Source organism: Bubalus kerabau, chromosome 17 (assembly GCF_029407905.1).
Source record: "Bubalus kerabau isolate K-KA32 ecotype Philippines breed swamp buffalo chromosome 17, PCC_UOA_SB_1v2, whole genome shotgun sequence".
Lineage (NCBI taxonomy): Eukaryota > Metazoa > Chordata > Mammalia > Artiodactyla > Bovidae > Bubalus > Bubalus kerabau.
Window position 1 is genome coordinate 59,383,406 of NC_073640.1, and position 61,116 is coordinate 59,444,521.

The following is a 61,116-nucleotide window of genomic DNA, read 5'->3' on the forward strand; positions in this document are numbered from 1 at the left end:
AGGAGAAGAGGGTGGCAAAGGATAAAATGGTCAGATAGCATCACTGATTCAATGGATGTGAGTTTGAGCAAACTCTGGGAGATAGTGAAGCACAGGGAAGCCTGGTATGCTGCAGTCCATGGGGTGGCAAAGAGTTGGACATGACTTAGCAACTGAATAACAACTTCCTTCAAAGGGACAGTGTCCTTGCTCTTGTCTCCAGTGTAACCAAACATATCTAAAGGATTACAAATTAATTGGAAAGTATATTCGTCCTGGAGATTACAATTAACAGGAAAAACTGAGAAAATGAATCCTATGTTAAAGAGGAGCATTAGTAAAATATGTCATGAGACTAATTTAACTTTGGGTTAGGCCTAGACAGTAATTGTTTTGTCTTACCCAGAGTTTATAATTGTTACCTGTTGGAGGGTTGAAATTTTTTAATCCCTGTGGCTCAAAGCTTTTAATTATAACACACTGCCCCCTAGTGGCAGAAGGTGGAGACTCTGTTTAGGAAGTTCAGTTCACTTCAGTTGCTCAGCTGTGTGCGACCCTTTGCCACCCCAGGGACTACAGCAGCCAGGCTTCCGTGTCCATCACCAACCCCCGGAGCTTGCTCAACCTCATGTCCATGGAGTCAGTGATGCCATCCAACCATCTCATCCTCTGTCGTCCCCTTCTCCTCCGGCTTCAATCTTTCCCAGCATCTGGGTCTTTTCTAATGAGTTAACTCTTTGCATCAGGGGCCAAGTGTTGAAGCTTCAGCATCAGTCCTTCCAATGAATAGTCAGGACTGATTTCCTTTAGGATGGACTGGTTGCATCTCCTTGCACTCTAAGGCACTCTCAAGAGTCTTCTCCAACATCACAGTTCAAAAGCATCAATTCTTCGGCCCTCAGCTTTCTTTATGGTCCAACTCTCACATCCATACATGACTACTGGAAAAGCCATAGGTTTGACTAGATGGACCTTTGTTGGCAAAGTAATGTCTCTGCTTTTTAATATTCTGTCTAGGTTGGTCATAGCTTTTCTTCCAAGGAGCAAGTGTCTTTTAATTTCATGGCTGTAGTTACCATCTGCAGTGATTTTGAAGCCCAAGGAAATAAAATCTGTCACCGTTTCCATCGTTTCCCCATCTGTTTGCCATGAAGTAATGGGTCAGATGCCATGATCTTAGTTTTTTGAATGTTGAGTTTTAAGTCAGCTTTTTCACTCTCTTCTTTCACTTTCACCAAGAGGCTCTTTAGTTCCTCTTCACTTTTGACCAAAAGGGTGGTGGTGTTGTCTGCATATCTCAGGTTATTGGTACTTCTCCCGTATAGGAAGGAGTAGGGCAGATTTGTAGCTTTTTGAGAGCTGCATGGCTACTTGATGCAAAGAGAAGAACCGACTCATTGGAAAAGACCCTGATGCTGGGAAAGATTGAGGGCAGGAGAAGGGGATGACAGAGGATGAGATGGTTGGATGGCATCACCAACTCAATGGATATGAGTTTGAGCCTGCTGCAGGAGATAGTGAAAGGCAGGGAAGCCTGGCGTGCTGCAGTTCATGGGGTCACAGAGTCAGACACAGCTGAGCAATTGAACAACACTGTTTGAAAACTTTTTTTTTTAATCAAAACAATAGACATAGCAACAAATTTGTAGGGAACAAATTATGATTAAAAGCTGCCCAGGGACTTCCCTGGTGGTCCAGCTGTTGAGATGCCACACTTCCAAGGCAGGTGGCTTTAATTAGTCACTACCCAATTCCCTCCTCCCTTCAGTCACTGAGTCGTGTCTAACTCTTTGTGACCCCATGGACTTCAGCACTCCAGGCCTCCCAGTCTATCACCAACTCCAGGAATTTACTCAAACTCATGTCCATTGAGTCAGTGATGCCATCCAACCATCTCATCCTCTGTCACCCCCTTCTCGTCCTGCCCTCAATCTTTCCCAGCATCAAGGTCTTTTCAAATGAGTCAGTTCTTCGCAAACCATTCAATATCACAGTAATCCAAGCCTATGCTGAAGAACCTGAAGTTGAACAGTTCTATGAAGACCTACAAGACCTTTTAGAACTAACACCCAAAAAAGATGTCCTTTTCATTATAGGGGACTGGAATGAAAAAGTAGGAAGTCGAGAAACACCTGGAGTAACAGGCAAATTTGGCCTTGGAGTGCAGAATGAAGCAGGGCAAAGGCTAATAGAGTTTTGCCAAGAGAACGCACTGGTCATAGCAAACACCCTCTTCCAACAACACAAGAGAACGCTCTACACATGGACATCACCAGATGGTCAACACCGAAATCAGATTGATTATATTCTTTGCAGCCAAAGATGGAGAAGCTCTATACAGTCAGCAAAAACAAGACCAGGAGCTGACTGTGGCTCAGATCATGAACTCCTTATTACCAAATTCAGACTTAAATTGAAGAAAGTGGGGAAAACCACTAGACTATTCAGGTATGACCTAAATCAAATCCCTTATGATTATACAGTGGAAGTGAGAAATAGATTTAAGGGACTAGATCTGATAGAGTGCCTGATGAACTATGGACAGAGGTTCCTGACATTGTACAGGAGACAGGGATCAAGACCATCCCCATGGAAAAGAAATGCAAAAAAGCAAAATGGCAGTCTGAGGAGTCCTTACAAATAGCTGTGAAAAGAAGAGAAGTGAAAAGCAAAAGAGAAAAGGAAAGATATAAGCATATGAATGCAGAGTTCCAAAGAATAGCAAGGAGAAACCCCTCCTCAGCGATGAATATAAAGAAATAGAGGAAAACAACAGAATGGGAAAGACTAGAGATCTCTTCAAGAAAATTAGAGATACCAAGGGAACATTTCATGCAAAAATGGGCTCGATAAAGGACAGAAATGGTATGGACCTAACAGAAGCAGAAGAGATTAAGAAGAGGTAGCGAGAATACACAGAAGAACTGTACAAAAAAGAGCTTCATGACCCAGATAATCACGATGGTGTGATCACTCATCTAGAGCCAGACATCCTGGAATGTGAAGTCAAGTGGGCTTAGAAAGCATCACTATGAACAAAGCTAGTGGAGGTGATGGAATTCCAGTGGAGCTATTTCAAATCCTGAAAGATGATGCTGTGAAAGTGCTGCACTCAATATGCCAGCAAATTTGGAAAACTCAGCAGTGGCCACAGGACTGGAAAAGGTCAGTTTTCATTCCAATCTCAAAGAAAGGCAATGCCAAAGCATGCTCAAATTACCACACAATTGCATTCATCTCACACGCTAGTAAAGTAATGCTCAAAATTCTCCAAGCCAGGCTTCAGCAGTATGTGAACCGTGAACTTCCAGATGTTCAAGCTGGTTTTAGAAGAGGCAGAGGAACCAGAGATCGAATTGCCAACATCCGCTGGAGCATGAAAAAAGCAAGAGAGTTCCAGAAAAACATCTATTTCTGCTTTACTGACTATGCCAAAGCCTTTGACTGTGTGGATCACAATAAACTGTGGAAAATTCTGAAAGAGATGGGAATACCAGACCACCTGACCTGCCTCTTGAGAAACCTATACTCAGGTCAGGAAGCAACAATTAGAACTGGACATGGAACAACAGACTGGTTCCAAATAGGAAAAGGATACGTCAAGGCTGTATATTGTCACCTTGCTTATTTAACTTATATGCAGAGTACATCATGAGAAACACTGGGCTGGAAGAAGCACAAGCTGGAATGAAGATTGCTGGGAGAAAAATCAATAACCTCAGATATGCAGATGACACCACCCTTATGGCAGAAAGTGAAGAGGAACTCAAAAGCCTCTTGATGAAAGTGAAAGAGGAGAGTGAAAAAGTTGGCTTAAAGCTCAACATTCAGAAAACTAAGACCATAGCATCTGGTCCCATCACTTCATGGCAAATAGATGGGGAAATAGTGGAAACAGTGTCATACTTTATTTTTGGGGGCTCAAAAATCACTGCACATGGTGATTGTAGCCATGAAATTAAAAGACGCTTACTCCTTGGAAGGAACGTTATGACCAACCTAGATAGCATATTGAAAAGCAGAGATATTACTTTGCCAACAAAGGTCTGTCTAGTCAAGGCTATGGTTTTTCCAGTGGTCATGTATGGATGTGAAAGTTGGACTGTGAAGAAAGTTGAACGCCAAAGAATTGATGCTTTTGAACTGTGGTGTTGGAGAAGACTCTTGAGAGTCCCTTGGACTGCAAGGAGATCCAACCAGTCCATCCTAAAGGAGACCAGTCCTGGGTGCTCATTGGAAGGACTGATGTTGAAGTTGAAACTCCAATACTTTGGCCACCTCATGCGAAGAGTTGACTCACTGGAAAAGACTCCGATGCTGGCAGGGATTGGGGGCAGGAGGAGAAGGGGACGACAGAGGATGAGATGGCTAGATAGCATCACCAACTCGATGCACATGAGTTTGAGTGAACTCCGGGAGTTAGTGATGGACAGGGAGGCCTGGCATGCTGCGATTCATGGGGTCGCAAAGAGTCAGACACGACTCAGCAACTGAACTGAACTGAACTTCACATGAGGTGGCCAAGGTATTGGAGTTTCAGCTTCAGCATCAGTCCTGCCAATGAATAGTCAGGCCTGATTTCCTTTAGGTTGGACTGGTTGGATCTCCTTGCTGTCCAAGCGACTCTCAAGAGTATTCTCCAACACCACAGTTCAAAAGCATCAATTCTTTGGCCCTCAGCTTTCTTTATGGTCCAACTCTCACCTCCATACATGACTACTGGAAAAACCATAGGTTTGACTAGATGGACCTTTGTTGGCAAAGTAATGTCTCTGCTTTTTAATATGCTATTTTGGTTGGTCATAACTTTTCTTCCAAGGACAAACATCTTTTAATTTCATGGCTGCAGTCATCATCTGCAGTGATTTTAAAGCCCCCCAATAAAATCTGTCACTCTTTCCATTGCTGCTGCTGCTGCTGCTAAGTTGCTTCAGTCGTGTCCGACACTGTGCGACCCCATAGACGGCAGCCCACCAGGCTCCCCCATCCCTGAGATTCTCCAGGCAAGAACACTGGAGTGGGTTGCCATTTCCTTCTCCAGTGCATGAAAGTGAAAATTGAAAGTGAATTTGCTCAGTCGTGTCCGACTCTGTGCGACCCCATGTACTGTAGCCCACCAGGCTCCTCCATACATGGGATTTTCCAGGCAAGAGAACTGGAGTGGGGTGCCATTGCCTTCTCCGCTTTCCACTGTTTCTCCATCTATTTGCCATGAAGTGATGGAAGCAGATGCCATGATATTAGTTTTTTGAATGTTGAGTTTTAAGCCAGCTTTTTCACTCTCCTCTTTCACTTTCATCAAGAGGCTCTTTAGTTCTTCACTTTCTGCCATAAGGGTGGTATCATCTGCATATCTGAGGTTATTGATATTTCTCCCAGCAATCTTGATTCCAGCTTGTGCTTCCTCCGGCCCAGCATTTCTCATGATGTACTCTGCATATAAGTTAAATGAGCAGGATGACGATATACAACCTTGACGTACTCCCTTCCCTATTTGGAACCAGTCTATTGTTCCATGTCCAGTTCTAACTGTTGCTTCCTGACCTGCATACATATTTCTCAAGAGGCAGGTCAAGTGGTCTGGTATTCCTATCTTTTGAAGAATTTTCCACAGTTTATTGTGACCCACACAGTCAAAGGCTTTGGCATAGTCAATAAAGCAAAAGTAGATGCTTTTCTGGAACTCGCTTGCTTTTTCGAAGATCCAGTGGATGTTGGCAATTTGATCTCTGGTTCCTCTGCCTTTTCCAAATCCAGCTTGAACATCTGCAAGTTCACAGTTCACATGCTGTTGAAGCCTGGCTTGGAGAATTTTGAGCATTACTTTACAGCGTGAGAGGTGAGTGCAATTGTGTGGTCGTTTGAGCATTCTTTGGCATTGCCTTTCTTTGGGATGGGAATGAAAACTGACCTTTTCTAGTCCTGTGACCGCTGTTGAGTTTTCCAAATTTGCTGGCATATTGAGTGCAGCACTTTCACAGTATCATCTTTCAAGATTTGAAATAGCTCCACTGGAATTCCATCACCTCCACAGCTTTGTTCTTAGTGATGCTTCCTAGAGCCCACTTAACTTCACATTCCAGGATGTCCGGCATTAGGTGAGTGACTATACCATCATGATTATGTGGGTCGTGAAGATCTTTTCTGTATAGTTCTTCTGTGTATTCTTGCCAACTCTTCTTAATGTCTTCTGCTTCTGTTAGGTCCATGCCATTTCTGTCCTTTATCGAGCCGATCTTTGCATGAAATGTTCCCTTGGTATCTCTAATTTTCTTGAAGAGATATCTAGTCTTTCCCATTCTGTTGTTTTCCTCTGTTTCTTTGTATTGGTCACTGAGGAAGGCTTTCTTATCTCTCCTTGCTATTCTTTGGAACCCTGCATTCAAATGGGTATATCTTTCCTTTTTTCCTTTGCCTTTAGCTTCTCTTCACAGCTATTTGTAAGGCCTCCTCAGATAACCATTTTGCCTTTTTGCATTTCTTTTTCTTGGGGATGGTCTTGATTCCTGCCTCCTGTACAATGTCACAAACCTCAGTCCATAGTTCTTCAGGCACTCTATCAGATCTAATCTCTATTTGTCACTTCCACTGTATAATTGTAAGGGATTTGATTTAGGTCATACCTGAATGGTCCAGTGGTTTTCCCTCCTTTCTTCAATTTAAGTCTGAAATTGGCAATAAGGAGTTCATGATCTGAGCCACAGTCAGCTCCTGGTCTTGTTTTTGCTGACTGTATAAAGCTTCTCTATCTTTGAGAATATAATCAATCTGATATTGGTATTGACCATCTGGTGATGTCCATGTGTAGAGCATTCTCTTGTGTTGTTGGAAGAGGGTGTTTGCTATGACCAGTGTGTTCTCTTGGCAAAACTCTATTAGCCTTTGCCCTGCTTCATTCTGCACTCCAAGGCCAAATTTGCCTGTTAGTCGAGGTATCTCTTGACTTCCTACTTTTTCATTCCAGTCCCCTATAATGAAAAGGGCATCTTTGGGGGGTGTTAGTTCTAGAAAGTCTTGTAGGTCTTCATAGAAATGTCCAACTTCCCTCCTCCCTTCAGCCCCTGGTAACCACTAATTTATTTTCTGTCTCTATGGATTTGCCTATTCTGGACATTTTATGTAACAGAGTGTGACCTTTCGTCTGACTTTTTACTTTGTATAATGCTTTCAAGGCTTATCCACTTTGTAGTATGGATCAGAACATCATTCCTTATGTCTGAGTAATATTTCATTGCATGGATTCAGCCCATTTTGTTTACCCACTCATCAGCTAATGGACATTTGGGTTGTTTCTTTTTTCTTTTCTCTCCCCTCCCCTGGGTTGTTTCTACTTTGGGGCTATTAGAGGATTCGTGCTGCTAGAATCATTCATCAGAGAAGGCAGTGGCACCCCACTCCAGTACTGTTGCCTGGAAAATCCCATGGATGGAGGAGCCTGGTAGGCTGCAGTCCATGGAGTCGCACAGAGTCGGACACGACTGAGCGACTTCCCTTTCACTTTTCACTTTCATGCATTGGAGAAGGAAATGGCAACCCACTCCAGTGTTCTTGCCTGGAGAATCCCAGGGACGGGGGAGCCTGGTGGGTTGCCGTCAATGGGGTCGACAGAGTTGGACACGACTGAAGCGACTTAGCAGCAGCAGCAGCAGAATCATTCATGTCAAAGTTTCTGCATGAACATTATGTTTTCTATTTTCTTGGGTCTATGTGTAAGAGTGGAATTGCTATGCTCATTTTTAAAGGGATATGGAAATCTACTCGCACGATATCCCCTTTTGCATTTTAAAATTTTGATTCAGATAAAGTCCACTTGTTTTGCTGTATAGGTCTATGAGTTTTGATAAATCAGTCATCTGACCACCACAATTAAGATACTGAATAGATCCATCATGCTGCCCCAAATTCTTATTATGCCAGCCTTGCAGTCAATGCCTCCTGCTCCCCTAGACACCAACAATTTGCTCCCTGTCTATATAGTTCTCCCTTTCTAGAAAAGTCTCCCCATTAAAAAATCTCAACCAGTAATTATAATTGTCCTAAAATGCTGTGGGCTAGCTGATGCTGAAGGTCAAGATAAGTGCCGCACCCCGCCCCCCATGCCCATTTCTTGCTCTAAACTGTAGAGCACCATCTAGAGAACCTCTGCTGAGAAAAGACAAAATTTGTCTCCACTTCCCGTCCCTCCCTTTAGCTTCTGCTGTGGTCTGACTCTTGCTTCCTCTCCTTGTTACTTTTGAAATCTTAAAGAAAACCTATCTCTTAGAGCTAAGACCTTGACTTGCACCCTACCCCTCCCAGGAAAGGGTATCTCAAAGGGCCTGTGAATTAAGGAGTGAGATTTAGGCTCCTTGTGGAAATCTGAGATTTCCAAGTTGCACCTTTAAGTCTTTATTTGGGGTGGCAAATGGCCTGTACCACACATAAACAGGATTGGAGTCCTTGGGTGGATGTGGTCCCAAGAGAAGACTCCGGGTGGTTAAAGGCTCTTAGGGAGGACAGAGATTGGGGGTGTTTAGGGAGGGCTGATCTCATCACTCTGGGTATAAAGGGATGGGGTGAGAGCTTGCCACAGTGGAGAGGTGTGTGGGTGGCAGTGTGTAAAGTCTGAGGGAGGAGGAAGCATAAAATGATGGGGGGAAGGGCAGGACTGAACGAGGGGATCCAGAGGTGGTTGACCTCTGGGGGAACCTGGGTTCAGCTATGGCCTTGAGCAGTGTGACTTTGGGCAAGCTTTCTCAGCCTCAGTGAGCTATTCTGCAAAATGGGTACAAGCATTCTTCCCTCAAGATTGTGGCCAGGACTTGCACACACTGTAGACCGACAGGCCCAGAGGGCACTTCGGCTAGTTTCTGGAGACTGGGATCCCAAGAGCAGGGCGTGAAGGTTCTAGAAATGTCTGAGGGAGGAAATGCTGGGTTTGGGGGGCTCCCCAGGGTGCAAGCAAGGATGACCCACCCTCCTACTGATAACTTTTCCCTGCAGCACCCCAGATACACCCCCTGGTCCTACATGAGCTTGCCTAGCATTCAAGGACACTTACGAATCTCGTCTGGGCTTTAGATGAGAAGACCGTTTTCCAAAATGAAAGGGCAGAGACTGTTCAATGAACGGAGAAGTATGTGCACGGAAATCTCTTTGGTGGAAAAAACTCCTGTGAGAAAGACCTGGCCAATGAAGACCTGGCAGGACAGGACCCGGGGATCGCTCTGAGAGGCAGGACTTCCAGTCTTTATTTTTACACTCTTTGCCATATTTTGCAGCTTTTAGCTCTGGTTCTCCACACTGCACAGGGTCTGTTTTTCTGACTCAACGGTTATTAAAAACATAGCTTGAAAGGGCCCCCCTGCCCTCCCAGCCGAGTCCGAGCTCCAGGCAGGTCCACCAGACCGGGTTGCTCTGACCTCCTCCCACTCTTCACACCCGCGGAGCACATTGCTGCCTCCCGGCTTTTGCACTGCGGTTTCCTCTTCCTCTCCACCCTCCAGCCTTCAGCGGCGGGGAGGGGGTGTTCCTCACAGCCTTCTCTAGACTGGGTGCCTAACTTTCTCTCTCTCACAGACAACAGCACTTCATTTCCTTTGGGTGTCTTATTACACTTTGCAATGGGAGACATGTGCCGCTGAAGCTCCCAGGCTTCAAATTTGGTTTAACTCAAAAGGAATGCGCGGGGATTTCCATCTAGCCCGTTAACGTGGCGCCCTCCGGTGGTCGCCGCTCACATTCTGACTTGGGGCCACTCAACCCATTTACAGCTGTGCGTTTGCATTCCATTCAGACTTCACTCTTAACGTGAGACCACACCAAACATTCCTAGCCCAGGCTTTCAAAGCACAGTCATTCCGGAGCGCACGCCATTCCTGGGCTCCTGGGCTCCGGTGCGGTGAATGAAGGCGCCACATGGCCAGTTGCGTCCAAGCCCCTTTCATTTGGTTTCCCGCGCTCAGGCCTGCATCACCGGCCGGGACTTCTCCGCCTGCAGCTTCACTCCGGAGCCCGCGAAGCCGGTGCCACCCTGTAGGAGGAGAGGGTGCCATGAGGGTTCCCTAGCTGCGGAGGTGAGGCTGGGCCCTGGCCCCTGGCTTGATGAGGGCGGGGCTAAGATAAAAGGGCGGGGTCTCTAGGAGGAGGGCGGGGTTACCGGAAGGCCAGGGGGCGCCACTCACCCGCTGCAGCACGATGATGTCACGGTCCGTGAGCTTCTCCCCGGCCACCGGGTCCACCATGTCCTTGCGAATCAGCTTCTCCACGCACTCCAGGGTGACCACAGCCCCACTGCGGTGAAGGTGAGGGTGGGGGGTGTGGATCAGGGGCCCTGCCCCAGACAGTGAGCCACACCTGCGCCCGCCGCGTCCAGCAGGTCCCCGGGCTGTCCCCTTGGCGACTCACGAGGGCCGCAGCACGGCGCACGGCGTGGCGTTGCTCAGGCTGTCGCGGGTCACAGCGCACACGTAGCGCTCGCTGCGCGTGATGAGCCCCACACGGTCCACGGAGCTGTCCAGCGGCGTGAAGCGCACCGGCGTCAGGTCGGACATGCGCAGCGGCTTCCCGGACATGGGGCAGGTCACGATGCGCGACTGGGGGTAGGGGTGCGGGTGGGGGAGGGAGGCAGGGTCAGCAGGCGGCGCTGGAGCCGGGTGGTGGGAGGATGGTGAGGGGACCTTCAGGACCCCCGTTTGGGCGGGGGGTGGGGGGGTGAACCTGGCCCTCTCTGGCAAAGAGGACGCACGGGCGCGCGCTGGGGTAGGGGGCTCACCGGCTTCTCCAGCTTCGTGGCCTTCGCCTCGGGGGTCAGCGACGGGATCCAGAAGCTGGGCAGCGCTTTGTCCTTGTCCTTGCCTGCAGGGCCTCCACTGGACCCGGGTTGGGCATCGTCTGTGGGGAGGGGGGGAAGGGCTAGGATGCCGCACCCACGGAGGCACCTGTGGGACCCCCCACCCACCTGCAGACTCATCTCTCACCTGGGCCGTTCCCTGCCGAGGCGGCCTTGGGCATGAAGGGGTTGAGGGGCCGGCTCACGATGGCTGCCTCCTTCTCCAAGAAGCCCCGCACATGGTCCTGCGCCGCTGCCCGCTGCAGCTCCTTCTGCTCCTCTCGCCGGGCGCCCCGCTGCTTCTCATAGGCCTGCAGGCGGCCAGGGAGCAATGAGCCGGGCACCCTCCTGTGGGTTGTGGGTTTGGGGCACCCTAGGTGGGGGCAGGGTGGCTCTCTGAATTTAAAGGAGGGTAAACCGGGACCCACCCAGGGCACACTCCGGGCAGAGGCTCTGTTTGGTGCCGGCTGGTGGCCGCAGTCATATGCCGTCTTTCTCTGCTGCCTTGGCTGGTTCCTCCCATCAACTGTAGGACACCCGAACCATTTCCCTTTTAGCTGGTTTGGGACTCGGTGGCTTTTCTGTCCCTTGGCAGCAGAGTGGTCAACAGCTTGGCTGGAGACAGACTACCAGAGCTCAACCCTGCCTCTGTCACTGATGAGCTCTGTGGCCTCTAGAAAGTGCTGTGACATCTCCTGGTCCCAGTTTCTTCACCCACAAAACAGGCTCACCTTCATCTGCCGGGCAATTTCCTTCTTCTGGTGCAAAATGTACTCGAGGATTGCTTCCCGCTCATACAGGTAGCCATCTGGGCTGCAAAGAGAGGATAGGATGAGAAGGCATGGCCAGCAGTTAACAGCCACCCGCCAAACATCAGCTCCCCGTCCTGGAGACCCCCTAAGCATCTTACAGGCAGCAGCTCACTCAGGGCTCTGCTTAGCTCTCTGAGGTGACTGCGCCCTTTTAACTCTCCTGGCTTTGTAATGTGCTCCAACGCGTAGGGGGAAATCTCGTGCCATAAAGGGTTAGCTCAGGAAGCCAAGGTCGTCCACACCCTGCATATTCCAACCAAAGGCCTGGCCTGTGCCTGGCTCCTGGGAGGGTACTTCTAAGCCCTTGGAATGTCCCGCCTGGTAAGGGTTTGCCTGGGGGGTATGGCTTATGTGGCATCAGCTGGATCTCTGCAGTCAAGTGAGGGAAGTGAAGTCGCTCAGTCGTCTCTGACTCTTTTCGACCCCATGGACTGTAGCCTACCAGGCTCCTCTGTCCATGGGATTTTCCAGGCAAAGGTACTAGAGTGGGTTGCCATTTCCTTCTCCAGAGGATCTTTCCAACCCAGGGATCGAACCTGGGTCTCCTACACTGCAGGTAGACGCTTTACCATGTGAGTCACCAGGGAAGCTTCTGCAGTCAAGAGGAAGATAACGGGAAGCACTCCGTGAACTGTTATCACAGGCTGGCAGTGTCCCAGGAGCCCTACCCTCTATTATGAGCGTATTCTCTCCCACACCGCGTGAAGTACACTAGGATCGTGCCCAGGTATCAGAGGGGACACCGAGGCTCCGGGAGGGTAGGTGGCTTGTCTAGGGCGCCCTGGCTGTACAGCCCCTCCCTTGCCCTTTGCCCCCCGACCAGCCCACCCACGTGCCCAGCTTACGTGACGACAGGGTCGTGGCAGGGCTGCAGTGAGAGGCAGCAGCAGTCGAAGTCCTTGACGGCATCCCGGCTCAGTCGAATGTTCTGGGTGCCATAGCCTGAGGCCGCTGGGGACAGGAACACACAGATGGATGGAGAGACAGGGGATGTGCCCCTGTGCAAATCCTGAGAGAAAGGCACAGCGAGGACACAGCGGAGGTGGGGGCGCTTGTGCAGTCAGGAGCTTGTGCCCGGGGTCTGTGTGTCGGGGGCAGGGCACACCCACAGGAGGTGTTCATCCCCAGAGGGTAAGTGACAGACAGGCTCTGAGGCAGCCCGAGGGCCAGCTGGGGGAAGAAGCTCATGGCTGACTCCCCTCGGGCCTTCTGGCTCTGGGACCCAGCTCAAGCGCCCGCACCTCTCTGGGCCTCAGTTTCCCCGTCTGGAATATGGGCTGACAACACTGATTCCTTCCTCTGTGGGTGTTTAGGAGGTTTAGTCGAATTCAAGCAGGAAGGCACTTAATGTACAAGGCAGGGAAAAGGTTGTTGGCTTGTGTGGGCTGTTAAGTCTCTGGTTATGACCATCAGTCACATGGGCTATGTTAACACGGTCAGGAGAAAGACACGCATAGCAAGCTCAACCAGAGGGGCAAAGTGAGCGACCTGGGCATTTTGGGGTCCATTTGCCCCCCTTGCAAACCCAGTACCTGTGTCCTTCTTTTTCTCATGGTAGGTGTAGACGGCCCCTGCTGTGCAGTTCTTGCCGTGCCGCGTCATCCTGCGGGGGAGGAAGGGGTAGCTGCAAGGCGGTGGTGACCGGAGGGAGCCCACACAGAGAGGACTGGACCTTTATGGTCCCCGAGCTGACCTGATGGGGAAGCTGGGAGTGGGGCAGGGGAAGACAGTTTTGTATTCATTAAATGGTTAAGAAAGGCCTCTACCCTCAAAAAAAAAAAAAAAAAAAAAAAAAGGCACTCCATCCTGAAAAAGACCTGAAGTTTGCCTCTGGAAGTGGTGTTGGAAGGGGCACAAATTGCAAGTTATCCTGAGGTGGTGGAAGGAGGGTTACGTGCAACCTGACAGAAAGTTCTGGCAACTGAGGCGATGGGTGGGCCAAGAACTCGCGTGGGAGACCGAAGCGCCAGGCAGATGCTCTGGGTTCTCGAGTGCGTGTGGATGCTACACGCGCATTTCAACGGAGCGCGTCTGGATTCGCTGAGGTGCAGTGTGCCTGTTGCCCAAGTTGTTCCCTCATGTGTCATTCGCATTGGAATAAATTCCAAGTTTTCAAAACAAGTGTTAGAGGGAGAACTGACTGGTAAATCAACCAGAAAAACCCAGCTACCCTGATAGGAAAACGCACCAAGGGTGAGAACAGGAGAGTTCCAGGAGCGGCCCAAAGACTGATAGGTGGATGCCTCAAGCTCTCCTCACAGGAGAACCACGACAAGACATCACTGTGCTCTTCTCTCCAGGGTGGCGGGTGGCACCATGAGCACGTGCTAAGGCCAGGGTGAGGGCTGGCAAGAGGAGCCCCCGCAGGGGATGCTGGGGGAGCACGTACGAGGATGTTCACAGTGGTGTCGTTTATCCTGGAGGGGAGCTGAAGGCAACTGAATATCCCACCCTGGTGGAACGGACAGTGAGTGCCCACCAAGGAGACCACCCAGCAGTGAGATGCAACTGACTGGGTGTGTACAGAGCATCATGGGTGGATCTTAAAACCATGGCGCTGGGTGAAAAGGAAAGAAAACAATCTACATGTGCACCAAACATTACATTTTGAACACCTGCAAACAAAAGGATCAAGCATGTAACAATGGCTGCCCATGTAAGGGAGGGGACTGGATAGGGGATGGATGCATGCATGCTCAGTCGCTTCAGTCCTGTCCCACTCTCTGAGACCCCATGGACTGCAGCCCACCAGGCTCCTCTGTCAATGGGATTCTCCAAGCCAGAATATAGGGGTGGGCTGCCATGCCCTCCTCCAGGGGATCTTCCCAACCCAGGGACTGAGCCCACATCTCCTACATCTGCCACATTGGTAGGCAGGGTCTTTACCAGCTAGTGGAAGACTAGGGGGATTACAAGAGTAATCCCCTTTTAACAAGAGTAAATCAATCGAACAAGCTAAGGGTTGATGGGATCAGTGGAATAAGACCTTCTGCCTGGCCTTGGCCCTCTCCTGGCTGTGACTCTGGATGGGTAATTCCCTTTGGTAAGAGGTTCGGAGAACCAGGGGCTGTACCTGATGTTAACTGGATGGCTGGGTGGACTAAATGAGGTCATACACAGTCTGGCTATGGAATGTTCAGGAAATTATTCTCTCCAGTTCTCTGGCTGCAAGGACGAGTCAGAAGGCAGGGGTGGGGGCACCACCAGGGGCTCCCAAAATATGAAAAAGCAACTTCATCTTTATTTCCCTGGTTTGTGATGCTTTCAGAAACTTGCCTTTCTCTTTCAAAACATAAACCTCTCCTGGAACTTATGGACCTTGCACGCCCCCTACTGGCATCTTCCTCCCAGTAGGTACATTTACAGAGAATAGATGCACAGACCCGTAAGGATGCAGTTGATGTGTTTTGACAGATGCATACACCCTCCTAACTACCGCCCCAATTGCGATGTGGAACATTCCTGTCACTCCAGCCGTGGCCACTGTGCTGCGTGCAGAGGTTCACCTTGGTGAAACACCCCAACTTGACCCACGGCCCCTCCTCAGGCTTCCCCTTACCCCCCAGCTTTGGAGCAGGTGTCTGGCACCTGCTGCCTCCCCGGCTCACCTGCCACCCCCCTCCTCCACCCTGGCCCCCTGGCCCCCGCCCCCGTCCCCCCACCCATCACCACTCATGAAGGTCGAGTTCACCTCCGCAGGGACAAATTCCCCACTCTATTCTTAGTTGTCAACTGCCTTGACCCTCCGTGGTATTTGGCACTGGGCTGCTTGTCTTGTGGCCAAGCTCTTTGGCTTTGTGGACTGGGACATTTTCTCTCTGAGAAGAGAGAACTGCTAGAGAGGGATCATTACTTCTCTGGGCTGTCACGGGAATAATCACAAGGGACACTGCTTGACCCCTGACCCCTAGGCCAACTCCCTGCGGCCTCATCTCATCAAGTGTCCAACTTCAGCCACCCTCTGAGGTCTGCTCCATCGGCATCTCCACTTTGCAGAGAGGCAAATAGAGGCACAGAAGTGAAGCCACTTGCCTAAGCCAGTGGTTCTCAAAGTAAGGTCTGCCGAGACCCCAGGGGTCCCTAAGATACTTTCAGGGGGCCCACAGAACAATTTCCATGACACCAATATGCGTTTGCCTCTGTTCCTCTCATTCCCTAATAAGCGTCCGGTGGAGTTTTCCAGAGGCTGTGCGACTTGTGTTTGTACAACCCTGGCTTTAAAAAATGTCTGGTACAGAGTGAAAGAAGCCAGGTACAAAAGGCCCTACTGTTGATTCCGTTTATATGAAAGGTCCAGAATGGGCAGATCCATAGAAACAGAAAGGAGACTGGTGGCTGCCACCCGCTGGGAGAAGGGAGGACACGAGTGGGGAGAGGCTGCTAAGGGGGATGGGGTTTCTTTCTGCAGTGATGAAAATGTCCTGAAATCCGAAAGTGGAGATGGTTACAAAAATAGTGATTATATGAAAAACCAGAGTTGTATACTTTAAGATGAGTTTTTTGTTATCTGAATATTTCAATAAAGACCCTTTCATGTCTGTTTTCATCTTATAAGGCAAATCTTTTTTCCTTTGGCCACACTTGTGGCTTGCAGGATCTTAGTTTCTGGACCAGGGATCGAACCCAGGCCTTCAGCAGTGAAAGTGTGGAGTCCTAACCAGCGGACCACCAGGGAAGTCCCCAGATGTGGCCAACTATGATGGATCGAACTTCCACAAACAAAAGCTTTTTGGAGTCCTTGCTGATTTTTAAGATCCTGAGACCAAGAAGTCTGACAACCGCTGACTGGGGTGGGCAGGTTTATGGTCTCCTCAGTTAGGACAGGCTCAGAAAACAGAACACTAGCACTTCAGAGAGGACACATCCAAGTAAGAGCAGCTATTATTTATCAACCTTCCCCTCTTACAGAGGAGAAACCAGGCCCATGGAGCCCCCCTGGCAACAGAGCTGGACTTGAACCCAGGCACTTGGGCTCCAGAGCTGCACCCCACTTAGTCACGTGACAGCTGGCAGTCCTCCCGGGGAGGTCACAATCCAAGAATAAAGGCTAATCCACTCCCATTCTCCTAAGAAATCTTCAAAATCCACAGTCTAGTCCACCCTTTTAATATGTCTCGACTCAGAGAACAATTTTCACTGGAGGAACTTGTCCAACATTTAGATTTCATAAAATTTACAGGAGCAAATGTACATTCACTCGTCCTGGTTGCCCCAGACATACTTAAAAGTTTTCCAGGGACTGAATCCAATATTGGTGCTTGAATGTAAATTAATTAAAATGAAGTGATTAAAAAAAAAAATACAGTCCCTCAGGGCCCTGAGACAAGTATCAAAGTGCGCCACAGCCTCTGGGGACTCGTGGCTACTGTGTTTAAAAACCATGATCACAATACCATGGATGCATTAATAATTCCTTAACATCATCTACTATCCAGCTGGTATTCAAATCTCCCTTATTATCTCCCCAGGTCTTTTTCTGCAGTCGATTTGTTTGAATCCTCAATCTCCTGAGGTCAGAGATCCCTCTGAGAACTAAAGGATGAGAAAACTAAAGAAGAACTAAAGGATGCTACGAGTCCCCTCCCGCGAAGAGCATGGGGTCACATGGATGCTGCTGGCTGTCCCAGGGGGGTGCAGGCCTGTGCTGCTGCTGCTGCTGCTGCTAAGTCGCTTCATTCGTGTCTGACTCTGTGCCACCCCATAGACGGCAGCCCACCAGGCTCCTCCGACCCTGGGATTCTCCAGGCAAGAATACTGGAGTGGGTTGCCATTTCTTTCTCCAATGCATGAAAGTGAAAAGTGAAAGTGAAGCCGCTCAGTCGTGTCTGATTCCTAGGGACCCCATGGACTGCAGCCTACCAGGCTCCTCCATCCATGGGATTTTCCAGGCAAGAGTACTGGAGTAGGTTGCCAGCCTGTGTTAAGGGAACCCAAAGGGCCAATTACATTCAAGGAACTCACAGACAGATATAGGAAGTATCGGAAGCAGGAAGGAGGGAGGCTCCCTAAAAGCAAAGGGGAACATCTGAGATTTTACTATTAATAGTGACTGGTATTCATCTAAGAGGTTCGGTAAACCCAGCCCTGTTATAAGCATTTTATACATGTTAACTCCACTGAATCCCAGGGCTTCCCTGATAGCTCAGTTAAGAATCTGCCTGCGATGCAGGAGACCTTGGTTCGATTCCTGGGTTGGGAAGATCCCCTGGAGAAGGGATAGGCTACCCACTCCAGTATTCTTGGGCTTCCCTGGTGGCTCAGATGTTGAAGAATCCACCTGCAACGTGGGAGACCTGGGTTCGATCTCTGGGTTGGGAAGATCCCTTGGAGAAGGGAATGGCTACCCACTCCAGTATTCTGGCCTGGAGAATACAGTCCATGGGGTTGGAAAGAGTCGACCAAGCGCCTTTCACTTTCACTCTCCACCGAATCCCACAGCACAAATGGCTGCTACAAACAAGGAAACAGAGGCAGGGAGAAGGTGCCCAGTGCAGCCGGGGGTTGCCCCAGGCATCTACGTCTGTGCCCAAGGCCATCGCTGGTGCCGCCTGGCTGCAGGTGGCCCCAGGCTCTGTGCTGACTCAGTGTGGAATGGGCCCTATAGGCAGGGCCTGGCTCTGCTCCTGGAAATTCCTGTGGGCCTGGTCCGCCCCCTACACTGCCCTGGAAATCCCATCCGCTTCCTCCTCCCAGGACCTATCAGGAAGCCTGAGGGAGGCATTCCTGATGCTCTGACAATGCCCTGATTTACCTCCATTACAGCCATCTCAGAATTTCCCCCTCCAGACTAGGGGCCCCCTAGAGGTGGGGCCTGGGCTGGACTCCAGGCTGGGTCCCAGCACTGCCTGGCACCTGGGGGTGGGGGCTGGGCACAGAGATGGCATGATAGTATCAGTTAACGACTTCCAACCATAGGGCCTGGGTAGGTGTGTAATCAATGAAATGAACCATCCATCCAGTCAATACATCACAAAAGCACTATAATAATAGAAATGACTGGACTTCCTTGGTGGTCCAGTGACTAGAAGACTTTGTGTTCATAATGCCGAGGACCCAGGTTTGATCCCACATGCCATCACGAAGATCAAAGATCCCATATGCCACAACTAAACCCCACCACAGCCAAATAAACAAATAAATATTTAAAAAGAAAAAAACCCAGGATGGTGTGGAGGGGGAGACTGTTAGAAATTAAGAGGAATTTAAAAGACAAAACAATTATTTGAATTGATTCTGATTCAAACAAATGAGATTTTTATTAGGGTTGCTTTTGTAAGTATTATGATAATAGTATGATATTATGATAATATGATAATACAATTATGATAATAGTATTGTGGTCATGGAAGAAAATGTTCCCGCTTTTTTGTGTGCCTGAAAACGAAGATCATGGCATCCGGTCCCATCACTTTATGGGAAATAGATGGGGAAACAGTGGAAGCAGTGGCTGACTTTATTTTTCTGGGCTCCAAAATCACCGCAGATAGTGACTGCAGCCATGAAATTAAAAGACGCTTACTCCTTGGAAGGAAAGTTATGGCCAACCTAGATAGCATATTCAAAAGCAGAGACATTACTTTGCCAACAAAGGTTCGTCTAGTCAAGGCTATGGTTTTTCCAGGGGTCATGTATGGATGTGAGAGTTGGACTGTGAAGAAGGCTGAGCGCCGAAGAACTGATGCTTTTGAACTGTGGTGTTGGAGAAGACTCTTGAGAGTCCCTTGGACTGCAAGGAGCTCCAACCAGTCCATTCTAAAGGAGATCAGTCCTGGGATTTCTTTGGAAGGAATGATGCTAAAGCTGAAACTCCAGTACTTTGGCCACCTCATGCAAAGAGTTGACTCATTGGAAAAGACTCTGATGCTGGGAGGGATTGGGGGCAGGAGGAGAAGAGGACGACAGAGGATGAGATGGCTGGATGGCATCACTGACTCGATGGACGTGAGTCTGAGTGAACTCCGGGAGTTGGTGATGGACAGGGAGGCCTGGCGTGCTGCGATTCATGGGGTCACAAAGAGTCGGACACGACTGAGCGACTGATCTGATCTGTTCTGATGCTTTTTAAAATTTAAAAAAAAATTGTTGAAAAATTTTTAAAAAGTTGAAGTATAGTTAGTTTAGTGTTGTGAAATGTCTCTGCTTTTTACACATGTATCCTAAAGTATTAAGGGGTGAAATGTCACAATAGACAGGCTTTGCCTTATATATTTAATTTAAAAAAATACCCAGCCAATATGGCAAAAGTATTAATAAACAGAAACTCTGGCCATAGGAATTTTTATATTATGATCCCACTTTTATGTAAGTTGTGTTAGGTAGGAAGTTAGACATGAGCGAGGAGGGGAAGCCTGGCTGAAAGGGATGCAAGCCTTCTCTAAACTCAGAGACACACCCAGGAGAGCTCACAAATATGCTACAAATATAACCACAGAGACTTTTCAACTCCTGCACAGGTATCCTATTCACACAGTGGATACAAAATGACCACAGGGGCCTCTCCAAGTAACCTTACCTGCGGTTAGGCAGTTAGGAGCCTATTAAGACATAACCAACACAGCCTGCTGCTATACAATTTATAATTAAATCATTGAGCGTATGCTCATTTCTATTCCCTTTCATTGACTGGTGGTGGGTAGAAGCCCTACTTTGAACGGGGCAAAGCCAAAAGGAGACTGGAAGTGTAAAGAGGGAGGCTTGACAGGAAGGATGAGGAGGACTCCTACGGAGTGTTGGATTAATAAAAGATTATCTGCTTGAGCTGAATGGAGCTGTAACTTGTCTGTTGTTCTACACCTTTTCGTCCATTGCTCCAAATTTTTGTTGCCACGAGACAAGAACGGAGGAAGAGACATTAACCTGACAGGTGGGACATTTTCATAGTAAAATATTAAAGTAAAACTGCTTTAAGGATCCATCAAGACCTCAGTTCACAACGAATCGGCAGCACCATCAAGGTGAGAACCTAGGACTGCCTAACCCCAAAGTTCCACAGAGGAAAACGTTAACCTACAGCAACTCCAAGAGGGAAGGGCCTGTCAAAAAGGTGCAAGGAGGCAGCGGCGGCGACTGCACAACCCTTCCCCGCTCTCCCCATCACGATCTGAGAAACTGAGGCCACGAAAGGGTGTGTGTGGGGGGTGCTTCTCATTCAATATCACTCCTTAGACCTCCAGGAGTCCCAGTCTCTTCCGTGCCCTGGGATCCGCAGCCCATTCGTCTGCACTGGAATTAATACTCTCGGGAGAACTGCCGGATGAAGGTTTGGCTACCTAAAGGGATTTAAAGCACCTCCAATTCGGCTTCAAACTTGAGGCACCTAGAGCGCTCTATTAATAACTGCCAGGAAGTCGGCATTTCAAAATATTGTCCCAGTCCTGAGACCACAAGACTCTTGCCCACAGGAAGGCAATCGCACTAACACTATTCTTCTACCGCCTAGAACTCACCTCACAGACGACCCCTCTTCCCTCGGTGGCTACTTCAACAGTACCCCTACACCGGAAAGGAGCGCTGTTTTCCCTCTCCGCTCCGACGCTTCCGCCCGGGGAAGAGACCGGAAGTAGTTCTGCCCCTAGAGGCGGAGATAGCGCTTTTGGCTACGTAATTTCTCCCTTCTTTTTTTTCCTCCCTCCGGAAACGTGAGTGGCAACTCGAGGGTTCCGGCCGGTGAAACTGGCGTGAATAGGGGGCGTGCTTAGTAAATACTAGGCGTTTCCCAGGGCGGGCAATTTCCTGCTTGTTCCTAGGCTTTGCGTCTCTTCAAGCCTGTGTTTAAGGACTAACCACTTTGCCCAGAAATTGAAAAGCCCGCTTACCAAAGTATGTATCATCCACTTCTCTGCCGCAAAAGAAGAAACAATAGAGAAGGGACAGCTCCTCTGTCCCCACTTTGTACATGGAGCAGTTGAGAAATCGAAAGTCAAAGCCTTTCAAATTGTCTCAGGAAGCAGGAATTTACTGCGGCATACCTACCTATCTCTAGGGACTAAGGCATACGTTTCCCTCCAGATTCTAGATAGCTAGATATCTAGATGTTCATTTCCCTAGCTCAGCCTGGCGAGCTCTCTGGGGTGGGGTGGGGGGAGGAAATTATAGGAGGGGAGGGGAGGAGGCGCCTATCCAACACCCTAAGTGTCCCCATGGTGTCAGGAGACCCAGGCTCTTTATGAGGCTCTGGACGTTACACCCTTAATTATAAGGTCCCTTTATCTATTTATGTATTTTTTTCATAAGGTCCCTTTAAATACTCTGTCCCTTACCTGAGTCCCGCCCAGGGCAGGTAATAAAAAACCCCGCCCCTCTTGCCTGGAACCAGGATTGTGCCGGCTTTAATGAATAAAGCGCCCTCTGGTTCCTCTCCCCTCCCCTCTCCCCTGCCCCTCTTCACAGCTGGCCGCAGTTAGCCGAGGAGGCCCTGATTAAGGAGACGACAGTGCTCAGAAGTCTAGGCAGGTAAGTGAATGTCCCTGGAGGCAAAGCTTGGCTTGGGGACCTTGGCGACCTGGCTGTTGGAGCCCCTACATCCAGGAGTCCAGGATCACTGCCCCCTCCCTCAACTGCTGGACCCCAGGATATGCCCCTCTGGTTTTACGTCTTGTATACTATTTGATCTCTGTGGGTGGAAAGGTTTCCCTGGTGCTCAGGCGGTAAAGTATCTGCCTACAGTGCAGGAGACCTGGATTCAATCTCTGGGTCAGGAAGATCACCTGTAGATGGGAATGGCAACCCACTCCAGTGTTCTTGCTTGGGAAGTCCCATGGACAGAAGAGCCTGATGGGCTACAGTCAATGGGGTCGCAAAAAAGTCAGACACGACTGAGCGACAAACGCTGTAGGTGGATGTGGCAATGGGCACAGAGAGATGGGTGTGGATGTGGCAATGGGCACATGGAGATTATCAGGAAGAAAGGAATCCAATCAATGGACGTGTTTACGAGCGCCTGCTATGTGCCCAAACCCATGCTGGGTGCTGCATGCACAGCTGGGAAAAAGATAAGCTCCTGGCTCTGGTCTCTGGAGGGACACTGCGTTTGCTGAAATCCTGCCTCTGAATCTTGCAAACTGTGTGAACTTGGGCAAGTTCTTTTACTTCTCTGTGCCTCAGTCTCCTCCTGTATCAAACGGAGATAATAATAGCACTGTGATGAAAATGAAACTGAGTTGATAGAGGTAAATGACCTTGAACAGTCTCTGGTCCAGATTACAGGCCACGTAAGTGTCTGCTCTTATTATAATTCACGGACCACAGAGTCTGATCAGGGAGACCTGGCCTCATTCTTCAGTGGCTGAGGCACTTCTCATCTAACCACACCTGGTTCCTAGTGTCCACAAAATATGAGGGGCCGCCCCTCTGTGCTGCTGCTATACCTGGGATTGGCCGCCTGCCTGGACACTTCACCCAGTGGGAAGCAAGGCCGAGGTGAGTGTTGGGGGGAAGAGCCAGAGTCCAGGCACCAACACCCACCTTCCTCTGGCCCAGGAGAAACCCTGCCTCCAGTCGCTTCCTCCCCAGGACCTCATAGCTCTCCGTCTCTTTAAGTTCAGGCTCCTTCATGTCCCCAAGGACTTCCCTGTAGCTCAAACAGGAAGGAATCTGCGTGCAATTCAGGAGACCAGGGTTCGATCCCTGGGTCAGGAAGATCTTCTGAAGAAGGAAATGGCAATCCACTCTAGTATTCTTGCCTGGAGAATCCCATGGACAGAGGCGTCTGGCGGGCTACAGTCTGTGGGGTCACAAAGAGTCGGACACAACTGAACGACTAACACACACACACACACACACACACGTGTCCTCAGTCCTAGGAGCCCTCCGTTTTCTGTCCCTTGTGTCTTTTGGGTTGCCCTGGAGGCTCAGACGGTAAAGAATCTGCCTCCAATGCAGGAGACCAGGATTTGATCCCTGGGTCCAGAAGATCCCCTGGAGAAGGGAATGGCTACCCACTCCAGCATCTCATGGACAGAGGAACCAGGGCAGGCTACAGTTCGTGGGGTGGCAAAGAGTCAGACACAACTGAGCGACTAATGCCCTGTGTGTCTTTTGGGCCTAGAGGTCTTCCTGGACTCCCCAGAGGCACAGAGCTTCCTGGGCAGCCGTAAGCGGGTTCCAAGAGCCAATTACTGGGACCTGGAGTTGTTCACGCCAGGGAACCTGGAACGGGAGTGTCTAGAGGAGATATGTTCCTGGGAAGAGGCGCGAGAGTACTTTGAGGATAATATTCTGACGGTGAGGACCTAGGGTCTCTGGAGGAGTCCCCTCTAGGACCTGGGGGTGGGGTCCTGCCCCTCAACTCCCTCTGCCCTCCTGCCTCAGAGATCAGGGTGGGCTGGTCTGGGGGTGTGGAATCTTCCAGATAATGCTTTTCAGCCTTCCCTCCTCCTGTCCATTCAAGGATCACTTTTGGGAGAGCTACATCTACAATGGCAAAGGAGGTGAGTTGGGAGAGCTCTGTCATCCTGTACAACCAGGGCAAGGCTTTACCCGGGAGGCTGAACCACCATCCCCCACCCAAAACTGGCTCCCTCCAGATTCCACGCTCCCTGAGTTCCTGGAGGGAGTTGTCAAAGAAAGCCCTTCCTCTGAGACTAGAGCCCTTGCCTCAGAATCCCACCACACCTCACTGCGGGGAGGTCCCTGTCCCCAAGAAGGGGGACAGTTGGAAGGAGAGGTTACAGCCCTGAGGCCTCAGACTCAGAAGCCCCGGCCTACCTGAGCCCATCTTTGGAGTTCAGAGCCTCAGCAGCTTGGTTGCTAAGGGGGTTGCTCCCTAGCAACAGGGCCAGGGTAGGCCAGTTGGTGGAAGCCTGTGTGTCTTCACCTGCCGGATCAGCCCAGGCCCAACCCCAACCCCTCCTCTGAGTTCTGAGGCCCCCGTGGTGGCTGCAGCCTTGTTGCTAAGGGGGGGGGGTGCTCCTTAGCAACCAAGCCTGGCCTGACCAAAGAAGCCAGCAGCACTCACTACCTGGTTGGTTCCCCCTCCCCCACAACTCCATCCTGGCTTTGCCCTGGTTGCTAAGGAGGCCTTCTCCCTAGCAACAACACCTAGCCAGGCTCAGGACCCAAGGCCTCCTGCCCACAGGAGGACCCCCCTCCAGGTACCAGGCATCTCACCCCCCTAGTGGCTTGGTTGCTAGGAGTGTATCCTTAGCAACAGGCCCTAAGCCTGGGCTAGAATCCTCACATTGGTTGCTAGGGGAGGTAACTGATTTGCTACAGGCCTATGAAGGCCTGGTGGCTACTTGAATCTACCTGAAGCGTGTCCAAATCAGGAAGACCCACCTTCTGAGTGCAGCTTTTTTCGAAGAGGGCTAAAAGCCTGGGGTTTACTGTTTGAGGAAAGTCCCCGCACTACCCAATCCTAAAGGAAGCTTCCTCAGCAGCAAGACCTAGCAAGGCCTCAGGAAGCCAGGGTTCTCCCTGTGCCCCACCCCCCTTTTACTCAGATATGAAACCTTGATTGCTAAAGGCACTTCACCTTAGCCAAGGGTCCACATGAGTCCTAAACCCTATTGCTCTGTGACTGAGGGGGGATGTCCCCCTTGATAGATGAGTTTTTCTGACCTGTCTGATGAGGCCCCGCCCCTCTGTGGGCTGGTTGGTAAAAGGGACTGCATTCCAGAGGGGACAGGGTTGCCAGATAAAATACAGGATTGTATTTTATCCCCGCCCTACACCCCCAGTTAAATTTGAATCTCAAATACACAGGGATAATTTTTTTTTTTTAGTATATCTCATATATTCCATGAGACATACTTATACGAAAAAGTTACTCATTGTTTATCTAAAATTCACATTTAACTGGGTCTCCTCGTTATTATTTGCTAAAATCTGGCAGTACTCAGCGTGGGGGCTCAGAAAATTGTCTACCTGGACTCCCTACCTTAACTAGGCATGTCAACTGCAAACACCCCCCCACCCCCTGCAGGACGTGGACGAGTGGATGTCGCAAGCCTGGCTGTGGGGCTGACAGTAGGCGTTGTGCTCATCATCCTGGCCGGCCTAGGAGCCTTCTGGTATCTACATGGCCGTCGGGGCCGCAGGCAGCGTTCCTGTCCTCAAGAGTAAGGGGCTTTGGGGGCTTTAGAGCTTTAGAGCAGGGTGAGCAAGGGAGGGAGGGTCATCCTAAGGAGACGGACCAGATCGGGGGCAGGTGGGCACTGCTGAAAGATCTGAGGAGATCGTCCTGTGAAGAGTCTGTGAGATTCTGTGTCCGGTTGCAGCATCCGATTATATCCACAGCGCTTGGCACCAAATAGGGACTCCGTCAATATTTGCTGCCTGGCTGTCTTTGCAGTACCCGGTTTACCAGTGATCTTCATCCTGTGGATGCTGTATCTGATGAGGCTGCAGCCTGTGGTCTGTGGGTGTCTGTGGGATGTCAGTTTCTGGGGTGACAGGATGAGGCTGTCTTTGTGTGTGTGTCCGTGTGAGTTGTCTAGGTGTGTCTTTCTCAGTGACAGAGTGTAAGAGAGTGCTCGAGCATCCGTCTTCAAGTGGAGTGGATTTGGAGGTTTCCAGGAAGAGTTTGTTGGAAGAGTGGATCTGGGAAATTTGTGCCTGAGTGTTTCTCTGTTGTGTCTGTCTGTTTCTTGTGTGTTCTCTGCAGGGCTGTCTGTTTCTCCATGACTCTGCCTGTATCGGGGCACATGTGTCTGTGAATAAGCCTGTCTCAGCAACTGTTGATTTCTGTGACTGCCTGTCATTGCGTGGTGCTTTTCTGTGTGCAGAGTTCGGTTGAAGGTGACCCTCTTTTTCCCTGGTCTATCTCCCTTACTTTGTCCCCCTACGACCCTCAGAGTCTCTGTCTCCCTAAGTCTGACCTTTTCCCAAGGCTCGCTCTCCTGTAGGTTTCCCCTGCTAACAGTGCACCTTCTGTCCCCAGTGTCGAACTCATTAGGCCCCTTAGCGATCTGAGCCCGCAGACGCCCCAGCCTCCACCCCCACCTCCAGGCCTCCCCACCTACGAGCAGGCGCTGGCGGCCTCAGGGGTGCACGACGCACCTCCGCCCCCCTACACCAGGTACGGGGCTGGGCTTCGGCCTGGGGGCGGGGCACAGAGGGAGGGCACGGCCGGAGGAGGGGCGTGGGCTTAGGGGCGGGACTTAGAATTTTAAGCTTATTATCCAGGGAGAGGCTTGGAGAACGGGGGCGTGGCCCAGCCGTGTGTGTGTGTGTGTGTGTGTGTGTGTGTGTGTGTGTGTGTAAAATATTATAGGAGGGTGGATCTTGTGTGTGTGTGTGTGTGTGTGTGTGTGTGTGTGTGTGTGTGTGTGTGTCTGGTATATTGTAGGAGGGTGGGTCTTGAACCCAGAGGGTCCGGGATTGGCTGAGACGCCCAGGGCGGGTCGGAGTGGTCTTGGTTGATGGGGCAAAAACAGCCGGGCCTTTGACTCCGCACTGTTTTCCTCCCCCTGCAGTCTCAGGAGACACAGCTGAAGAGCGGCTTCGGAGCGGAGCCGGGGTTCTCTGAACCGTGCCCCAGATTCGCACCGGATTCCGGAAACCCCCAGGGCTCTTAAACTCCGGAGCTGAGCTTGGAGGGGTGATGGGAGTAGGGGTCGTCCGGCCCGAGGCCTACCCTAGCACACGTGTTTCCGCTGCGTACGGATACACGCAAGTTCCCAGGCAACGTGTTCCCGCGTCCCGGCCCCTCGCAGGCCCCCACGGTCTTCTGACCTGGGGGTATCCGCCAGCCCCGCCCCCAGGGTAGGAGTGCGTGGAAACTCGGACCCAGGAGCGCAGTCCGGGTGCGCAGACTCGCATGTGAGCGGGTGTGACACGGCCATCGCCCTCACTGTCACGGACCACGGACACGCAGAGACTCGCCTGTGCACACGCGTGTTTCCCTGCGCTCCCCGTGCGCGCATAGGGGCACTTTGCAACCCAGGAAAAGATTGGGAGGGGGGGGTGCGTATTGCAAGCGAGTTCGGTTGGGGGCAGGATCGCGCTGCACCTGGGGGACTGGAGTTGAGCTCTTTCCCCAAATAAAAACACCTTGGAAAAGAGATGCAAGAGTGAAATAATGCAAAAATTAAAAAAAAATCAAATAAACTGAACTGCGTTCCCGGGCGCGTCTGCGCACGGCGGAGCTGGCTTTCTGTACAAACGCTGCACCCTACACCCCCAGGCCCTGCTAGCGCCCTGTGTCTGCCTCTCTCTCTCTCTCTTTTTTTTTTTTTTTTTTTTGCATTTGCACGGGATTGTGGGAGGAAGCGGAGCGCAGCCAGACACCCCGCCGCCCGCCCCCCCTTCCCCTCCCCCCTCCCCCAGCCGCCTTGTGCAAAGATGGCTGCACCGTGAGCGCAGAGGAGGAGGAGGCGGCGGCGGCGGCGGCGAGAGCGAGCACCCAGAGCCCGCACCCACCCCGGGGCCGCCCGGGACGCCCCCTCCTGAGCGCGCGCCCCCCCTTCTCTCTTGCAAGGGCCGGGGCAAAGGCGGAGACAGCGGGGTCCCTCCTCCCCCCTCTTTCCCTCCAGGGGGAACCCCCCTTCCCCCCTCCTTGGCTCGGCGGCTGCACCCCCTCCCTTGCCCGCCCCTCCGCCCCTGTCCCCTCCCTCCCCCGCCCGGGGCCTTCCCGGGCCTTCGGCGGCTGCAAAGAAAAAGAGAGAGAGAGAGAGAGAGAGAGAGAGAAGGGAAAAAAAAGCAACAGCGGAGGGAGAGGCGGCGGAGGAGAGCGCGCGCGCGCCCCCTCCCTCCCCCCTCCCTCCCCCTCCCCCAATTTCCACCGCGGCCAATTCATGGACAGGAACTACCCCAGCGCCGGCTTCGGGGACCCGCTCGGCGCCGGGGCGGGATGGAGTTACGAGAGGTCAGCGAAAGCTAGGTAAGGAGCCGGGGGTGGCCTGGAGGAAGGGGCCAAGGGGTGGGGGCCCAGCCCGGCCGGGCCCGCCCGGCTACGCGTGCATCGCAAACTCCCCTCCGGCTTGCAAGGGAGCGGCCTTCCTCGGTTTGCAACAACGCCGCCGCCCCAGTTTGCAAATTGCAAACTCCGCCAAAGCCAGCTCCGGCATGCAAAGAGAAAGATGCAGCGGGGAAATGGGGGTGCAAAACAATTTCAGACCGAGAGGCCTTGGGAAGGTGGGAGGGACTGGCGAAGCAAGGCCTGGATTTCCCCCCATCCTTGGAGTCCTAGCTTGCTGACCCCTCCCCCTCGCGCCCCAGGCTCTGCTCTTGCAAAGGTGGGAAGGAAAAGAGAATTAGAACGCAGACCTGGGGGGCGCGCCCCCCCCCCCCAGGTCCTATTGTTCCGGGACTGCGCGAGGCCGCGCTACGCGGGGCCCCCCCCCAGAAATTCCGCGAGCAGAGTGGGCACGGGGCCCCGCCCCCTTCCTAAGCTGGGGTTCTGTGTGTGTAAGGGGGGGGGTCCTGGCATCAGAGACACGCCCCCTTAAGCTCCCCCACCCGCAAAGACAGAGAATCCTAGTTGATGGCGAGGAGTGGAGTGTTTGACCTCTTGAGTCCGGGCCATGGATGGGGGCCGCTGCATAGGAAGACGAGGCTGTTTTTCCAGTGTGTGGTTGTGTGTGTGAGCGTGGGCCCAGGCGTACATAGCTGGCAACCAGTTCACCTGCGAATCTGCCCCTTTTCTGCTGTTTGTGTCACGCCCTCACTCTTCACCTGCCCCTTGCCCCCTTCCCCCCACACACCTGGGTTTCCCAGCCTGGCAGGGCAGGACCCCACGTGAGTTAGTATTTTCCATGTGGGACTCCTCGCTCTGTATCTTGCCCCACGAGTGAGTTGAATACTGGTTTGCACACATAACCTGGCCTTGCACAGGCCCATGCATCTGAACCTCAATCCGGGGGATGGACGACGTTCATGTTCACACTTGTACCTGGTACTTTCCCGGAGTCCTATCCTCACCCCACCTCCCCATCCCTGCTGTTGGGGAACAATCTGCTGCTGACCCTGGCTCGGTTTGCACCATCTCGTGAGGTTCAGGGCCTCTGTTCCCACGTGTCTGAAGAAGAGGGGGCGTCCCTCGGGGGTTGGCCCCAGGGCTTTGTGTCACCTACAGGGTGGGGGCCCTGGGAGCAAACTCCCTGTTTTCAACTTAAGACACTTTTCTCTGACTCTTCAGCCTGTCTGTCTCCTTGCTGTGCATGTCTGTGAGGCTCTCTGGGATCTATTTACTGGGGCTCGAGTGGGGACCATGGCTCTTTTAAGTTGGGGACCCCGATTCCCTTGTCTTTCCTTTATGGCCCAAGGTTCCTGAGGATAACCCCCAGTCAGCAGGAAGAGTCTCCCGAACTCCCTGGGGGATTTGCTGAGTTCCTCACTCCGAGGGCAGCTTCGGAGGAAACCCTAACATCTCCCTTTCCCCCCACCCCCGCCTAGCTTGGTCTATGGCAGCTCCAGGACCTCACACCCCGAGACGGACATCTTACACCGCCAGGCCTACGCGGCCCCCCACCCACTGCAAAGCTATGCCACCAACCACCACCCGGCAGGTACGGCCCCTGTCCCGCCCCGCCTGGCCCTCCCTCCGAAGCGGCTGATTGGCTGCTGAAAGTTCCACCCTTCCTAATTGGCTGTGCCCTCCGTCCTGGCTCGCCCCTTGCCACTTCTTCCCTGATTGGTTGTTCTGAGACTGGTCAATTTCTCGCCGGATTCGTCCGCCCCTGTTTCTGGTCCCGCCTCTTTAGCTCCAATTGGTCCGGTCCTCTCAGCCCCCAAATCCCACCTTCTCTTCCAGGCTTTTCCGCCTCTCCAGCCCACCCCGGTCCCTTCCCTCTGGATTTGTCCATCCTCTTGGTTCTCTGAATTCTTTCTTCCTGATTCCCTTTCTTCCTGATTGGCTCCGATTCTTGGACCTCCGCCTCCTCCCTTAGATTTGCCCACTACCTGATTCTTCTGTGACCGGGCCTCTAGTACCTCGAGTTGGTTCTCCTTTGATCCTGCCGCTTCCTTTCCTAAATGGATCAGCAACCAGACTGTTGTCCAGTTTGACCCTAAGACCCTCTTGGTTGGCTCCTTCCCTTTGTCCTCCCCCCCCCCCACCTTTTTAAAAAAATCCGTACCTTCTCACTAGGACTCAACCCCTTTCGACTTGTTCTCTGGTTCTTCCCAGTGGTTCCAGTATCACCCCATCTCTTCCCCTTTCTTGTTAGAATTGCCTAACTCCTTTGGCCTCCCTTGGACCGTAGGAACTCTCTGTTTCTCCCACTTTTTTTCACTTCTGGATTTTTCTACTCCTTTGTCTACCTTTCCCCTCCTGGGCTCCCTGCCCTTAGGATTGCATCCTACTCCATCTTGCTTACTGTCTCCTTGTTTCTGCCTACTTTCTCCTCTTTGAATCTGCACCTTCCATCCAACCCCCTTTCCTGACCCAACTTGCCTTTGGCTTGCTCTTCTCCCCTTTCGACCTTGCCCTATCCCCCACCTAGCTGACTCAACCCCCACCCCCACCCTTGCCAGGCCTCTCTGGACTCTTCGACACTGGCCTCCATCACGCAGGCTCAGCAGGGCCGGACGCCTCCGTCATGAACCTCATCTCAGCCCTGGAGTCCCGGGGCCCCCAGCCTGGCCCTTCTGCCTCCTCTCTCCTCTCCCAGTTCCGCAGTCCTTCCTGGCAAACAGGTAAGCCCGCTGCCAGCCCAGGAGGGCCAGGGTGGGGCTGGCTTGTGGTCAACCCTCACCTGTGGTCTCCTTCCTCATTCATCCCTAGCCATGCACACGCCAGGCCCCACGGAGCTCTTCATCTCAGGCGCCCTGCCCGGTTCCAGCACGTTTCCATCCTCCTCCGCCCTGTCGGCTTATCAGCACCCGGCTTCCTTTGGCAGCCGCCCCTTCCCAGTTCCCTCTTCCCTCAGCCTCCAGGATCCCCCATTTAGTCCCCCAGCTAATGGGCTCCTGTCCCCTCATGACGTGCTGCACCTGAAGCCCTCGCAGGCACCCACGGTGCCCTCCTCGCTAGGTTTTGAGCGCCTGGCGGGGGGTGGTGTCCTGGGGCCCGCTGGTCTTGGCCCAGCCCAAACCCCACCTTACCGCCCTGGTCCCCCAGATCCACCCCCACCTCCCCGCCACCTCCCGACTCAGTTCAACCTGCTGGCTTCCTCTTCCGCTGCTGCCGCCGCCGCCGCCGAACAGTCCTCTCCACAGCTCTACAACTTTTCGGGTGCTGCCCCCGGCCCGCCGCCCCCCGAGCGGGCCCTGCCCCGCCAGGACACGGTCATCAAGCACTACCAGCGGCCCGCCAGTGCCCAGCCTCCCCCACCCCCACCCCCAGCCCATGCTCTCCAGCACTACCTGAGCTGCGGAGGCAGCTACACCTCCATGGGCCATCGGGCCAACTTGGCCTGCAGCCCGCTGGGCGGTGGGGAACCCTCGCCTGGCGCTGGTGAGCCTAGCAAAGCTGGGCCCAGTGGAGCCACGGCCGGGGCATCGGGCAGGGCTGCGGGCCCTGAGGCAGCCGGAGGAGGTGGGGCAGGGGGTGGCGGTGGAGGTTACCGCCCCATCATTCAGTCGCCTGGTTATAAGACGGGCAAAGGTGGTTATGGGGCAGCTGCGGGCGGTGCCAGTAGGCCCCCACCAGCCCGTTCGACCGCCACGCCCAAATGCCAGAGCCTAGGTGGGCCAGCAGCGGCCTATGCCACTGGGAAGGCCTCCGGGGCTGGAGGGGCCGGAGGCCAGGCCTATTCCCCCGGTCAGCCCCAAGGGCTTCTAGGACCCCAGGCCTATGGGCAGGGGTTCGGAGGGGGTCAAGCACAGGACTTGAGCAAAGGCCCTAGCTACTCAGGGGGGCCCCAGCAGCCCCCGAGTGGTCCCCCGCCTCCTGGCCTAGCCACGTGTCAGAGCTATTCCCCAGACCAGCTGCAGGGGCAGCTGTATGGGGTGCAGGGTGAGCCATATCCGGGGCCAGCTGCCCACTCCCAGGGTCTGCCCACGGCCAGCCCCTCGCTCAGCTACAGTACTGGCCATTCCCCAGCACTCTCGGGCCATGGAGGCGGTTGGGGGCCCAGCTCCCTGGGGGGCGGCGGAGAGGCCAGCCCTTCTCACATCATCCGCCCACTACAGTCGCCACCTGCCCCCGGCCGCCCACCCGGAGTCGGCTCTCCAGGAGCCCCTGGCAAATACCTGAGCTCCGTCCTGGCCTCAGCCCCGTTCCTGGCACCCCCAGGGGCTAGCAGCTATGCAGCTGGAGCAGGTGGCTACAAGGGCAAGGGGGACGGCTCCGAGCTGCTGGCGGGCCCTGGTGGGCCTCCTGCTGAGCGCACGGAGGATGAAGAATTCCTCATTCAGCACCTCCTCCAGGCGCCCAGCCCTCCGCGGACCTCAGGGGCAGATGGCCTGGTGGGCGAAGATGGGGCAGCGGATGCCTCCAAGGGACTTGGGGGCAGTGGTGGGGCTGGGGGTCCCCCAGGCACACCCTACGAGCTGGCCAAGGAAGACCCCCAGCGGTACCATCTGCAGAGTGTCATCCGGACCAGCGCCAGCCTTGACGAGGGTGCCACCGCAGCCCTGGAGCTGGGCCTGGGGCGGCTGAAGGAGAAGAAGAAAGGGCCGGAACGGGGTGGCGAGACCCCCGAGGGGCTGGCCACCTCAGTTGTCCACTATGGGGCAGGTGCCAAGGAGCTGGGGGCCTTCCTCCAAAAGAGCCCTCCGCCCCCGCAACCCACGGCCCAGTCGGCCCAGCCTACCCCCCATGGCCTCCTCCTAGAGGCAGGGGGCCCCGACCTCCCTCTGGTGCTGCCGCCCCCTCCTCCCCAGCTGCTCCCCTCAGTCCTCAGCCACACTCCTAGCCCCTCCTCCAGTGCTCCCAAAGTCGGCGTCCACCTCCTTGAGCCGGCCACCCGAGATGGGGCACCCCAGCCGCCCCCGCCTCCTCCCCCACCCCCACCGCCCATGCCCCTCCAGCTTGAGGCCCACCTCCGCAGCCATGGCCTGGAGCCTGGTGCCCCCAGCCCCCGCCTGCGGCCGGAGGAGAGCCTGGAGCCGCCCGGCGCCATGCAAGAATTGCTGGGGGCCCTGGAGCCGCTGCCTGCTGGACCCGGTGACACTGGCGTGGGCCCACCCAACACCGAGGGCAAGGATCCCTCTGGTGCCTACCGCAGCCCCAGCCCGCAAGGCACCAAGGCCCCCCGCTTCGTGCCACTCACTTCCATCTGCTTCCCTGACTCCTTGCTCCAAGACGAGGAGCGCAGTTTCTTCCCCACCATGGAGGAGATGTTCGGCGGAGGGCCGGCGGATGACTATGGCAAAGCTGGGCCACCCGAGGACGAGGGTGATCCCAAGGCGGGGACCGGGCCGCCCCCCGGCCCCCCTGCCTATGATCCCTACGGGCCCTACTGCCCTGGCCGGGCATCTGGAGCTGGCCCCGAGACTCCAGGCCTGGGCCTAGACCCCAACAAGCCACCCGAGCTGCCCTCCACAGTCAACGCTGAGCCTCTGGGTCTGATCCAGAGTGGGCCGCACCAGGCGGCGCCCCCGCCTCCGCCTCCCCCTCCGCCGCCGCCGCCCCCTGCCTCGGAGCCCAAGGGAGGCCTGACCTCGCCCATCTTCTGCTCTACCAAGCCAAAGAAGCTGCTCAAGACGTCCTCTTTCCACCTGCTGCGGCGCCGCGACCCGCCCTTCCAGACACCCAAGAAACTGTATGCCCAGGAGTACGAGTTTGAGGCCGACGAGGACAAAGCCGACGTGCCCGCTGACATCCGCCTCAACCCGAGGCGCCTGCCCGACCTGGTGTCCAGCTGCCGCTCCCGCCCGGCTCTCTCCCCGCTGGGTGACATTGACTTCTGTCCACCCAATCCAGGCCCCGACGGCCCCCGGCGCAGAGGTCGCAAACCCACCAAGGCCAAGCGTGATGGGCCGCCCCGGCCACGTGGGAGACCCCGGATTCGCCCACTGGAGGTCCCCACCACCGCCGGGCCAGCCTCAGCCTCCACACCTGCTGATGGGGCCAAGAAACCTCGGGGCCGGGGCCGGGGCCGGGGCAGGAAGGCTGAGGAGGCAGGGGGCACTTGGCTGGAGCCCCTGAAACCACTGAAGGTGAGGGGTGGTGGGACCCTGATGCCAGGGGGTTGGGGCCACATTTGAGGTTCTTGGGCAGGATGGGGAATGTGGTATGAACTGACTCCCAGGAGAAAATGAATCAGAGGGCTCAAACTCCAGAGTTCCATGCTTGGAGAGATCTGAGAGTTGAAATTTGTGTGTCCAGAGGGAGGCTGGGAGATAGTGCTTGTGTTCTTAGGTTTTAGGTCCCACAGGACTATTGATCGTGGGAGTTCTGGGTTCCTGGGTCTTGTGGGAGGAGGTCAGTGAGTAATGAGGGAGGAATATCAGTCCTGTCATTCTGGAATCTCAGCAAAAGGGTTTGTGGGCTTGAGTTCCAGGTCTCCAGGCTGAGATTGCTGAGAATTTGAACTTAATAGTCTTAAGCAGGGAGAGGCCTGGGGCCCCAGACTCCTGAGTCGGAGGGAGGAGGGGACTTAGGGGCCGGGACATGTGGGCCCTGACTGCCCACTGCCCCCACATCTAGATCAAGCTGTCTGTGCCCAAGGCCGGCGAGGGTCTGGGAGCCTCATCGGGTGATGCCGTGTCAGGAGCTGACCACAACAGCCTGGACTCCAGCCTCACTCGGGAGAAAATCGAGGCCAAGATCAAGGAGGTGGAGGAGAAGCAGCCCGAGATGAAGTCCGGCTTCATGGCTTCATTCCTGGACTTTCTCAAGTCAGGCAAGCGCCATCCACCACTCTACCAGGCCGGCCTGACACCCCCGCTCAGCCCCCCCAAGAGTGTGCCGCCCACCGTACCGGCCCGGGGCCTGCCTCCCCAGCCCCCCACCGCCCCCACTGTGCCACACCCCCCACCCGCCAGCGCCTTTGGGCTTGGGGGGGCGCTGGAGGCCGCTGAGAGCGAGGGGCTGGGGCTTGGCTGCCCTTCGCCCTGTAAGCGGCTGGACGAGGAGCTGAAGCGGAACCTGGAGACCCTGCCCTCCTTCTCCTCCGACGAGGAAGACTCTGTTGCCAAGAACCGGGACCTCCAGGAGAGCATCTCCTCAGCCATCTCTGCTCTCGATGACCCGCCGCTGGCCGGGCCTAAGGACACCTCCACTCCAGATGGGCCCCCCTTGGCTGCAGAGGCTGCAGTCCCCGGGCCACCCCCGCTCCCGGGGCTCCCCAGCACCAGCAGCAGCGGCACACCTGGTGAGAGCTGGGAAGGAGGTCTGTGGGGGCAGGCCAGGGATTCCCCAAGATTCAGGGCACAGGTCTGATGGTGTAGGTTACACACGGGTCAGCATAGGTTATAAGTGATGGGGACAGGTGGGTGACAGGGTCGGAGAGAGCTTTTAAAACTGATGAGGGGACATGGGATGTGAGAAGACCTCTAGAGGTTAGAGATGTATGACAGAGGACAGAAGAGGGTCTGGGGGAGCAGACAGAGACTTGGGGAGGGTTGGTTAAAGAAACATGCATTAACAACGACTAGTCAGATCGTGGGGTGTGGGGCATCAGTAAAGGCTAGGGGTACAGTCATGTCTGAATGGCATTTAGTCCTGAGAGGGCGTGTTGGACAAAATTTCAGGGGTTTTGATAGGGGCATTGGGGATGAAAGAGTTGAGGTTTGGGGGAGGGCGTTTGGAGCAGTGAATGAGGCTTGGGTGCTCAGAGGAGTCTTATGGAATGGTGACATCTTCTGGAAGGTGGGAAATGGGGAGTAAGACAGTGAGAGACTAAAGGAAAGCATCAGGGGAGAGATGGGAAACACTGGCAAGTTCTATGCAGAGTGTCTGGATCAGCTGTAATGGGAGAGAGCATCAGGGAAAGAGAGGGCCTTGGAAGGGTCAGGAAGGCTCATGGCTAAGGACCCAGGGATAGATCAAAAGCAGTTTGAGGAGTCAGGAGATCTCAAGGCGTGGGGTAGGTGGGGATGTTTAAAATATCATGGGTATTTAACAGGAAGGAGAGGGCATTGGCAATTCCGAAGAGCAGGCTGAGGAAAGGCAAGGCAAGGGGAGAGCTTGGATAGAGGAGGATGAGATCTCTGAGCAGATAAGGAACAGGTATACAGAGGGGATGGCCCAGGAATCAGGAGGGACATTAACGAATGGGAAGTAAGCACCAGACTGGGGCCCCAAAACAGCAAAGGTAATTCTGGACTACAATGGACTCTGTGGGAGCCTGTTTCAGGGGCTCAGAATCCCCACTGGAGTCTCAGGGAGGGATGCTGGTGTGACAGAAGGACTGTTGGGGAGCTGAGTGGCAATAAGGAAGGAGCCAAGGGGCTGTTGGCACAGGGAGGGACATTCACGGACAAGAGCAGAGGTGCTGGGATGGCGAATGGTATTCGGAGACTTGGGGGCAGGGCAGGGCCAGAAGATTTGTAGGGACCAGGCTAGGGAGCCAGGAGGGGGGTTTGATGGGAGCAAAGAGGCCTCCTGGCCATTGTGGTGGGGGGACACTGAGCAATGCAGTTGGGTTGCAGAACTGCCCTATGACACTGGGGGTCTGCGAAGACCAGGGAAAGATGAGGACCAGAGTGGCATGTCTGCCTGAGTGCCTAGTCGATCAGTCACGTCTGACTCTTTGTGATCCCCTGGACTGTAGCCCGCCAGGCTCCTCTGTCCATGGGGATTCACCAGGCAAGAATACTGGAGTGGGTTGCCATGCCCTCCTCCAGGGATCTTCCCAACCCAGGATCGAACCCAGGTCTCCCGCGTTGCAGATGGATTATTTACCATCTGAGCCACCACGGAAGCCCATTAGGACGTTGGAAAGAGGAGTTAAAGGAACGTGGACTTCTTGTAGGTGTCCGGGACGGTGTGGGTGTTGAAGGTCAGGGAGAGGACAGTGAGTGGGTCAGACAGGACCCTCTTTGAAGGAGGAGAAAGGGCAACAGAAGAGCAATGGAAAGTAGAGATGGAGGGGGGTTGGGGCCAGAGATGGTTGTTAGGTGAAGAGCTCAGTTTGATCAGGAGGGATGTTGGGGTACAGGGCAGGAAGAGGACTGTGTTGGGAGCCCCCCCAGAATAGGCTGAGAGAGTTTTCACCGTCAGCAGGTAACATGTTTGGTGGGGGGGTTGAGGGGGGAGCTCCAGCCCTGATGCCCCTCTCGCCCCCAGAGCCCCCGCTGCTGGAGGAGAAGCCCCCACCCTCGCCGCCTCCCGCCCCAACACCGCAGCCGCTGCCCCCACCGCCGGCCCTGCCCTCGCCACCCCCGCTGGTGACCCCCGCACCCAGCTCGCCTCCGCAGCCGCAGCCGCCGCCACCGCCGCCGGCTCTGCCGTCGCCGCCCGCCCCAGTGCCCCCACCGCCGCCGCCGCCCCCGCCAGCCGCCGCGCCCCCACCGCCGCCCCCAGAGGAGCCCGCCGCCCCGTCCCCCGAGGACCCGGAGCCACCCGACGCCCGGCCCCTGCACCTGGCCAAGAAGCAGGAGACGGCGGCCGTGTGCGGGGAGACGGACGAGGAGGCGGGCGAGAGCGGCGGGGAGGGCATCTTCCGGGAGCGCGACGAGTTCGTCATCCGTGCTGAGGACATCCCTTCCCTCAAGGTGAGCCCCCGCCCCCGACCGCTGGGGACCAGCGAGCCTGCTGCCTCGGCTGCTGGAGCGTTCGTGGAGCCCTTGTTGGATGACAGGCCCGGTGCTGGGGGCTGCACGTACCGCGGTGGCGGGGCCTCCTCGCTGCACCTCCTAAGACCCGTGGCAGGGCAGGTGGATGGGACCTGCTGGTCACTGTGGAGGATCCCGGCCTCTGAGCCGTTACTCGGGTGTATATGCCTATGTCACCGGTAAATACAGTGAAATGATTGTTGGCAGTTATTCCAGATACTCTTACTGTGAGTGTTAGGGTCATACTAAGGGACAAAGCTGAAGCAGGAGCTTTTAACACAAGCCGATAGGTGCTGTAAAGGCTACTTGCCACTTATAGATGGAAAAGTGAGGTATTGATGTGACCTATAGATGGAAAAGTGAGGTATTGATGTGACCCGTACCTTTAAAAACACACACCTATACAGTCACAGCTGATGGTTTGGGAATACCTGTGTGTCAGGCCACATCTTAAACCCTTTTTAATTTTTTTTGCCTCACCATAGGGCATGTAGGATCTTAGTTCTGTGACCAGGGATAGAACCTGTGCCCTTTGCAGTGGAAGCAGTCTTAACCACTGGAACACCAGGGAAGTCTGTTAAATACTCTATATACACCAGCCCGTTTACTACTTCCAGTTACTTTATACAGGGATGGGTGCACTATGACAGACAGACAGACACACACACACCCCACCCCCACCTGGTTTTGGAAATTAAGTTTTATTGGCACATGGCCCCGCCCGTTTATTTACATATCATATACATAGGCCGCTTTTCCCATCCAATAACAGAGTTGGGTATTTGCAGCAGAGCTGAGCTGACCCACAAATCCCAAAATACTTCTTGTCTACTTTGTTACAGAAAAAGCGTACTGACCTCTTCTGTGGTCATTTGTTCATTGAATAAGGTAATTGGATCAGAGGGTTAATGTCAGTGCTTGATAAGGGTAGGTGAATTCAGATGCCTCTGTGGTGCTTCTCACAGGGCATGGGGGCTAGGAGGAGTTCTCAGGTCAGCAAGCCATGATCACCCTGGTCAAGATACCAAAGTCTAAGTAAAGCCATTCTTTATGTTAGTTACTGTCACTGACTGGATATTCACTAGGGGGCAGGAACCATGTATCTTAACTTTAATTTCACCTTGGGTGTTGTTTCTTGTCAGTTACAGATAGAGAGGTTGTGGAATGCATTCATTATAAACATAGACACTATTATTATACTTTGTTACTAAGAGTGTGTTTTGGGAGATGAGCTTAATGTGCTTTTCCTGTGTTGTTTTCAATTTATTTTATTATGGAAAGAGTAGAGCAAATAGACCCCACTCTACTACTCTTGCCTGGAAAATCCCATGGACAGAGGAGCCTGGGTGGGCTGCAGTCCATGGGGTCGCTAAGAGTTGGACACGACTGAGCGACTTTACTTTCCCTTTTCACTTTCATGCATTGGAGAAGGAAATGACAACCCACTCCAGTGTTCTTGTGTGGAGAATCCCAGGGACGGGGGAGCCTGGTGGGCTGCCGTCTACAGGGTCGCACAGAGTCGGACACGACTGAAGCAACTTAGCAGCAGCAGCAGAGCAAATAGAGAAAGGGGGCTGTGTGTATCCATCACTCAGCTTTTACCTTATCACCTTTTTGTTGGTCCTGCTTCCTCTCCACCCTGGCATTCTTTTTCTGCTCCTTTCTTTTTTTTTTTTGGCCCCACATCGCAGCATGTGGAATCTTAGTTCCCCAACCAAGCATCAAACCCATGTTCCCTGTATTGGACATGTAGAGTCCTAACCACTGGACCACCAGGAAGGTTCCACCATTCTACCTCCTCCGCCCCAGCCCGCCAATCCCAGGCTGTGTCTTCTTACCCATTGTTTTATCATCTTCATATCATGGTATTCGATAACATACAAACGAACATTCACGAGAGATAGGTAAGTTGTAAAGCAGAGTGAATGCTAGCGTGAACTCTCACATCCCCACCCCTCCGCCAGCGACGGCACCATTCCCGATGCCTTGTGTCTCAGTATCCCTCCCCGCCCGGTCCTCCCACCTCCCTCACGGTCGTGCTCACTCTGCTAGTGCCCTGTGCACATTGTTTCATTTGACGTCAAGATTTCTGAGACTCTGGCCATCAGCTGGGACAAGTGATGGAGATGTCAAATGAACAGCAGTGATGGGAACTGCTACCAGTTCTCAGGGGATAGGCTTTTTTTTTTTTTTTTGGTTTATTTTTGGCTGCACTGGCCTTTCTTTGCTGCATGTGGGCTTTCTCTAGTTGTGGCTATCTTGTTGCGGAGCATGGGCTCGGGAGCTCAGGGTCAGTAGTTGTGGAACATGGGCTTAGTTGCTCCGTGACATGTAGGATCTTCCTGGACCAGGGATCAAACCTGGGTCCCATGCGTTGGCAGGTGAATTCTTAACCACTGGGCCACCAGGGAAGTCCAGGGTTTAGGATTCGGGATGCATCACATTCAGGATTTAATTTGTTTTTGTTTTTTTTTTCTTTAATCATGATAACCGGTACATATCATGAAGTTTATCATTTTAACCATTTTTTTTTTCCTTGGGAGGGGGCCATGCCACACGGTATGTGGAATCTTAGTTCTCTGACCAGGGATTGAACCCACGCACCCCCTGCAGTGGAAGCACTGAGTCTTAACCACTGGACTATCAGGGAAGTCCTTGTTTTAACCATTTTTAAGTGTACCATTCAGTGGCATGAAGTATTTTCACATTGTCATGCACACCATTGCCCCCACTTGTAAATTTTATCTTTGTAATCACTTTTTTTATAAGGATTACTATTCTTCTTTTACAGGGAAGGAAACTGAGGCTCAGAGCATTAAAGTGGCTTTTCCAGGCTTTTGCAGCTTGGGACCTGGATACAGTTACTGGCCCTGGGAGCCCATGCTCTCAGCACCAGGGTCAGCTGTTCTCTGGGTATTAGAATTCTAGCAAACACTGGTAGTGCCTCTGGGCACCCAGTACTGGACCAGATGAGCCAGGCTCTGGGACCCTGACCATCCCCAGTTTACAGATGAGGAAGTTCACATTCAGGGTAAGGGAATCATTTGGCTGGCGAGTGCCAAGCCAGGATTGGAGCCAGGGCCATCTGACACCACCTCCCAGCTGGCATGGGGCAGGAGAGGGGGCCAGCCAAGGACTCAGATGCTTAAAATACAACACAGGTATGTGTTCTGATGGGGAACTCAGAGAGCAAGGATTGAGCCACTCGTACAGATGAGGACTTGTTCGTGTCTCTGGAGTCCGGGCGGGCTGGCAGCATGGTTATTAAGAGCCCAGCTTTGGCGAAAAACTGATTGGCTTGAATCCGTGCCATTTCCAAGCTGGACTAGGGTTTGACCGTCCCAAGCCTCAGTTTCCTCATCTGTAAAATGGGAGCTGATTGTGTTAGCATTCCTTCATACAATGTGAGGACTCAGGTGTTACAGCCTGTCTGGTGTTCTGACTGTGGATGGCATGTCGAAAGCACCCTGTAAACATTGCTTCTGGGACTTCCCTAGTGGTCCAGCGGTTAAGACACCACACTCTCAGTGCAGAGACCACAGGTTCGATCCCTGGTCAGGTAACAGATCCCACATGCCTCATGGCCACACAGCCAAATAAAAACAAAACAGAACTTTGCTTCTATTGTTCATCTCAGTGATCTTGGGCAAATCTCTAATGTAGAGCTTGGCAAACTTTTTTTGTGAAAGGCTAGAAACCTGGGCTCGATCCCTGGGTTGGGAAGATCCTGTGGAGCAGGGCATGGCCACCCACTCCAGTATTCTTGCCTGGAGAATCCCAGGGACAGAGGAGCCTGGTAGGCTACAGTCCATGGGGTCACAAAGAGTTGGACACGACTGAGCGGCTAAGCACAGCACACATATAATAAATACTTCAAGCTTTGCAAGCGGCTTATGGTGTCTGCTAGGTATTCTTTTGGTTTTGTTTGGGTTTTGATTTTCTTTTTCACAATCCTTTAAAGTAGAAACCATTCTTAACTCATAGATTTATAAAAATGGGCCACTGGCCATAGTTTATGGTAAAACAAGGGCAGCCCAGTATAAATAATCATACAAGCCATGTTCTTCTTTTAAAATTTTCTTACATCTACACTTCTTCAAAAAAAGTTAAAAGATGTGTGAGGTTAGCCATAGGGTTTTCTTTAACCCAGTACATCTAAAATATTTAGTTTCTGGACAGTTTAGGAAGAGTTAGTGAGTTGTTTTATGGTCTTTCTTGTTTACCAAGTCTTTGAAATCCAGACTATATTTTACACTTACAGAACGTTGATTCAGATGAACTGGGTTTCAAGTGCTCAAGAGCCACGTGTGGGGAGGGCTTACTGAACTGGACAGTATAGGGTTAACAGCCCTCTCTGCTTCAGTTTCCCCACCTGTAAAATGGGCATGAGAATATTAACTCCCAGTCCTTAGGAATGCTGAAGATTTACCAGGAGCTAATCTCTGAGCATGTAAGTTTATTGGATAGAGAAAAGTATGTGGAGGGCAGTCCAGGCAGAGGGAATGGTCTGTGCAAAGGCCCTGTGGTGAGGCATGTCTATGTGATGTGTTGGGATGGAAGCAAGGGCTTAAGTGTCTGGACAGCAGGAGCCGAGGCTGGGAAGGTGGGCAGAGTCCAGATCATGCTGGGGTGAGATCAGGGGGTCCTTGCTTGAGAATCTGCTCTGGGTTGTCTGGCTGCTTCTCTGCCCCGGCCATCAGGGAGGTGGCTGGGAAACTGCAGCCCCGTTGACAGTCTGTCCACTGCCTCAGTTCTGTGACAGACTACCCTGTGTCTGACCCTGTAGCTTTCTCCTTAATGCCCAAGCTGGGTGCCTCTACCTTACTCATATCCTGTTGCTTACTCCCCTTGTCTCAGCTGGTCACCATTCAGTTTCCCAGAAGACAATCTGATTGGTCCAGCACAGCATTTGAAGTAAAGATGAGGTTCATGGTGTGCCTGCTGATTGGCTGCCCTTGTCAGGTCTCCAATCAGCTGTGGCTTCTGTGGAATGGGGACCATGGGTGGGGCAACTTTCCCACTTAGGGGAAGTGGGTGTGGTCTGTGATTTGATTGACATGGCGAAAGGAAAGACGTGGCTTTGGGACTAACGGACCCTGGTTAGGGAGAAGGCAAGGAGGATGTTGCCAGGGCCTGGATGATTGGGGGATGGTGGGATCCTGGGAGGAAGAGTGGTTTGGGGAAAGAAGCCAAGCCCAATGGGGATGTGGTGAGTTGAGGGCCCCACGTCCAGTTAAGAGAAATAGCTGGCTCCTTAGAGAAAGGAGATTGGCAGTGGCAAGAGACAGAGGAAGAGGTGCTCTAATGGATTTTTTTCAAAAACATCTGAGAACTGGAACAAGGAACGTTATATCCACAATGAGAGGGGAAAAAAGGCACCCCTAGTCAGGGGCCCCTGCATATTCAGAGACTTGAAAGTCAGAGAGTCTGGGCTTTGGGTGCTGAGCTTTGAGGGCCACCCCAGGATGGCCTGGGATGGAAGAAAGGAAAGGAAACTGAGGCTGTCTCTATGCCAGGCTGTGAAATGTGCTTTGGAGGCCCTGGTGGAAGGTTTTGGAGCAGGCAGGATGTAAATGGACTTTTCAGTCCTTGAAAAGGATGGGAAATAGACTTTTTGATCTTCGGACTTCTGACCTGAGGACCCAGGAGTGAGGATTGAAAACTGGTATCCTTGGGGAAAGCACTTGGGGTGAGAGGTCTACAGCCCTGTCTCATCCTGCCTCCTTTTTCTTTTTTTTTCCTTTTCTGCCTTATTCTATGCAATGAGATTGCAGCCAAGAACCTCTCTGGTCCTCATTTTCATTCAGTTGTTTTAACTCCTCCTTTCTGTTCCCCTGGCTGATCTGAAGGATACAAAAATTCGTGGACGTGAAAACATTTGACCAAAAACCAAGAGTAGGGAACCAGTACGTGGCATTCAGGCTTCTGAGCTGCACCTGCTGTCAGCGGCAGACATCACTCGCTGATCCCAGCACTCGCTGCTCCTGAGCCTAGTGCTCAGGGCAGCCATGATCAATCCACTGGCGTTATCGTCTGAATCCTGTTTATCACTTGACTGTGGAGTCTTTGAATGCCAGGGCTTGCCTGTCATTCATCTCCGGGTTATCACAAAGCCCAGTGCATATTTCCCACTGGGTTCTTATTCTTTACTTACTGATGCCTGTCAGTTGCTCTTTTCTAGAGCCATAGCTGTCCTACATGTTACCTGGCAGTCCCTGGTCATCACCCAGCCCCCTCATGGGAGACACAGCCTCATTTAGGTGTCACTTCCTCAAGGAAGCATTCTTGGATTGAGCCTGAGTCCAGAGTCCTTCTAGGCTTCTGGGACACCTGCCATCAGCACATTTATTACTTGTGCTGTTATTTTTTTTATGCCCAAGCCTGGTTCCCAGGTACCCCTCTTACTCCCTGAGATCAGATTCTGGGCCTGACATCCTTTGTTCTCAGTGCCCTACTGGGATACATAAGCCTTGGGTTTGGGGATGGGGGTCTGAGTATGCTGAGGGGAGTGTAGATTGGGGAGCCTTTGTGTCACTGTCCTGCCCTGCAGTGGCCAGGCTGATGAAATAAATGGTCTCAGGTAACCTGCCACGCATCTATTCTAGGCACAAGCCACTACCTCACCCTGTTTTGTTTCTTTGCTTGTCTTATTATGTCTGTAATGACGACCCCGAAAAAGGCTTTGTCAGCCTTGTTCTCTGCCTTACCATGGTCCCCATCACCATATCTAGAAGACGGTGGGTGGGTGAGTGCTCAGATTCTGTCATTTCTTTGAGTCCTGCAGATGGCTTGTTCCAGAATAGATTCAGGGAACTAGATCTGGTAGACGGAGTGCCTGAAGAACTATGGATGGAGGTTCCTAACACTGTATAAGAGACAGTGACTAAAACCATCCCAAAGAAAAAGAAATGGAAGAAGGCAAAGTGGTTCTCCGAGGAGACCTTACAAATAATAGAAAAGAACAGAAGTGAAAGGCAGAGGAGAAAGGGAAAGATACATCAACTGAATGCAGAGTTCCAGAAAATAGCAAGGAGAAATAAGAAAGCCTTCTTAAGCGAACAATGCAAAGAAACAGGAAAACAGTAGAATGGGAAAGACTAGAGATCTCGTCAAGAAAATTGGAGATACCGAGGGAGCATTTCATGCAAGGATGGTCACAATAAAGGACAGAAACAGCAAGGACCTAACAGAAGCAGGAGAGATTAAGAAGAGGTGGCAAGAATACATGAAGAACTATACAAAAAAGGGTCTTAATAACCCGGATAACCACAATGGTGTGGTCACTCATCTAGAGCCAGGCACCCTGGAGTGTGAAGTCAAGTGGGCCTTAGGAAGCATCACTATGAACAAAGCTAGTGGAGGTGATAGAATTCCAGTTGAGCTATTTAAAAATCCTAAAAGATGATGCTGTGAAAGTGCTGCACTCAGTATATCAGCAAATTTGGAAAACACAGCAGGATTGGAAAAGGACAGTTTTCATTCCAAAGAAAGTTTAAACTACCGTACAATTGTGCTCATTTCATATGCTAGCAAGGTATTGCTCAAAAACCTTCAAGCTAGGCTCCAAACAGTACGTGAACCGAGAACTTTCAGATGTACAAGCTGGATATAGAAAAGGCAAAGGAACCAGAGATCAAATTGCCAACATCTGTTGGATCATAGAAAAAGTAAAGGAATTCCAGAAAAATATCTACTTCTGCTTCATTGACTATATTAAAGCCTTTGACTGTGTGGATCACAACAGACTGTGGAAAATTGTTAAAGTGATGGGAATACCAGACCACCTTAACTGCCTCCTGAGAAACATATATGCAGGTCAAGTCAGAACCGGACACGGAACAATAGACTCCTTCAAAATTGAGACAGAAGTTCATCAAGGCTATATATTGTCACCCTGCTTATTTAACCTATATGCAGAGTACATCATGTGAAATGCCAGGCTAAGTGAATCATAAGGGGGACTTAAGATTGTCAGGAGAAATATCAGCAACCTCAGATACGCAGATGATATGTAATGGCAGAAAGCGAAGAGGAACTAAAGAGCCTCTTGATGAGAGTAAAAGAGGAGAGTGAAAAATCTGGCTTAAAAGTCAACATTCAAAAAACGAAGATCATGGCATCCAGTCCCATCACTTCCTGGCAAATACATGGGGAAAAAGTGGAAATAGTGACAGATTTTATTTTCTTGGGCTCCAAAATCACTTTGTACAGTGATTGCAGCCAGGAAATTAAAAGGCGTTTGCTCCTTGAAAGGAAAGCTATGACAAACCTAGACAGCGTATTAAAAAGCAGAGACATCATTTTGCTGACAAAGGTCCATCTAGTCAAAGCTGTGGTTTTTCCAGTAGTCATGTACAGATAGATGTGAGAGTTGGACCATAAAGAAGGCTGAGTGCCAAAGAATTGTTGTTTTCAAATTGTGGTGCTGGAGAAGACTCTTGAGAGTCCCTTGGACTGCAGGACTGCAAGGAGATCAATCCAGTCCATCCTAAAAAGAAAATCAGCCCTGAATACTCATTAGAAGGACTGATGCTGAAGCTGAAACTTCAGTACTTTGACCACCTGACGTGAAAAGCCAAGTCATTGGAAAAAACTCTGAGGCTGGGAAAGACTGAGGGCAAGAGAAGAGGGCAACAGAGGATGAGATGGTTGGATGGCATCAACGACACAATGGACATGAGTGTGAGCAAGCTCCGGGAGATGGTGAAGGACAGGGAAGCCTGGCATGCTGCAGTCCATGGGGTCGCAAAGAGTTGGATATGACTGAACGACAACCACAATCACACGGTAAAGCTATGATAAGTAAAATCTGGTAGCACAGAATGAACGGCCTATTTGTAACAGCGTGAATGGAACTAGAGATTATCATACTGAGTGAAGTAAATCAAAGACAAATACCATGTGAAAACACTTGCTTGTAGAATCTACAATACGACACAAGTGAATTTAACTACAAAGCAGAAACAGAATCACAGACAGAGAGAGCAGACTTGTGATTGCCAAGGGGGTGGTGGGTGCGGAGGGAAGGATGGGGAGTCTGGGATTACCAGATGTAAACTGTTGTATATCGGATGGATAAACTACAAGGTCCTACTGTATAGCACTGGGAACTATATTCAGTGTCCTGTGAAAAACCATAATGGGAATGAATATAAAAAAGAATATGTGTAACTGAGTCACTTTGCTGTACTGCAGAAATTAGTGCAACATTGTAAATCAACTATACTTCAATACAATGAAACAAACAAAAAACAATAGAACGAACAGGCCGGTTGGAAATACACATTGTCCTCAGTGGTTCAGTTCAGGATTTTCCAATTTGACGGTGATGCAAATGCAATACACATTTAATTTTGAATTCTTTTCTATTCGTGGGCTAATGATACACGCTTTGATACTCTTATGATGGTGGGCAGTAGCAGGGAGCAACAGAAACCTCCAGTTCACGGTCAGCCACGCAGTTAATCACAAGGGTAAACAAGTGATACACTTTCAAGCCTCCTGTATCCAGACAACCATTCTGTTTTTCACTTTCAGTCCAATATTCAATAAATTACATGAGGTACTTTACACTTTATTATAAAATAGGTTTTGTGTTAGATGACTTAGTGTTCTGAGAACATTTAAGGCAGGCTGGGCGAAGCTATGCTGTATGGTGTATTTAGGTGTATTTAGGTGTATTCGGTTTATTGGGAGGGAACTCCATGGCAAGTCAGAGAAGCTCTGTTGGGTGAGCTGTAGGAAGGCAGGGCAAGATGGAAGCTGCAGCCCCAGAGCTGAGAGCATCAGGAAGCCAAAGATACCCATCAGCTGCGTCTTGGTTGATTCTTGTTGACGACGATGTCTTTTCTCTTAAGGGGGTGTGGAGGGAGGAGAGAGGTCAGGAATTGGGTCTGGAAGGGCCGGGGTGGGGGTTGACCCTGCGGTCTTGCTGTGCCCCCCCCTCAGCTGGCCTTGCAGACCGGGCGCGAGCCCCCACCCATCTGGCGAGTCCAGAAGGCGCTGCTGCAGAAATTCACTCCGGAGATCAAGGATGGACAGCGGCAGTTTTGTGCCACCAGTAATGTGAGCCTGCAGAGGAGAGCGAGGGCCAGGGGCGGGGGGAGCCGGGGCCCTCCTCACACATGATTCTGATTTACTGTGGGTCTAAGAGGCGTCCCGAAGGGGCTCTCCAGCCCCCGGCAGGCTACCACGGTAGCGCAGGGCGGGGCTGGGAGTGCTGGGTGTTGGGTTGCCCATCTGCGGTGGACGGAGTTCTTCACGTACTCCTTTCCTTTCGTAGTATTTGGGATACTTCGGGGACGCCAAAAACCGGTACCAGCGCCTGTACGTCAAGTTCCTGGAAAACGTCAACAAGAAGGATTACGTGAGGGTCTGTGCTCGGAAACCTTGGCACCGGCCCCCAGTGCCTGTCAGGTACCTTGGAGGCCGCGGGGCAGGTCGTGGGCGGGGCCAACAGGCCTAGGGGTGAAACATACTGGGATATTGACATAACATAAGATCAACCATTTTAAAGTACAAAATGCTTCTAAGCAAGCGTCCGGAAGGGGGTGCAGAGACCCTGAGAGTGGGGACCTCAGAGAGACGGGGACAGAAACCAGCTCCGTAAGAGTCTGTGCTTTCAGCTGTGGGCTAGGTAGTGGGGGCTCGGGTACCCCAAGGGGGACAATTTGGGTTTCGGGGGCTGCTGAGCACTGTCCCATCTATGTCTCCTTCCAGGCGCTCTGGGCAGGCCAAGGGCCCCGTGTCCGCTGGGGGTAGCTCTGCACCGCCCCCCAAGGCCCCGGTACCACCTCCTAAGCCTGAGAACCCTGATAAGACAACGTCGGAGAAGGCCCCCGAGCAGACAACTGACACGGCCGTGCCTGAGCCCCCTGCCCCCGCGAAGCCCTCGCCACCACGGCCTGTTGAGAAGGAAAAGGAGAAAGAGAGGGCAACGCGCGTGGAACGGCCGCTGCGGGGCGAGCGGGGCATGGGTGGCCGGCAGATTCGGCCAGATCGGAACCTCACCACGGGCCAGCCCGCCACCTCCCGGCTGCCCAAGTCCCGACCCACCAAGGTGAAGGCTGAGCCGCCCCCTAAGAAGAGGAAGAAGTGGCTGAAGGAGGCGGCGGGCAACGCCTCGGCGGGCGGGGGCCCACCGGGCAGCTCCTCGGACTCGGAGTCGTCCCCCGGGGCCCCCAGTGAGGACGGTAAGGGGCCATCAGCAGTCGTTGGGCTGGTGGGGAGGTGACCCCATGGTTTTCAGAAAGAGGCATGGGTGGTTATTATACAGAGGGCTCCAGGCAGCGTCAGCAGACAGTCATAGTAGTAATAAGTTAAAAATCATAGCCATAGCTGACGGTTATCTGGCACCTAACCACGTGACAGGCTGTCCCATAAGTTGTTTATACATGTTAACTTGCTTGATTTTTTTACCGTGGCCCTATGAAGTAGATACTCCATATTATCCTCAAATACAGGTGAGCAAACTGACATGGGGAGAGTTCAGCACAGCTGGGTGTGGAATCCCACCTGAGTTGGCTTGCATCCAGCAGAGTCTCAGGCTGTGCCTCCACACTGTTTTGTCTCAGAACAGGCACGTTCTCGGGCTTCCCAGGTGGCTCAGTGGGTAAAGAATCTGCCTGCAGTGCAGGAGACCTAAGAGACAGGGGTTCGATCCCTGAGTCGGGAAGATCCCATGGAGGACGGCATGACAACCCACTCCACTGTTCTTGCCTGTAGAATCCCATCGACAGAGGAGCCTGGTGGGCTATAGTCCATAGAGTTGCAAAGAGTCCAGGAGTTGCAAGTTGCAAAGAGTTGACTGAAGCATCTGAGCATGCACACGCGTAAGCAGGTTCTGAGGAGCACTGGGGACCAGCATCTATCCTGGAAGCCCAGAGACAGTGATGTTCCCTATGACCCGCTGGGTAATTCTAGGAAACAGGTGGCAGCACCTCAGTGACCTCACCTGTAAAATGGGTTAATAATAAAGTCAAGTAAAGTAAAAAAAATTCACAGTAAAGCATGTAGGAGGGTACTCGACTATAGTGGGCACCAGATGGGAGCTCCATTGCTTAGAATGATGTCTGGTTTATTATGACAGGAACAACAAAAATATATCTGCACATATGTATAAAAATATAATAGCTGACTTAGTTCTTTTAAGTGACAGGCGTCATTTTAAGCATTTTACACATTGGCTCATTTTATCTGTAGATAAACCCTGTGGGGTTAGGTACTTTAGAATTCTCATTTCATTTTAAAATATTTATTATTTCATTTATTTGGCTGCACCAGGGTTTGGTTATGGCATGTGGGATCTTAGTTCCCCAGCCAGAGTGCAAACCCAGGCCCCCTACAATGGGAGTCTTAGCCACTGGACCACCAGGGAAGTCCCTAGCCTCATTTTATTTTCAACAATTTTTAAATTAATTTATTTATTATCCTCATTTTATTTTTCATTTTTTTTAATTTTATTTTATTTTTAAACTTTACATAATTGTATTAGTTTTGCCAAATATCAAAATGAATCCACCACGGTTATACATGTGTTCCCCATCCTGAACCCTCCTCCCTTCTCCCTCCCCATTCCATCCCTCTGGGTCATCCCAGTGCACCAGCCCCAAGCATCCAGTATCGTGCATCGAACCTGGACTGGCAACTCGTTTCATGCATGATATTTTACATGTTTCAATGCCATTCTCTCAAATCTTCCCACCCTCTCCCTCTCTCACAGAGTCCATAAGACTGTTCTATACATCAGTGTCTCTTTTGCTGTCTCGTACACAGGGTTATTGTTACCATCTTTCTAAATTCCATATATATGCGTTAGTATACTGTATTGGTGTTTTTCTTTCTGGCTTACTTCACTCTGTATAATAGGCTCCAGTTTCATCCACCTCATATTATCCTTATTTTAAAGATGAGAACACTGAGGCCCTGGGAGGTGCCATGACTTGCCCAAGGTCACCTACTCTTTGAGGTGTAGTGCAGGGGTAGCTGTTTTAATGGAGGCTAAACATAGAGCTAGTCAGTCAAATGAGAGAGATGGAGTTAATTCTCTTTCCATTGAAGTCCTGATGAAGTAGATTTGTGGAGAATAAGAGGCTCCTCTCAAGGTTGTCCAGGTCTGGGTTTCTTTTCCTCTTGTTGCTCTGCCGCCCCCAAGCTTGCTATCGTCAAGCACGTGGTGAGAGGCATAGCCCAGCAGCCCCACAGCTGCAGTCCTGCCAGTAGGAAAGGACCCAAGGGCAGGGTATGACTGACCTCCAGCTCAGTGCCAGACCTGGGAATGGCCCACATCCTGTCTCCTTTTCATCCCACTGGCCAGAACTCGTCACATGGCCACACCTAGCTGCAAAGGAGCCTGGGAAATCCAGTCTTCTGTGGGCGGTGGGCTCACTCTGACCAGGTGGAGGCACCCTTGGTCGGTTACAGCTGGGTCAGGGGAAGATGCTGGCAAGGGAGGAGCTTAACCAAAGGCCCAGATTTGCAGGACTTTTATTTCTTAAAACAGTTTAATTCTTTGACTTTTAGTGTAGTCAGAGCTGTGTATCCATCTGGCAATCAACTTTAGAATATTTTCATTGCCCCTAAAAGACACTCTGCTTCCTTTGTCCATCACTTCCCTTATTCCCCTTCTTCATCCCTAAGCAACCAGTAATTTACTAATTTCTATAGATTTGCCTATTCTGTATATTTCATGTAAGGGATATCACACTATGTGCACTCCTGAAGGACTAGCAACTTTGCTTAGCGTGTTTTTGATGTTTATCCATGTTGTAGTGTGTATCAGTACTTCATTCTTTTTTTTTCTAATTGAACTACAGTTGATTTACAATACTAGTTTCAGGTGTACAATATAGTGGTTCAATATTTTTATTATACTCCATTTAAACTTATTATAAAATATTGGCTATGTTCCCTGTGCTGTACAGTATATCCCTGTAGCTTATTTATTATTATACATAGTTGTTTATAGTAGTTCATTCTTTTTTATGGCCAAATACTATTCCATAGCTTGGATATGGCACATTTTATTTATGGACTGGTTGATGGGCATTTGGGCTGTTTCCACTTTTTGGCTACTGCTGCTGTGAACCTATATGGACAGCCCAGAATTTTCTGAACCTATGAAATGGGAGAAACTAAATTCTACACCCTTTGGGGAAGCTGTTCCCCAGCCAAGGGTCAGTATCTTTCTCTCAGTCTGGTTCTTTGTCCATTCACCCCATTTGACCAGGAGCCCCTCCAGGGCAGGGTGAGCCTGACTCCTGTCTCGGTGCCCTGAAGGTTTTGCCCAGACAAGGAGACCTCAGACCAACCCTCTCACTCGTCTAAGACTGGTGACTCTCCTTGTGCTAGAAGCTGATGTGTCTCCTTGGATTCACAATGAAAGTTCTAAAAAGGGGCTGTGCCCTCCCTTCCTTTAGTCCACTCTCAATCTGGCTTTCTCAGCCCCTTTCTGCAGATGTTAATTGAACACCTACTATGTGCCATGAACTGGGGGTTCTAAGCGTGAACAGAGTAGACAAAAACATGTATCCCCATGGGAGTTTACAGTCTCTCTGGGGTAGTCGATCAGATAAAGATGTTATGTAATAGAATTTCATAGAAAACTATGAAAAATCATCAGTGTAAGGCTGGTTGGGATTAAGGGCAGTAGAGAAAAATAAATCTGGTAAACAGGATCCGAGTGGGATCCTGGGTGATTATTTTCAGGAGAGGGGGGAGTAGGGGAAGGTTTCTGGAAGTGACATTGGAGCCAAGATCTGAATGCAACAGGGCTGGGGTGGTGTGACATTAGGGGAGAGAACATTCTGGACTGGGTGTGTCTGAGGATCAGGAAAGAGGCCAGGCGCTGGAGGAAGTGAGGGCAGAAAAGGAACAAGACCAGATCCTGGAGAGACAAGGAACTTGGGACTTTGCAGCCCTACTGGCAGGATTTTATTACGAGCGAGACAGGAGCCATAGGAAGGTTCAGGCCGAGGCTTGACGGCGTCTAACTTCTGCTGCCAGGTGGTCACTCTGGGCTCTTGAAACTGCTGTCAGCGAGGACCGTCCATGTGGATAAATCAGGCGGCCATTTCTCGGTCCTCTTCCTAAGGGATTTTTTGGGGTCTTCTCATGCGTGGGCCCCCTGCTTCTGTTTTCTCCCCGCTACTCCTTCTTGAGTTGCTAGTGGGTGTCCCTCCAGTGCTATCCTTGGGGGATTCTCTGGTTAGGACTCTGAGATTTCACCACAGGAGCCCGGGTACCATCCCTGGTCAGGTAACTAAGATCCCATGAGCCAGGTGGCATGCGCTACAAAAAGTAAGAAGACGGTCTTCCATCCTGTTGCTTGACCTTCCGTACCTCTCACTTGGCCAGCTCCCTCCACTTCCATGAGCCTCAGACTCCTTTCTTTACCCTGGCCACCCTCCCAGCCTACCCCCACCCCCCTTCCAGAGTTCACGGAGCAGGTCCTGGTTTCTGTATCTCAGATGCAGCCCCACTAGCCACCCGCTCACCAGGCCAGACCCTCCAGGCCCCTCCCTCACCTCTGCAGCTGGGAAACCCCCAGTCCCACCCCTCCGACCCCAACTGTCCCCACCCCACTGCCCTGTCCCACAGCCCTGGCCCAGATTGGCCCTCCTGCCCCTCAAAATCTCTGTACCTGTCCCTCCAGCCCCATCCCCACCTTGTTCTATCTCAGCTGCTCCATTGCCCTGGCCTCTGGTCTCCCCCTCTGATCCATCAACATGGCCTCGGAGAGGTTGCTCTCCAATTACCTTCACCCTTCCCTGCTCACAGCTCTCTCCCATGGCTCCCTGGGATCCCTCCCTAAAAAAGCCCCTGCCCTTTGCACCTCATCTTGGAGGCCCCACGTGGTCTGGCCTACACTAACCTTTGCAGTCTCAGTTCCCACCTCCTCCCTCAACCTTGCCCTTTGTGATCTGATCTCTTGGACTTGATTCACCGGTTTGGAAACCAATTCTGCTGCTGCTTTAGACTTTACAGAAACTTTGTGGAACTGGTCAAACACAAAGGTCACCGACCTGGAATTCTCTTTCCGATTTCAAGATTTGGTGCTTGTGTGACCTTTAATAGCCTTCCCTGACTTGCCAGGCTGAGCTTGTGATGGTACCTGTGATTCACCCTTAGAGTTTTTGTCCTGGTATTGGAGAGTCTTCCCTCAGTGGACTCAGAAGTTGGAATAATGGATCCATGTCTCCTTTTTTTTCTCCCCAGAGCGGGCAGTACCTGGGCGTCTGCTGAAGACCCGGGCGATGCGGGAAATGTACCGAAGCTATGTGGAGATGCTGGTGAGCACGGCACTTGACCCAGACATGATCCAGGCCCTGGAGGACACACATGGTGAGTGGACCCAGACCCCTAACCCCTGCTTTCCTCCCACCATGTATCGTCGTGGGGCTAAGCTCTTCTGATGTCCCTCCTCCCCTTTCAGACGAGCTGTACCTCCCACCCATGCGGAAGATTGATGGCCTCCTGAATGAGCACAAGAAAAAAGTCCTGAAGCGGCTGTCGCTGAGCCCAGCCCTGCAGGTGCTTGGGGGGCTGGGCAAGCGGTGTCTGGGACCCAGAGCTCAGGCCCAGAGGAGACACGTGCACATCAGCCACTGTGCTCCTTCCCAGAGCTTTGGGCCCTGGAGGGGGCAATCGTTGGAAGGCTCAGGCTTGGCCAGGAGAGTAGTGGAAGGCTGAGATGTTCCATGGGGATCTCTGGGCCCAGCATATCCGCCCACCCAGATAGAGACAAGCTGCGATGGCCTGGAGGGGTCATTGTCAAGGTCTGGGCTGGGCTGCTGGGCAGGCCCGGCAGAGCATGGTTATGGAGTACAAATTTGGGGACAAAAGGTGAACTAGGACCTGGACCCAGGGCTCGCTGGAGCAGAGTGTCGACCAGATTCTGATGGCTTCTCTTGTCAACATAATTCAGGCTCTTTTTTTTTTTTTTTTTTAATTTTATTTTATTTTTAAACTTTACTTAATTGTATTAGTTTTGCCAAATATCAAAATGAATCTGCCACAGGTATACATGTGTTCCCCATCCTGAACCCTCCTCCCTCCTCCCTCCCCATACCTTCCCTCTGGGTCGTCCCAGTGCACTAGCCCCAAGCATCCAGTATCGTGCATCGAACCTGGACTGGAAACTCTTTTCATACATGATATTTTACATGTTTCAGTTCAGGCTCTTTGAATTTCAGGCTCGAGCATGAAGTTGTCTATGTAATTTCCCTTCTGGGATGGGATGTTAGGGTGGCTTCGGAAATTCTGGGAGATAACACTAATCTGGCTCTGAGAATTCTGATGGGGATGTTAGTGTGGTGCTGAGAATTGGGCTGTAAAATATCAGGACAGCTCAGAATTCAGCCATGGAATATTAGTCTGGCCCTGAAGGTTTGTGGGGGGGATGTTAGTCTAGTTCTGAGAATTCTGGGATGGATTTTAGGCCAGCTCTAAAAATTCTTATTGAGATATTAGCCTGACTGTGAAAACATGGGGTAATCTGGTTCAGGAACTCTGGGTGGGATGTCAGGGTGACTCTGAGAACCCTGGGATTGACTATTCGTCTGGCTCTGAGAAGACAGGGCTAGGTGTTGTGCTAGGATTAAAAATTCCGCTGTAATGGGAATTCCCTGTGGTCCAGTGTTTAGGACTCCATACTTTCACTGATGAGGGCACAGGTTCAATCCCTGGTCAGGGAACTAAGATCCTGTAAGTCTTGTTGGCATGCCTCCCTCTCCAAAAAAAAAAAAAATTTACATGGTAGAACATTAGGGTATGTCTGAGCATTATGGGATGGAATATGAGTCTGGTTGTATAATTCTGGGGTGAATGTTAGGGATTCTGGGTTTCAGGCCAACTCAGAATTTTGAGTAGGACGTGCAAGTGACTCTAGAAGCTTGGGTGGGATGTTAACTGTCTGGGGAAGGCCTGGGCTGAGCCACAGAACACATGATAAGGGTCACCAGCCTGGCCTAGGTTTCTGCCGTCCTTGGAGGAAACCGAAACGCTTGTGTCTTTTCTGATGGGTTTTCTGGGTGAAACCCAGGCACCTGACCACTCGGAATCTGAGAACCGGGGAGGTGGGTGGGTCTGGGGTGGGTGGGTCCAGGGAGGTCCCCCTGATCCACCGGATTCCTGCAGGACGCCCTGCACACGTTCCCCCAGCTGCAAGTGGAGCAGAGTGGGGAGGGCTCCCCCGAGGAGGGAGCTGTGCGGCTGCGGCCAGCCGGGGAACCCTACAACCGCAAGACGCTTAGCAAGCTCAAGAGGAGCGTGGTCCGAGCCCAGGTGCGATGGGTAACCAGAGAGGTGGGGCCTGGACGGGAAGGTGGGGGGACAGGGGCGGGGCCTAGACTGGAGGTGTGTGGGTCGGGGGCGGGGCCTGAGGGGTGTGGTCAGGGGCGGGGCCTTGCGGGAGGGCGGGGTCCGGGCGGGGCGTGGAAGGAGGGGCTGCCTCGTGCTGGGCAGGGTGGCTGAGGCCTCTCCACTCCACTTGTCCAGGAGTTCAAGGTTGAACTGGACAAATCGGGATACTATACGCTCTACCACTCACTCCACCACTATAAGTACCACACCTTCCTGCGCTGCCGGGACCAGGTGAGCCCATGCACGCCCCGCACGTATCACTCTGGGATTCTGCCCATCACAGGCTCCTGGCTGGACCCTGGCAGTCCAGGTCCCCGACCCGTCTTCCCTCAGACCCAGGAGTCCCACTCCCAGTCCCTTTTTCCCTGAGACACTGACCCCGAGGCCCCCAGCCCCCTCCCACCCCAGATCTACGTTTAATTCCCTGCAGACCCTGGCCATCGAGGGCGGCGCAGAGGACCTAGGGCAGGAAGAGGTAGTCCAGCAGTGCATGCGGAATCAGCCGTGGCTGGAACAGCTCTTTGACTCCTTCAGCGACCTGCTGGCCCAAGCACAGGCCCACAGCCGCTGCGGGTGACCCCACCCTGGCCTGGGGGGGGGCACCTCCTCCATGAACCGAGAATGGGGACAGAACTGTGCCCTCAGGAGTTAACCCCTGGGCCCTGTTGCTGGGGAAGGGGGGGGGGTCACTGGTCAGGGTGTGTCCGTGCTCCCCCCACAGGGCAGGGTTCAGAGGTCGACTCCCCCCACTTTCCAAGCCCTCTCCACTCCCTCCCCTTTCCTCCCACTGTCGGGTGTACAGAGAAATTATTTATATATATGTATAAATGTCTATTTAGTAACGGTTTCCCTCCCCCACCTTGCCCCAATCCCCGCCTCCATGGCCATAGCCCCAGCTCCCTCCACCTTGTACATAATGTATAGGAAAAGTCTATGTATGGTTGAGGGGGGCGGGGCGGCTTCAGAGAGCTGGGGGACCCCTTTCCCCCTCCCCGCAAGCCCTCCCTCACAGGCCAAGATCTTTGCTAAAGGCCATTCCCTCCCCAGGGCATTTGGCGTCGGGTGGGAGGGGGAAAACGCATCTTGTTAATTATTTTTAATCTTATTTATTGTACATACCTGGGGCGGGGGTCTGGGGAGGTGGAGGGGGGAGAAGGGTCCCCTCCCTTTACCCCTCCCACTCCTTTTCTACTGCGATTTGTCTGTGTCTGCCCCCTCCACCCCCATCCCCTTGTCATCTGGATGTGGTTCTATTTTTTATCAGTCTTTTCTCCTCCTCCTCCCTCTCTCTAATCCCTCTGCTCCCATCTCCCCACCACCCTTCGTCTCTTGCTCTTTCTTGGGCTTCTGTACAACTCAACTTGTATACACTGTGTACACACAACCAGCCAAACGAAAACCCAACGGCAAACACTTTATCGGCTGGCTGGAGTGCCTCTGTCCTGCGGCGTGGTGGGGCGGGGTGGGGGAGGGGTGGCATGGGCAGGGTCTGGAATCTGGAATGTGGCTTTTCTAGAGCCCTGGAAGGTGGTTGGGCTGGGGTCACTGTTTTCCATTATGTCTTGCTGTGTAACAAATTAGCCCACCCCAAAACTTAATACCTTGAAAACAACAAACATTTATATCATAGGGTTTCTGAGTTCAGGAATTTGGGAGCCAGTTAGTTGGCTGGTATTAGGGTCAGTCGTGAGGGTGCAGCCCTCATGGGTTTGACTGGGGTTGAAGGATCTGCTTTGAGGTGGCTCTCTCATGTGGCTCTTGGCTGGAGGCCTCAGTTGCTTGCCGTGTGGACTATGCCTATAGGATGGCTTAATAGTCTTCCACACGTGACAGCTGGCTTCCCCCAGAGTGCGTGATTGAAAGGAGAGATCAAGGAGGAGGCCACTTAATCTTTACGTCCTAACCTCAGACACTGTACTCCACTGCTTCTGCCACACTGTTCATTAGAGGGGGGTCGTTAAGCCCAGCACACACTCAAGGAGGGGAATCAAGCTCTGCTTTGTGAAGGGGAAAGTATATGAGTTTGGAGGTGTTACCTTTAAACCAGTCCAGGCCGTGATGGGTGTCAGGACTTAACCAGGTTTCTCTTGGCTCCCTGAGGTAGGCTTGAGGGTTCTCAAACTTGAGGTAGGGTTAAGATCCTAAGTGGGTTGGCATTTTAGAGGTCAGCCTGCAGAGTTGAATGTGAATTCCTGTATTCTCACGCCTTCCTGGAATCCTCAAAGAGCTGGTAGAGATGTAGACTCTGGGGTTCTTTCTCAGCCTTGAGTCAGAACCCATTTTTAAAATAAAATCCTGGGAGGATTCTAATACGCGTTCAAGTTTGAGGAACAATGTTGTAGAATAAGAATGTTAACAATTTGGAGGTCAACTGGTGTCTACTAGAATCCAGCCTATAAGGTAGTGAGTAAGCCATGGTTCTAGTCGTGGACGCATCCTCAAAAGGAGACCATTGGTATTTTAGAACTCTGGAGTCAGCGTTGAGGGTGGCTGGTCAATGGGTAGAGACCCAACAGGAAGTGTAAGGTGGATTATCAGCATTCTAGATTCTCTTCGAGATGAAACTGAGGAAGAACCCCTCTTCTAGAACCTTGGATATTGGCTAGATCATAACCAATGTGATAAATTTTAGAGACCTAGTTTTATAGAATAGAGGACTGCTAGTAACATTTGAGGACCATGTCAGAGTGAATGATGAGCCATTTACTTTCTAGAATCATGGAATTAAGATGAGTCATTAGTGTCCTTGAACTCTGACCAATAGCACATGAGTGCAGCCTCTGTGAGGGAGTCACATTTCTGGATTCTGGGCTGCTGATGTCAAATTGGGACCAAAGTTCCCTGGATTGTCCCAGAGTAGAGATCCAGGGTAGAATTCGGAAGAAATGTTCAGAAGGTGACCTGCGAAGGCAGTATCATCCCTTTGGGGACAGAATTACCCTGTGGTTGGCCTTCAGAATTCAACTGTCCAAATTCCTATATCAGCTCCAGCATTGACCAGACAAGTTGGGTAATAGCCTCTACCTTCAGCTTTGTTATCTGTAAAATGGGCTTCTGTCAAAAAGGAAAGCTATTTGTTTGAAGCACTGTTCAGTGCATAGCAGGAGACCCTGAGAGGTTTGGTAGCGGTCCAAGAGATGGTGAAAAGGGAGGAGAAGCAACGAACTACAAAGATGGATAAAGCGAGGGACATTAAAACCCCCAAGGGATTTGATATATTGACAAGCCCTGCTAAGCCCAGGGGAGGGCAGGAACCAGAGACTTACAGGCACACACTTCACCTAGGCAGATGCCAACTGGGCCAGCCCAGCCTCTTCGCTGTTGTCTGACAAGCTTTGGCATGGTGGTGGCTGCAAACTTTCCAAAAATGGCGTGCCAGTTGTCATGTGGGTTTTGTATCTGTGCCTTTTTTAGGGGCAAGCAGTAGGTTTCGTCACTTTCTCGGAGTGCATCTTGGTCTTCTGAGAAACGAAATGTCCCAGCCAGAACTTAACCCCATTAGACCACACAGAAAAGAGCGCTAGCGGCGAGACTGGAAGGAGCTGGGGAGAGAGGCGTTAGCAGGGGCCCCCCTGGTTCCTGTTGAGAGGAGCTCGCCCCTGACTGGGGCTTAGGTGGAGATATCAGATCTTAAGTGAAACATCCCCATCCCACAGGGGAGGCCTTTGCTGAACAGAGGTTCTTCTGGGGGAGTGGACACTGGGGAAGGGAGGGGAAACGCAGCACAATACATCTGAGCCACGCTTATTCCCAGGGCGGAAGGTTGAACCCAGGCCAAGGATTCTGTGATAATGAAACCCGGAAGGGGATCTTTAGCTAATTGTTGTTCTAATCTGGAATACAGAGGGACCTTCATGCTTCTAAGACTGGAGAACTCTGTCATTGCTCCTGAGCGTGGAGTACCTCCCAGGCCCTGCTTTCATCCTCTGGGTGCAGGTTTGGTTCCGAAAGGCCTGTGGCCATGGGAAGCAACTGCAGTCTCCCCCACTCTGCAGATGTGAAAACTGAGAAGCACGCACAAAGGCACTTGCCTAGGAGGGTCAGCGCCAGACTGGAACCCAGGCAGCCTGCTGCCAGGGGCCATGCGGGGTCATCGTCCACCCAAGAACCAGGAAGCAGGTTCTGGGGTGGGTGTGAAGGGAGCGTTTTGGGATCAGGGCCCAGAGATTCTGTTGAGAATTAGCCGATGTGGGGGTGGGGGGAAGAGATCATTGACTGTTAACAGTAGTCAAGTGGGGACCAAAGTTCCAGGAGACATGGACATCTTGGCTGAGATTTCTGGTGTGGTGTGTTGGGAGTTCAAAGGTGGTCTGTCTGGGACTTCTCTGGTGGTGCAGTGGCTGACTGAGTTCTCAGTGCACATGGCCTGGGTTTGATCTCTGGTCCAGGAACTAGATCCCACATACCAAAACAGACCTGGTACAGCCAAATAAGGAAATATTAAAAAAAAAAAAGATGGCCTCTCTGATGGGCCTGGGTGATGGGGGAGTGGTGTTCTCCAGTTCTGGCTCCAGTCTTTGAAGTTAGCAGCTGCGGTACAGAATTGGGGGTCCTGATCCCCAAACCGTTATCACCCTACACTTCGGCCCCACCCCCAGAGGAGAGGCTGGC

The 61,116-nt window shown here is 52.2% G+C and overlaps 3 protein-coding genes across 6 annotated transcripts; 2 read left to right on the forward strand and 1 right to left on the reverse strand.

The window, feature by feature from the left end:
- Window positions 1–9,186: 9,186 nt before the first annotated feature.
- Window positions 9,187–21,195, reverse strand: NOSIP (nitric oxide synthase interacting protein). 2 transcript variants are annotated; one of them, XM_055552092.1, is made up of 9 exons: window positions 21,048–21,195; window positions 13,134–13,306; window positions 12,447–12,552; window positions 11,521–11,602; window positions 10,938–11,100; window positions 10,733–10,851; window positions 10,366–10,553; window positions 10,143–10,251; window positions 9,187–9,991 (listed from the first exon to the last, which is right to left on the reverse strand). In XM_055552092.1, exons 2-9 carry the CDS (start codon window positions 13,201–13,203, stop codon window positions 9,920–9,922), a joined length of 909 nt encoding a protein of 302 aa, XP_055408067.1. In that variant the 5' UTR covers window positions 13,204–13,306; window positions 21,048–21,195; the 3' UTR covers window positions 9,187–9,919. The 2 variants fall into 2 exon arrangements, with proteins under 2 accessions (XP_055408067.1, XP_055408066.1); XM_055552091.1 differs by having other exon boundaries at window positions 13,134–13,204; window positions 21,048–21,194.
- An 84-nt stretch (window positions 21,196–21,279) lies between these two features.
- PRRG2 (proline rich and Gla domain 2) lies at window positions 21,280–27,727 on the forward strand. 3 transcript variants are annotated; one of them, XM_055552094.1, is made up of 8 exons: window positions 21,280–21,420; window positions 21,991–22,053; window positions 22,923–23,019; window positions 23,648–23,823; window positions 23,990–24,029; window positions 25,523–25,658; window positions 26,480–26,617; window positions 27,015–27,727. In XM_055552094.1, the coding sequence occupies exons 3-8, from the start codon at window positions 22,935–22,937 to the stop codon at window positions 27,031–27,033; spliced, it is 594 nt and encodes a 197-aa protein (XP_055408069.1). In that variant the 5' UTR covers window positions 21,280–21,420; window positions 21,991–22,053; window positions 22,923–22,934; the 3' UTR covers window positions 27,034–27,727. The 3 variants fall into 3 exon arrangements, with proteins under 3 accessions (XP_055408069.1, XP_055408068.1, XP_055408070.1); XM_055552093.1 differs by lacking the exon at window positions 21,280–21,420 and having other exon boundaries at window positions 21,915–22,053; window positions 27,015–27,726; XM_055552095.1 differs by lacking the exon at window positions 21,280–21,420 and having other exon boundaries at window positions 21,933–22,053; window positions 22,849–23,019.
- Window positions 27,728–27,953: 226 nt separating this feature from the next.
- On the forward strand, window positions 27,954–57,918 carry PRR12 (proline rich 12). Its single transcript, XM_055552068.1, has 14 exons — window positions 27,954–28,420; window positions 29,935–30,047; window positions 31,015–31,176; window positions 31,265–34,584; window positions 35,075–35,741; window positions 37,658–38,085; window positions 48,094–48,210; window positions 48,428–48,561; window positions 48,865–49,337; window positions 54,361–54,486; window positions 54,578–54,675; window positions 56,281–56,427; window positions 56,641–56,736; window positions 56,936–57,918. Exons 1-14 carry the CDS (start codon window positions 28,335–28,337, stop codon window positions 57,080–57,082), a joined length of 6,114 nt encoding a protein of 2,037 aa, XP_055408043.1. The 5' UTR covers window positions 27,954–28,334; the 3' UTR covers window positions 57,083–57,918.
- Window positions 57,919–61,116: the final 3,198 nt, after the last annotated feature.

Bases quoted from the DNA above. Each gene is read 5' to 3' on its own strand.
- PRRG2 (XM_055552094.1), top strand. From the start codon at position 22,935: ATGAGGGGCCGCCCCTCTGTGCTGCTGCTATACCTGGGATTGGCCGCC. The intron at 23,020-23,647 runs GTGAGTGTTGGG...TTTTGGGCCTAG, and splicing joins CAGTGGGAAGCAAGGCCGAG to AGGTCTTCCTGGACTCCCCA. The intron at 23,824-23,989 runs GTGAGGACCTAG...TGTCCATTCAAG, and splicing joins TTGAGGATAATATTCTGACG to GATCACTTTTGGGAGAGCTA.
- NOSIP (XM_055552092.1), bottom strand. From the start codon at position 13,203: ATGACGCGGCACGGCAAGAACTGCACAGCAGGGGCCGTCTACACCTAC. The intron at 11,101-11,520 runs GTGAGCCTGTTT...GGCCGCCTGCAG, and splicing joins AAATTGCCCGGCAGATGAAG to GCCTATGAGAAGCAGCGGGG. The intron at 10,252-10,365 runs GTGAGTCGCCAA...CCTTCACCGCAG, and splicing joins TGCGCCGTGCTGCGGCCCTC to TGGGGCTGTGGTCACCCTGG.
- PRR12 (XM_055552068.1), top strand. From the start codon at position 28,335: ATGGACAGGAACTACCCCAGCGCCGGCTTCGGGGACCCGCTCGGCGCC. The intron at 31,177-31,264 runs GTAAGCCCGCTG...ATTCATCCCTAG, and splicing joins CAGTCCTTCCTGGCAAACAG to CCATGCACACGCCAGGCCCC. The intron at 48,562-48,864 runs GTACCTTGGAGG...GTCTCCTTCCAG, and splicing joins CGGCCCCCAGTGCCTGTCAG to GCGCTCTGGGCAGGCCAAGG.